We start from the raw sequence: 72,089 nt of genomic DNA, 5'->3' as shown, positions 1-72,089 counted from the left end.
CTGACACCTTGATTACAGACTTGTAGCCACCACAAACACAGCCTCAGGCTGTCTTTAATATTTTGCTTCCATCCTTACTTAATTATCTTGGATCTGTATCCTGGATGTCAGTGTGGAATAATAGAAAGCACACACACGTGGAGTCAGGCAGACCTCTGCTTAATCTCTTGCTCTTTATTTATTCCCTGTGTATTCCTGGGCAGTTAATTTAACCTCTATGAGCTTATTTTCTCATCTTTAAGACGTGGGTAATCCTATGCACTCCATAGAGTCATTGTGAAGATTAAACTAGATAACATATATAACATGCCTGGTACATAGGAGGCATTTGATGAATGTTGCCTTCCTTTTCCTATCACCCTATAATCTGTGAACCAGTAGTACTCTATAGTCTTGAAGTAGATGGTCTGGTAGAGCAGATATTTTTGTATAGGGACTTTCTAATTTTCCTTCAAATCTCAATGTGTAGGTAGCTTTCTTTTGTTTTTTAAATTTCCCTTTATCTATATGAAGGCATGGATGACACATAAAAATTGTATATAACCACTGTGTAGATAACTTTCTAACCTGATTATACATAAGATTTCCCCTGATGACATTGCATTTTATTTTGAACTATGATTATACCTACACAACATTAAAGTTTCTGGTTGAAAAGGGGAAAGTCCTACCAAAATGGCTGTTTAGGAAAACACACTATAATAACAAATGAACAAATATTTGTACATACTATATGTTAAGTGTTGTAGACATTAGGGAATGAGATTAACATAGTACTTATGCTTATGGAGTGAAGAAGACTGACCAGTAACTAAACAACTCTAGCACAGTTGTCTCTTGGTATCTATGGGGTATTGACTCCAGGACCCTTGTGGATACCAAAATCCAAGGATGCTCAAGTTCCTGATACAAAATGATGCAGCATTTGCATATAACCTATGTATATCCTCCAGTATACTTTAAATCATTTTTAGATTACTTATACCAAATGCAATGTAAGTCATCACTAGATTACTTATAATATACCTAATGCAACTTAATTTGAAGGCTCATTTCCATCAGGCTTCAAATGTACTGTAATCATTTGTATTATTTTAAAAAGTCAATTTTCTTGTCTCCTGTTACAGCAGAAACTTGTTAAAAGAATTGTCTCTACTTGCTGTCACTATTGTCTCTTCTCTTATTGTTTCTTGAATCCACTCCAGTCACACTTACACCCCTACCACTTCACTGAAATGAAGCAAGGTAAAAACTATATAAATAGTCATTATACTCATTGTTTAAGGAATAATGACAAGAAAAAAAAAAGTCTGTACATGTGCAGTACAGATGCGACTATCATAGACCTAACTACATTTTCAATTTGTGGTTGGTTGAATCCATGGATACAGAGGGTATAGTGTGATTGGTGCCATGGCGTGCACAAACACAAGGGGTGCTTAACAGGAAATAAGGACTCCCTGGAGTAAGTAAAGTCTAAGTTGAGATTTAAATGGGGAATGGAAGTTAGCTATGTAGAGTCCCTCTTACCTTCCACAAATAAAGAAAGGGAGAAAAATATAAAGGAAAAATTGTTTTAACAAATTTAATTAGTGTAAACATTAAGTTGAAAATTCTGGGTATCTAAACAGAGCCGTTCTTGTTTTCGTTTCCATTGAAAAAATGTTTGGATATAGTTGCACTACTGAGATGGGAATGAATGGCCCATTGATAAAATTCTTTCAAGTCACTTGGAGGAAAAGAGGGCTTTTATTACATTTTGCACAGATGTCCCCAGCCAGCAGGTAGGGCCATTAGTCAAGATGTAAATACTATATCACAAATGTTCCTGAATACAAACCCCTGATTGAGGAAAGAGGGTAGATTTGGACCAAGTTGTGTTCATGGTAGGATGTTGGGTAGGGAATGGTGTCAAATAGAAGATGTAGTTGCTGGTTTCTAGGAATAATAATAATCCCAAAAATATGTTGTGCATTAATTTATGTGCCAAATACTGTTCTAAGCACTTTTTTTGTATTAACTAATTTAATTCTTCCAATGATTCTGTGAGGTAGGTAATACTACTATTCTTACTTTACAGATAGTAAAGACAGACTTACAGACAGACTTTACTACAGTCAGCAAGTGATAGAGCTGGGATCCAAGTCAAGACAAGTTGACTTGAAAACCTGTGCTGTTAACTCCTACAGTCAGTACTTTCCCCCTTGGGGAAATAAGGGCTTTGTGGAAATGTAGACACAGATATGACATATGAGAAGAGAAAACAGAAGCAAATATCAGCACGACTATATGGCCATATATCCATTAAGTGCCAAGAGATAGGTTGAGTGATTAGAGTTACTGAACCTGGGGTTGTGATGGGGTGGGGATTACTTCGTCAGGAAGGTCTACAGAAAAATAAATCTTAGGCCGGGTGCGGTGGCTCACGCCTGTAAGCCCAGCACTTTGGGAGGCCGAGGAGGGCAGATTACCTGAAGTTGGGAGTTTGAGACCAGCCTGACCAACATGGAGAAACCCCGCCTCTACTGAAAATACAAAATTAGCCAGGCATGGTGGTGTTTGCCTGTAATCCCAGCTACTCTGGAGGCTGAGGCAGAAGAATCGCTTGAACACAGGAGATGAAGGTTGCAGTAAGCTGAGATTGCACCATTGCACTCCAGCCTGGCCAACAAGAGCGAAACTCCATCTCAAAAAATAAATAAATAAAATAAATAAATCTTAATCCGTGTTTTGTTAAGAGAGGAATGTAATTATAATACTACTAGTTAACATTTTTTGAGCCCCTACTATGTGCCAATAAATGTTTTAGATAATATCTAACTCAATAGTCAAAACAACCTGAGGCAGGTACTATTATATTTCTATTTTTAGATGCGGAAACTAAGACACGGAGAAGATAATTTTCCCAAAGTGTCTGAGCTCAAAAGGGGTGGAGCCAGGTTTTGAACCAAGGCAGCCTGACTCTTTCTTAAATATATTGACTTGCTCCGGTAATTCTTCCCTCTCTCTTGTGTCAACAATTTTTCTGTCTTCATGGAATCATTCCTATCCGCCTTCAAATGTGCTGTAATCATTTATATTATTTTAAAAAGTCAATTTTCCTGTCTCCCTTTACAGCAAAAACTCATTAAAAGAATTATCTCTACTTATTATCTTTCTTCCCATTGTTTCTTGAATCCACTCCAGTCAGACTCACACTCCTACCACTTCGCTGAAACTGCTCTTGTCAAGGTCACCAGTGACCTCACCATAGCTAAATGTCACAGTCAATTCTCAGCTCTCATCTTACTTGACCTTTTAGCATCATTTTCTATAACAGATCCTTCCTTTGTCTTCCAGGACATTATCCCTGCTTTTTTTGTTTTTTTGTTTTTCCTATTTCCCTAGCTGCTCCAGTTTCCTTTTGTGGGTTCTTCGTATTTCCAACTTCTTAATGTCAGAGTCCTAGACTGCTTCTCACTTCTATTCATAATCACTCCCTCCGTGATATCATTCTGTCTTGTGACGTTAAATACCACCTACGTGCTGTTGAATTCCCAAATTTATATCTGCAGTCCAGATCTCTCTTCCAAACTCCAGATTTGTATATCCAACTGACTACTTGTCATTCCATTTGGATGTCTAATAGGAATCTGAAATTTAATATGTCCAAAACCAAACTGCTGATATTTTCCCCACAATCTGATCTTTTCATTGTCTGGCTCATTTCAGTTAATGGTCATGCAATATTATAGCTGCTTAGGTCAAAAACTTTGGCATCACCTTTGACTCTTCCCTTTTTCTCATTCCCTCACCTCAGTCTAAATTCAATCTTAATGATTTCATCTTCAAAATATATTTAGACTCTAACCACTTTTTACCAACTTTACTGCAATCATTGTGGCATGCTTGGATTATTGCAACAGCCTCTTAATGGGTCTCCCTGATTTCACCCTTAACCTTCTAACCCACAGCAGCCTGAGTGATCTTGTTAAAGCCTAAGTCAGAGCATGCCACCTTTCTTATCATAATCTGCAATGGCTCCTCATCTCATTTGAAGCAAAAGCTAACGTCTGTACGATGGCCTATGGCCCTACCCCAGTGGTTTTTAATCATTACTATATATTAGAATCACCTGGAGAACTTTTCAAAAAAAGTCTGGTCCTCACTCCCAAGTAAAATGAAGCCATATCTCCAGGAGTGATAATATGTGGTATGGCCCAGATATCTGCAGTTTTTCATAGTTCCTCAGGTAATTCTGAGAATCAGAAAGGGTTGAGAGTTCCTGACTTCATTATGCCTTGATCTTCTACTACTCACTATCCCTGGCTTATTTCTATTCCAATCACATTGGCCTGCTTGCTGGAGGATGCCAGGCACGCTCTTTCCTCAGAGTCTTGGCACTAGCTGCTCCCTCTGCCTAGTATGTCCATCCCCAGTTCCCATGATGGCTCATTCCCTCACCTTCTTCAAGTCTTTCCACAAAAGTGGCTTCTCTATGAAGCCTTTCCCGGTTCCCATTTCAAAGTGCATTAATCTTTTCTGCTTTATGTTCATCTGTAGCCTTATCATCTTAAATATTATGGTTTTACTTCTTTTAGTGCATATCTCCCCTAGCTAGAATGTAAACGAGCTCTCTGTGGGCAGGGATTGATCTGTTTTACTTACTGCCATATCTCCAGTGCCTGGTGCATAGTATCCATTCAGTAAATAAATGTTGAGTAAATGAATTATTTGACAAAATAACACATAATAAAGCAAGATTAGGGTAACAAGTTATCCAAGTAAAATGAAGAGCAGAGGAAAATCCAGGTAAGTAGTTAAGTCTATTTGCCTTTAGTTCAAGGGCAAAGAGGTGTGCACAAACTAAGTCTGTATGCTCACTAATAAAATTTGAGATTGATTTTCAAGCTAGTTGAGAGGTCCTCGCATTTTTTAAGTCCATTACCTCTTTGTTAGTCTGGTGAGGCTTATGGAAGTCTTTTCAGAATAATGTTTTTAAATAAATAAAATGAAATCCATAGAATTAAAAGGAGACCAATTATTTTGAAATATAGTTAGAATAATTTTTAAAGGTTGTAACATAATAATATATGTGCCTCTATATTAGTATGTTAAAATCAGAGGTCAACAAACTTTCTCTCTAAAGGGTTAGATAATAAATGTTTTTAGCTTTGTGGGCAATATAGTCTCTTGGAACTACTCAACTCTGCCATTGTAGCGTGAAAGCAGCCAAAGATAAAATATATACGTGAATTAGCATGACTGTCTTCCGATAAAACTTGAGCTACAAAAGCAGGCAGCGGGCAGTTTTCCAAATAATAAGGTCTACTGATTAGTCTAATAACTATGATGATTTTGAAGTGGCAGTGATCCTAAATGATATTTTGAGATACCTATTAATACAACACCTGTAATGTGATATAAAAAATTTTGTGATTTTTGTTGGTGACAGTCACAGGTGCTGCTAATATTCACTATAATTTATACACTCATAGTTGAAGGAAACACTAAGTTATAGTTAAAAGTCAGTAAAATAAAGATGTAATTTTTCCCATCCAAATTCACAGACCCCCTAAATTCTATTCATGGACCCCAGTGTAAGAACCCCTGAGCTAGGAGTCTTGATTAACAGTTCAAAATACACATATTAACAACAGAATAAGATTTAACTCAGAATGAATGAAAATCCCTTCTTAGTTGAGTAAGTTTAGAATAGACCCAGATCCTGGTCACATATAGCTTTGTGGTGGTTGTATCAGCTGATGGCAAGAATTGATCTCCACAATATCTCACAGCCCCTAGTAAAGGGTGTCAGGAGCAGCTACTAAATAGAAACAAGCCTAGAAGGAAGTGAAGAGGACTGAATTTGATTGTTTGAAGTGCAGAGAAGGAATGAGCAGGCAGGGATCTTCCATCAGTTTTAAAATTCTGAGGAAGTTGCACAAACTTATCGAATTGTCAAGATTTGCAGGCATTGATGAGCCTGGCTCTGTACATACATACAATGAAAAGGAGTACTATTAAGGGAAGCAGTGGAAGGCCCATGACCTTTACTGGAAAATGGCAGATCCCTTCTCTATAATTCCAACATTACCCAGAAGCCTCCAACTTCTTAGAATTCCTAGTTTAAAACTGCAAATATGCCAGCAATAACTTTCAAACACCACAATTTCCGCTAATATTGCCTCATACCCAATTCGGCTTTATAGTGCAGTTCCAATGTAATTGTAGCTACTGCATTGATTGGGTCAGAGAATCTATGTGGATTTCTAACCAGATCCAAGCAAGAACTTTTTCAGGACCCAGAAACTTATTGCCCTTTAGAGTGGTAGTTAAGCGAAAAAGAAAAAACCTAGTATTTTGAATTTATGGCAATAATAGAAAAATTGCTAGCTGCTTTTGATGAAGGAGTTTAAAGTGAATACAACACTGCATATATTGACTTCATATTTCAGTGCACATTCAGATTTATTGATTAGAGAAGGACTGACTCAAACCAAGATTGATTTGATAGAAATCACAGTCTGCTTATTTATCATGTGGAGAAAATTTACACATCTACCTAAGCATAGGGGTATTAGTTATTGACTCTGAATTAAGACTTGGCTGAGTGTCAAGTTTCCACTGGCAGTCCATAGACCCCTTTCGAGAAAATTCTTGTTTGCATTTGAGCAAGAAACCATGAAAGGAACATTTTGGTTGTTTAAACACCCAAAAGTACTTTGAAAAATCAAAATATAGTACAATGTTGTTAACTGGTATTTGTGGTGATACTAAGATTGTTGGCTGAATGAAGTTTTCTTTTATTCTATTTATAAAGAAAGCAAATGAAGAATAATGTTAACAAGAAGACAACATTTCAAGCACTTTAGTTATACTCATTTATAAGTAAATATTAGTATACCAATTAGAAATCATTCTCTAATAAGGCAGGATGTTAAATAGTCTCGGAACAGCCATTCAAAAGTAGTCTCTTAAGTAACTGTACTTAGAAGTACTTGGTTAAATTAGCAGTAGCTTAGCTAATATTTGTGAAGTATTAGATTATGCCAGAATGTGCTATATATTTTTCACAGATAGTCTTTTAAAACCTTTAAAAAATCCCTAATAGGTAGGTATTGGTATTGTTCTCATTTTACGTTTGAGAAAACTGAGTTTCAGAGAGGCTAAGTGACTTGCCAGCAGTCTCACAGACAATACATAGAGATGGAATAAAAACTGGTTCCACTGGGTTCTTCAATTTGCGAGTTCTTGAGTCAATTATTCCCCCCTCACAGTGAGGAGGGAGTAGGGAAATTGGAAAGAGAAAGAGTAGATTAATAATATTTAACTGAAAATCCTAAATTTCGCATCTTTCAGGAATTAATCACTCAGGGCACTGGTTCCTAACTACAAACCAAGTGGCATTAGATTTTGGAAGAAAAGGCTTAACCCAGTTTGCTACTGGTTATTTTCCTTCAGTACAACTGCATTGCAAGGGAAATAGCTGCTCACAAGTGTTAAGGGCCTTATTACTGTTCAAATGCCCTTTTAATACTCTTTATGCTGGCAAGGGTACATTACAGATGAAATACAGGAGAGGAATAATTCAAACTCCTTGGATGGTGGCATTTTGTAAACCTCAAAGCCATAGTACAAATCTCTCTCAAACCTCTGGAAATCCATCTTCACAGCATAGAGTAGGTGGGAAGGGGCTTGCAAATCCTTTTCAACCTGACAGCTCAAAAACCTAACTTGTTTTCTGATTCCTCAGCTGTGACAGGTCGGTGGTGGTGTATTTTTCACTTCAGAAGCCAAGAACTTTTGCTAAAATATGAAGGCCAGAGCAGCTGGGCTTTAATGCTAGATTCTGCACAGGGAAGACAAGGGAAAAAACAGGATGAAGTATATGTCAGGTCTGTTCTGGTGTTTTTGCATAAAATGCATTTGATAATAAACATTATATTTTGAAAAGTTCCTGTGCCTTTAGACACAATGTCTTGGCAAATTCTCAGCATCTTGCCTATCATCTGTATACACCCATTTGCTCCACTTAGTTAACCTATTCCTAACTCTTACTCCTCAAGGAAGTGTATCTCCACACAATTTGAGGTGGCAAATAACCTGTCTGCCCCCAAATATTACTCTAGCACCTGGCTACTGAGCCTGAAATTTCCACTATGGTTCGTTTATTCTAATTTTATCTACTTACTACATCTGTTTATCCTTCCAGCTACCCACCAATCTATCAAAAAAATATTGTCTGCTCTATGCCAATCATTCTGTTGCATTCTGGAAATTCGTTGATAATTAAAGCAGACATGGCTTTTGCCTTTGAGTGTACGGCCTATTGGGTGAGACACAATAGACATGTAAAGGGACACAGAAGTGATTCACTTTAAATTGTGCTATGTGCTATGATGAATATGAATGCAATGGGTGTTATGAGAGAAGATAACAGGAAGGAATCTATATAGTGTGCTCAGGTGTCAGTTCAGTTGAAACTTTTTTTTTTTTTTGAGACAGGGTCTTTTTCTGTTGCCCATACTGCAGTGCAGTGGTGTGATCATAACTCACTGGAGCTTTGACCTCCTGAGTTCAAGCAATCCTCCTGCCTCAGCCTCCCAAGTAACTGGGACTACATGCATGTGCCACCACACTTGGCTAATTTTTAAATGTTTGCAGAGATGGGGTCTCACTATTTTGCCTAGGCTATTCTTGAACTCCTGGCCTCAAGTGATTCTCCTGCCTTGGCCTCCCAAAGTTTTGGAATTATAGGCATGAGCCACCATGCCTGGCCTCAGTTGAAACTTACATTCTACTAGAGGGAACTCCATTTAAAGTACACATACAGCTGGGTGTGGTGGCTCATGCCTGTAACCGCAGCACTGTGAGAGGCCAAGGCAGGAGGGTCCCTTGAGCCCAGGAGTTTGTGATCAGCCTGGGCAACATACCTAGATCCCATCTCAAAAAAATTAAAAATAAAAATATAAATAAAATACACATATACCATGTAGCAGGGGTATGCACTAACTTACTAGAGTGGTCACATTCACAGAGGATAGGATTCTGAGGGCATGGGTCTCAGAATAGATCGGTGTTTTTGGTAGACTGTGGGTCAGAGAGAAGAGAAGTAGACCAACTGAATACTAAGTGTTTAAAAGGTTATCTTTCCTCATTCCAACCTTAGCACCAAGAGGTAGGTAGGTGTCAACTCTATTCTAGGGATAGAAAAAGCAGTTTCTGAGAGGTTAAGCAATTTGACCAAGGTCACAAGGTTAGTCGGTGGCAAACCCTAGGAGTAGGAAAGCTAGAGTGTTATGTGTGGGGAGGAGTAGGGGGTTGGATAAAATCTAAGGCCTACCAAAAGGAAAACAGAGGCAAAAAAAAAAAAAGGATATAATGTCATTAACCAAATATGAATTAAAAGACCTGGTCCCGTCTTTAAATTGGTTACAATTCACCTGCAGAAAGATGAGGAACTCATGATAAAGGGCAGAATAGTATAAGCAATACTAATGGTCAAGTCAAAACTGTGCGTTATGACTGAGAAAGATAAACAAGAAGCATGCAAGGGAGGAGTCAGGAAACTTTGAAAAGGCTACTGGGAGGAGGTTGTCAAAGCTATTGAAAATGGAGACTTCCTTTAAATACAGTGCTTGCTTCCTCTTGTTTGGATGAAGTAGTTTTAGATTTCAAGCAAGTTAGGTACAAAACAATGATTACTGAACTGTCTGGAAGGTCAACAGACACATTATGATCATTGAGTTATGAATCACTGAAGGCTGTATGGGTCCAGGCAACATCCCATCTGCGGGTGCTATTTCAGGTCGAAATACATAATATCAGTTGTTGTCCCCAGCTCCACTTCCCGTCACTAAAATTTGACAGTGATTAAACGCAAAATGCAAATATTACAGTATGTAAGTACAAATTTAAAACAATAATGGCCTCTTGTCAGACAATATGGAAAGGCAAAGTTGCATGGAATTTGTTATTATACTTGCAAATGCAGCAATATTTACAATGGGTTGACACAGAGCTACATAACCCAATACAAGGCGAGGGAAGAATTATGGAGAGCAGGAAAGCAAAATTGTGAACACGGAACACTGCCTTTAAGGAATCACAAAGGAAGGCAGGAAGAGGGAGGAAAACAGTTTCAAGGTCAGTGTTCCTCAGACATTTTGGAATAGCCCCCATGCTCCTAATTTCTTTTATGAATCAAAGCAAAGGCCAAAGGATCAGTTTTTTGAAGTCTGCTTATGGCCTAACGTCCTCTGTGTCAACTCTAATTTCTTAACTGTCTTATACTTCTTAAATCTCTCATTTTTCTATGAACCATGAGATCCGCGAGGCCAGAAACCATGTCTGTCTTGTTCACCATTCTATTTCTAGCATCTAACAGTGCCTGGCATGTAGTGCCTGCTCAATAAATATTTGGCATTTGAACGAATAATTGTTCTCCTGGCTGCCTTGAAAGCTCTCGTGGCTTTTCTCTCCTACTAAGAAATTGCCTCCAGGCTCTGTATCTCTCCTTACCCAATTATTTTCACTAAAACCTGCTTATTTTATATCTTATTCCCTCAGAGACTCTCTAAAGAGAGAAGATTTTAACAATAAGATTAATAGTTTCAGGCACTGCATTAATCTGGGTCCAACCAGAAAAATAGAAAACCACTGTAAGTGTTTAAAATAGAGGAAATTTAATGCCAGGAACCAGTTACACAGATGGTGGGGATACACATAAGGGCAGTCTTGCCTCCCAGATCAAGAGTATGTTGAAAGCAATTCTCTTGATGCTTAATTCTGTTATGAGCTCATGCAATCTAAGGGTTGGAAAGAATCTTAAACTTCGTTAAGCTCCAACTCATCAGATGGCTGTTGTGCCACAGATGGCTATTGCCTACTCCAACATCTCTTCTTCTCTTTCTCCTCAGGCGCAGAATGCCTATTTTTAGATGAACACATTTCTACCCAGAATCAAAGAGATTCTGTTTTTCTGACCTTCCTTGCAGCTAGCCAAGGCCATGAGACTAACTTTTAGGCAGTAATATGTAAGCAAAGGTGTCATGTGGGACTTCCAGGGAGGTTTCTGAAAAGGAGTGGACACATTTAAGAGGGGCTTCTTTTGGTTTTTCTTCCCTCCTTTTTGAGGCCTATAGTGAAGACATGTTGTGGGAACTCCATGGGCCCATGAAGTATCCTTGCGGGTAGAAGACATGGGATAAGATTATACAACAGGAAGACAGGACCCTAGGTCTGTGATGACACTAGAGAATTACCCTGTAGCTTTGGACTGCCCACTTCCAAACCACTTTCACATGAAAGAAAAATAAACTTCTATACTATTTAGCCACTGTTGTTGAGTTTTCTGATCTTTTGCTTTCTTTCTATTATATACAACTGAATCTAATCCTAACTAATCCAGTTATATCGTTTTTATTGCATCTGAGACAAACGGCCATTTAACTTTGGCTTGGATACTTCCTGTGGTGGGAAACTTACTAATTCTTTGGGTGGCCTTTGTGTCTTTGAACAGCCATTACTAATGAAAACTTTTCTTAACTGACTGCAATTTATATTTGTTAAGATTTTACTTAAGGGTGTTTAAATGGTTTGGGGTCACAAAGAACCTTCAAATTATTTTTTCACGTCACGTATTTGAAGATATGTCATGTTCCTCGGAGTCAGCTCATCTCCAGTTTAAATATCTCCAATTCTTTCAACTACTCCCTACAAGACATCGTTTCTTCATTTCAATAAGTTTGACCTAGCTTCATGTATTAGTTCACACAGCAAGCCCTATGGAAAAGAGCTCCAGGCTATGAGATTCAGCTATGTTGCCTGCAGCCCTATTTATTTAATTTATTCAATTGAATTAAGGAAAAGGTACTTTCTACTTGCTCTTGTGTAAATTAGCAGCCTGAAGTTTACATAAAGGACCTCACTATTTTGGGTGGTCTAAAATTGAGGTTAAAACAAACAGGATTATTTAATCCTATACTATATTATTATCAGTGTGTTCAGCAAGAGACTTAAAGTTTTAATTCATTATTAACCACATTGTACACAAACCAGCTTCTCCTTTTACACAGTAAGAGGCAACATTCCCAGAGTCATTAGCTATTGCTTAATCTTTTCAAACAAAGCTCCCTTCTTAAATGTTTCTGTGGATGTAGCCAATTCAGACTGTTGGGCTCTCATCTCCAGGGCCGTCTGCTTAGCACCTGTCGATCACTTCTAATGGCAACATATTCTTGGAGTCTACTGAGAAACGGCTTTCCATATGTGTTAGAAGAAATTTATAGTCTTTCAAAATGTGCGTCTAAGAGTTATGCTTCTCCCCCACCACCCTACTAGAAGAGTGGCAAATGCCATTGGCTCCTACCTGTCAGATTCAATAAACTAATTTTTTTGTCATCTCAGCTGACACTTCTATGGCATTTCACACTGTTGACCACCTCATTTTCAAAATTATCTACTCCTTTGGTTACCAGCATGGCATCCCTACTGGTTCTTCTTCTGTATGTGGCCATTTCTCAATTTCCCATGCCGGGCCCTCTTCCTATAATCACCACTTAATTGTTGCTGTTCTTCAGAGCCCTGACCATGGCCATCTGTGCTTCTCATTTTGCGCCTTTACCCCATACAATCCCATCTACTTCTGTATAATCAGCATAGGCTGATGACCTTCTAGTCTGTATCTCCAGCTCTGACCTCTCTCTTCTGAGCTCCAAATCAGCATTTTCAACTGACACAGGGGCGGAGCTCTTGATGATACACAGGCACCACAAACCATGAATCTTCAAAACTCATTATCTCCCCACCCACAACTCAGATACTCAAGCTAAAATCAGAGAATCAGGCACTTTCTTACCTTTCTGTAGTTATTCCTGTCAATAAACATGTCATTTAGAGATGTGAAAACTGAGGCTGAGTGCTCAAGTAGCTTGTCTATAAATCTCTCAGCTACTATAAGATGATTTTTTAAAATTTATTTTTAAATTTCCTTTTTATTTTTTTTTCCTTTTTTCTAAGCCCATACCTGACAAGGTACTACAAGACAAATTCTAACACATTTCAGTCTAACTCTGGAGCTGGAACTCTTAACTATGATGCTAAATTCCCCTTACTACGTAGTTCCATTATAGAATATTTTGTCTTCATCTTGAAAATCAGAGAGCAAGACCCTGAGGGAAGAGAACACTTAAGAGGAAAGCGTTGTTGAAACATTAGGTTAAGAGGGAGGTGAGGTACCTGAACAACTGGGAGAAGTAAAAGCTCAAAAAGTGCAGGGAACAAAAGGCAGTTGAAGGAAAAAGTGTGACGAGCCAGGGCAGGCAGGAAGGGCCAAATAGTCTCTCTTAGGGTCTATTGAGAAAGAAGTGACCTCACTAGGATTCAATCAAGATTGTAGGTAAGCGGTTTCCAGGTGGGAAAGGAAAAAACCTTTTGGTAATCCCAAACTTTGATTTCCACATAACTTGTACTGAAATCAAAAGGGCCTATTGACTGATACATGTGAATGGTAAACATGATGAATAGCTGCAAAACATAATAATTGGCATTACTTTGGAACAGAAGCAAAGGTACAATTATCATAGCCCATTCAGCCATGAAAATTATAAGCAAATTGACAGTAAAATAATTATTCTCAAAATATTTTTTCAATAGTTTTATTAAGCATCTTTCTATTGTAGTAATTTCTATTTCTTCTGCTCCAAATTCTGTCAGCCACTTTTTTTTTTTTTTTTTTTTCTGGCTTTACACTTAGCAACCCATTAGGAATGGAACTCATTTTCAGTACACAAAAGGCTTTGGGACAGCAAATTTCTTTAATTTTAACACTCTCTCAGTGTCCGCTGCTTGACCAAATAGATATATTCCAACAATGTTGGCTATAAGATAAATTCTATTTTGCTCTTGCTTCCATTAGAACGCTGAGGATGTGTTCCCATGAGTTTCTCCCTCCTTGTACCCCACTGAGTGGAATGTTAAAAATACGGAGAAAGGTCAGTATCAAGAAGACATTTCTTAGATGGCATTGATGCCATGATTATTTGGGGGTAGGGGAAAGGTGTTTTGTTTGGGTTCTTTCTTCTGTCATAGGTCCACTGTTCCTCTTACCCTTTTTCAGGAAAATAATTTATTCTAAACCTGTAATTCTAAACCTGTTTGTCTTCACTCTTCTTATGGATCTAAATAGTACCTAGAAAGTATAGGTGTGATGCTGTATCTCACCACTAAGTGTTATGTTTTAATACAAGTTACTCCAGCATGAAAATTCCTTACATTATATTCTTAGCTACTTTAAAAAGTAAAGTAAATGAACTTCTTTATCAATATCTAAATTAGAACTCAGGTAAAGTGAATTTGCTTAAAGCAAGGAGCAAAGTAAATTTATTTAAAACATGGGAACATTTTAGTTAAAACTCACATTTCTATCACCTCCTTCTAAATGACATTGTCAAAATGCTTTCACATGGCTTATGGTTTCATTTATAAAGTAGTTAGAAAAAAGCCCAATACTTAACCCTAATAGCTACTGATTTGTTTTTGAGGTAACTGAGGCCATACAGCCTTTATAAATTGATTAAAAGGCAGGAATGATAATTTCTTTCATGTGTCTCAGTTTCTAAATGCCAAGTTTGTTATCCTTAGACTAGGCATATAACCTCTGGGTTGTTATATTTAAAATAATAACTTATCACTGTCCTGTTTTCTTAAAGTATTATTTGAATTTATGGATTAATAATCAGAAAATTCCTTCTGGATGAATCTGGCTTTTGTTTCAAGGTGTTTAGCAGGCACACAATGATATAACTAGCTTATGAATTCTGAATTTTTAATTCAGTATTCAGATTATATTCAGAATTCAGAAAGTAATTCCTTTCTCTGAATTACTTTGTCCTTTTCTCATGTTTTTATAAGAATTTAAGGCCTGCCAGATTGGATCATGCCAGTATTTCCTATTGTGTAAGATTCTACCTTCATCTGTGGCATTAAGAGAAATTTTGTGGCAAGATGGATATATTTGCTTTTCATGACAGCAACCTTAAAAGCTTAGGAACAATCCCTAATAATCTTTTTTGCCCATATTTAAAAATTATTCTTATTATTTTTAAATTGACAAATTAAAATTATATACATATATGGTATACAGCATAATTCAAATATGTATACATTGTGGGATGGCTAGATCAAGCTAATAACACATGCATTACCTCATAGACTTATCATTTTTTTGTGATGAGAACACTTAGAATCTACTTTCTTAGTAATTTTCAAGTATACAATACATCGTTATTAACCACAGTCACCACGTTCTACAATAAATCTCTTGAAATTATTCTTCCTGTCTAAATAAAATTTTGTGTCCTTTGATTCCTAATAACCTTAACTACTCTCCACTCATTAAAGATCTGTCATACATAACTTTTTCTTAACATCATTGTAACCTTCTTATATTTTTCATTTGGATTACTATGTTTTTCTACATGCTGATAACAACTGATTTGACTAAAATTTATCCACTGAATTGCCTGATTTATTGACAGAGTAAGCTGAATGTTTTGGCATTTTATAGATGTAGCCAAAGGCACACACCAAACCAGCAAATTGAATGGGAAAATGCTTATGATAGTTTGGCCTGAGGGTACTGTCAAGCTCCCCTGGCATTCCAGAAGATCCCTTTCCAGGGAAACCAAAGCGCATGGCCAGACAAATTATCAGATCAGGTCAGCATCAAATTTCAATAACCATGGGAAAAAATGTAGGAACGGGTGGCAGACCCGAATCAGGAGCTAAGCACCAGGTGGTATCAAACATATATGAGGATGTGACTTATCTGACCTTTTTATGACATTTGACCTTGATGGTCACTTGATTTCAAGATAAGAGTTGGGAAAACTCCTGTGGCTTGGGCCATATGCTTCCAGATGATTCAGTTACTGACAAAATCACTAATGGGGGAAGATATTTATAGAAGTGTAGAATCCCAAACTAACAAGGATTGGGCCTGCTCTAATAGTTACTGACCACATTTCACTTGCACTGTTAGATTCCTTTTTGAAAACTGTCTCTTAAAGGGATGGTTTCAGACTGTAGTCTGAAGTGAGTCTTTTCAGAAGAGGATTACTAGTGAGATGAAGGGACTCCAAGTCATGACATAAGGAACCCAGGATGTTTAATTAGGAGTAAAAAATACTTAGGGAGGGTTATTTTTTAGAGGAGGGATCAAATTTGTCCCGTGTGGCTACATATAACAAATCTAGGAACAGATTTCAGCTTGATATAAGGAAGAATTTTCTGTGACTTGGATCAGCGCTAACAAAAATGGGCAGCCTTAACAGCATTGCCTGTTATCATAGGTCTTTGGATACATTGAGGTAGGGTACACAATGGGCAGGAAGAGGGTAGAGGGGAGTTCTGAAGTGTATGAATGCTTGGGCCAAGTCAGTCATTAGTAGACTACTGGATCTGTATGACCAGTTAGTGAAGATTCAAGAAAAAACGAAAACACTGATATAGATTTCCAACTTTTAATTTTTTTAACCAAGTGAAGCCTGATAAGGTTTTGGAGGGGCAATGGATAACATTTCCCTTGTCTTCCTGAGTCTGAAATTCATCAGAATTTGGGGCCAGAATGCCTGTGTTTGAATATAGACTGTCATTTACTAGCTGAGTGACCTCAGGAAAATTCTTTAAACCTTCTGTGCCTCAGTTTCTTCATTTGTAAAATGGGGATAATAATACCTACCTCAAGTATAAAGCATGTGAATGGCATGTTGTTCAAAATAAATGCCTTCAAAGTGTTAGCTATTAGCTCTTAATTGGCATACAGATACAGAAGTTAGCTGAAAGATCAAATGTCACCTTTAGCACAGATACAACTGAAGTGGAGATTGTGGATTTAGATCTTCAGCCAATGGGTGTACTAATATGTCACCCCTGATCAGTTTACCCATCCAGTCATTGACCCATGTGTACAACTATAGGTCTTCTCCATAGAAGTTGGTTTCTTTCCTGTTTGGCATAGAATGTGGGCATTTTGTGGATAAGATGGTTCCAGAAAGTGAGAAACTCAGAAGGGGCCAAGTCGAAGACACTCACTTTTTTCTTTGAAACTTACTAAATAAAATAATTCACTTTTCCTACCATGGTAAGGAGTAAGTGAAGAGTAGGGAAGGTAGGAGTATTTTTCTAGTGGAGCTCTCTTTCCATGTATATATGAGGCAAAAAATGAAGGTTCACCCTCTAAGGAGAACACTAGAGAAAGAAGAAAAAACAAACTATCATTTAAAACACCATCATTTCATACCCCAAAAGTAGAAAGGACATAGTCTCAGAGTGAAGCAAAGTCCTTTAATACATTTAGCTTTCTACCACATTGCCCTTATTGTTTTACAGACCTGAAAGATTTCATTAGGATTTTGCACAAGTCCCTGAAACTGGCCTTTGGGAGCCACTGAACTAGATGACTTTTCAGATCCTTCTAACCATGAGATGTTTTAATTCTATAATAGAATTTCATTTGTACCTGGACCACAGAAGAGAACCAAGGGACTGGACCTAGGTCAAGGGACAGGCAGATCCTGAAAATGTGTTTGTGAAAGGGTTGGCAGTTAGATCCAGAGCAGAGTACTTTTTCTCCTTGGAATTCTTAATCATATTTCCCAACTGTCAGTATGGAGAAAAATTTGTCTAAAAAGACCAGAGGGTTGTCATGAGGAGAACTCAATGTTGAACCTCTGTGCCCAGTCTTGAGCTTTGGGCTCTCTATTGCCAGCCTGTGCACCATAATAGTTGGAAGAAAAGACAGAAATGCCAGTTTTGGCATCTCTCTCAGTAATAACATTTCAAATGTCTTCGCTTTTTTTGTCTTAACATTTTATTACCAGCTTGTAGTTCTTCTCATCCCACGTGTGGTCCCACATTCCCCCTTGTGAACTGATGAAGCTACGTTGCAGCAAATTGAAATAGAAAACCACATATCCAGGGTGATTTATCATTAATGTGAAATTCTATCCTAACCTGAAAGTCAAGGAACAGGAATCCCAAGCTGTTCAAAATTCATATTACAAGACAGACAATCGGATGCCCCAAACCACAACATCTTGTACTCTATTAATCGTACACTGACAGAGCCCTTTGGTTGCATTTGTATTTCCAAATAAATACAAACATATGTCACCATTTTTTATTGATTTTGGAATTTCCTAGGAAGGAAATGCTGTTAAATTATAATAAATGGTGTCAACTAAAACAAATAGTGCAAAACCCATTAAGAAGGCATTTGTTGCAGAACTTGGTTTGATTTGTTGGCGTCAGTTGAAATCATGTCAAAATCATGTCTCTGGAAACCAAATAAAAATTTGTTTGCAAATTTGTCTGCGGCAAGCATTTCTAGCACATAAAAATCCTTAAGAATCAATATGGTTTTATTCAGTATGCAAATGTATTGAAAAGCATTATGGAAAAAATTCCATTGCTGAATTATATGATAGTGTTAGTGAATTAATAAATAATAATAGATGATAAATAATATAGGGACTGAACTAGATGATACATTTATGAAGAAGTAGAGGGAGAAAAAGATTAAAGGGATAGTCTTGGGAGAAGATCAATTTTCAGATAAGCTAAAATAACATTTTATATTCAGAAAATTAATGGAGTTAAGTCCTGTAACTCACAAAGTCCAGTTGAAGTAAATTTCACTGCAGACTGTAAAAAGGAAAGGAGATGGAAATTGCCTAGTTCTGAAGTGATAACCATTGGAGTTCTAATATGAATCAGTCTGCATCTATGATTTGCATGACTGTGTTTGCCTTCCAGGTAATTGGGAATTTAATTGCTATCAGGATAAAATTTGAGTATTATTTGCAAATTATATCAATGCAATGTATCCCAATGTGCGTTCTTGAGAGTGATTGTAATTAGGCAAATGGGAGGGCTGCAGTTGGTGCTGGACTTCAGTATAGAACTTAAAAAGAGCTTATCTTCAGCATACTCCAGATTCTCTTCTGCTACTACCCTCTTGTTCCTCACCTTACAGTGGTGTTCGAACTGCATCTGACCTTTTTGTCCTTCTCTCTGTTTCCTCCTCACACTGAAACAGACCCCTTCTAATCCATTCCTGATATGTTTAAAGGAGCTCGTTAATGTCTTTATCCCTTATCTCTCCCAGATACTTTCTTTCTCTTTTTGCAAGTAAAAAAATACAAAACCCAAGCTGAATCTCAACCACCATCTACTATCACCATAGTTTTATAAACAGAAGGGCGCTTTAATGCCTCCCAGCCCCCAGGACATCATCTCAGGAAGGACATCATCTCAGAAAAACAGACAGCTTTTAACTGAATACATTTAGCTTTTTGACAAACTCTCATTACATTGACCTTATTTTTCTAATTTTTTTTTTTAAAGCCAAATTTTATCACGGCCCAGCACTATTTTGTAAACTGATGTCTGAAAACTGCTGTGATGTTGCAAAGGGAAGGGGTACTGATTTTTTGTGGTGGGGTAAAGTATAGTTATGGAACAAAGCAGGATGAAGCTAGGAGGTTCATCTTAGGGATCAGACAGTAGCAACAGGCGCTGGGGTAAAGTAGAAAGAATACGTGGAATATAGGCACGACAAGTAAGGCTATATCGGTGGGGAAGCATGTTGGAGAGGATTACAAGGACAAACATGGCTACTCAAGGGGAAATGACTATAGGTTCTTCCCATGGCTCTTACAACCTCCTTGACATGAATGGTTAGAATTGTAGGACTTTGTACGGTGTGGCTGGCCTTTTGCTGGCCATGTCACACTGTGCAGCCAGCTTCCTTGCTGCAGTGATTGGATATTGCAATTCCCCTTCCTCTGTAAGCACCACTGATATAAGCCCATTTTGGGTTGGCAAGACAGCATTTTTTATTGATTTGAATTCTGCAAAGTGTTCTATAAGCAAGTCTTCTAGAATCAGGAGAGTAAAGTTGCTGAATTATGCATATGTTATATGTACATGGTATATTTGTACGCGTGTGTGTATTCCAACTTCTAAAACAGATTATACCAGTTTCTTTTTTTTCCTTTGCAAAAAAAAAAAAAAAAAGACCAAAAGAGCTCAATCAAAGCTTCAATTAAGTGGTGTCAGGGTTCCAGCTTTGGGGGTGTTAGAAGCATCCTGAGGAAAAATTCAACAGAACAATGCCCTGTTGTTACTTGTGAGTGAAATCTACAGACCATCAGAGGGAGTACTTTAGCTGCTGTGAAAGGGCTCAGAGGGAGCCAGATAATAAATGTACAACAATCCAATGTCAGAAATGATCATTATTGCAAAATGAGACCGAAAGCCTATATATATATATATATATTTTTTTTTTTTTTTTAGCAATTTATACAGATGAAGTCCCAACTCTGGCCATGGCCATATTAGCTGGATAATTCTTTGAATCTGGCTAATGTGGAATCTTGCAAGGACAAAGAGGATTTGCTCATGAACTGGTAAGAGAGGTACTGGTCATGCATGCTTAAATGTGCTAATAGTTCTGGTCTTTAATGGTACCAACTTAATGAAGATGATGTTATGCATTTTTAATTGTTCGCCTATGATTCGACATTAGCCATGCCTTTCTAATATGAAGATTTGTTGGCCAGAACTGACATGAGCTGAAAATGGATCTTTAACTTGTCAGTTCCTCCCACATCTTCCTTGCCTTTGTTTTCCCTGGTACCTTTCAACTGAATTGATGAGCCCTATTTGCAGACCCAGATCACCCCCTAACCCTTTCTTAAATCAATGTTTAAAATGGCAGAAAATATATCAACAACCTCAGACTAATTTAACAGGGCTTGAAACACTGAGCCGGAGTGAGCTTTGTGCGTTCATTACACCCCTGAATTGCAGTGCTCCTCGCTCACTTTCTAGGTTACTTTTGCTCTGATCTCCTACTGTACAGTTTGTCTGGTAATTTGGCCTTGTTTCCCTCTAGGACTAAGTCCCCATGCGGAACCTTGCCTAACTCCTGCCAAACTTTTCTTCCTAGACTCTGCCCTAGCCCATTTCTTTGATACCTTATCAGCTGGCAAGATATGGACATATCATGATGATGATGCACACTGTGCTTCACTTCTGGGTTGAAACCTTTCTAGAAGTTCTTGTTACTGAGTTGGCTCTCCTCCCTCTGACTATTGTTTGAGGCTATAAACACTACTCTAGGTATTCCCAACTGTCTTGGCTGAGATCCCGCTCTGCAAACTGTGGTCAGATTCCCTCAAAACCTATTCTAGTTAATGGGTCTTTGCTTGGTCCAACTTCCTCTCCCCTCATGCATTGTGGCTGAATCCATCTATGATTTGTCTTTGTAGTTGATGTGAGGGTTTCTGCAAAAAGCTCTATCTCTAAAGTCTCCATCTGTGATACCTGAAATTTCTTGATATTAGAGATTCAGTACTTTGACATAGGATATTGTCTATAGGTAATGTCTGTAAGAATGCATATATTCCAGGTGTCTCAGGGTATTCTAGGTTAAGCTGTGGTAATGAGTAAACCCAAATATGTAATAGCTCATATAATAGTTTATTTCTTGCTCACATAGCCATCTTGTGTGGTTCTCAAGTCAGCAGGGTGGTTCTCCTCCCCACAGTCATTTTGAGATTCAGGTTTTCCCCATTTTGTGGCCCCTCAATTCCCTAGGGCCTCATTGGCATCCATACACAGCTGGTGGAAGAAAAGAGCTAGTCTGGAGTAAGACCCTTTTCTTAAAAGCTTTGACCTGAAGGTGGCACCCTGTACGTATTCTCACATGCCATTGGTCAAAATTCAATCACATGTTCACATCTAATTGCAAGGGAGGCTGGGGAATGTAGTCTAGTCATTTTGCCAGGAAAAATATGGGAGAATAGATTTAGGAGGACAGCTAACAGTTGCTGCCATACCAAATAAGGATAACATGCTAACTCGTTTTCAGTCTTTAATGCCCTAACACAGTTTGGCTAATTAAATTGCTAATATCTTGGAAAACAGATGACGAAATAACAGGATATGAGCTAGGTCAGGGGAACAAAGTAGAGGAGTGTAGAGAATACATAGCCAAATATAGTTCATTGAATGGAAAGGTCAGATTTCCTTGAAGTGAAAAATTTGCAGAGGTAGTGAGAGGTGACAACGTGCTAGCAGCCCTAGCTCGCTCTTGGCGCCTCCTCAGCCTGGTGTCTGCTCCGGCCGCACTTGAAGAGCCCTTCAGCCTGCCGTTGTGCTGTGGGGGCCCCTCTCTGGGCTGGCCAAGGCTGGAACCGGCTCCCTCTGCTCACAGGGAGGTGTGGAGAGGGAGGTGCAGAAGGGAGCCGGGGCTGTGCAGGGCACTTGCAGGCCAGCGCGGGTTCTGGGTGGGCACGGGCTCTAGGGCCCCGCAGTCGGAGCCTGCTGGGCTTGATCAGGGAAGAGCTCCCTCTGGGCTGCCGGACTGCCCGGGCTAGGAGCTGCAAAGTCCCCCAGCGAGTGCCAGTGAGAAGTAAAGCCGGCTGGGCTTCTGGGACGGGTGGTTACTTGGAGAACTTTTCTATCTGGCTAAAGGGTTGTAAATGCACCAATCAGTGCTCTGTGTCTAACTAATCTGATGGGGACTTGGAGAACTTTTGTGTCTAGCTAAGGGATTGTAAACACACCAATCAGCACTCTGTGTCTAGCTAAAGGATTGTAAACACACCAATCAGCATTCTGTGTCTAGCTAAAGGATTGTAAACACACCAATCAGCACTCTGTCAAAACGGACCAATCAGCTCTCTGTAAAATGGACCAATCAGCAGGATGTGGATGGGGCCAGATAAGGGAATAAAAGCAGGCCACCTGAGCCAGCAGGGCAACCTGCTCCGGTCCCTTTCCACGCTGTGTGGCTTTGTTCTTTCCCTCTTCCCAATAAATCTTGCTGTTGCTCACTCTTCGGGTCTGCACTGTTTTTATGAGCTGTAACACTGCGAAGGTCTGCAGCTTCACTCCTGAAGCCAGCAAGACAACGAACCCACCAGGAGGGACGAACAACTCTGGATGGGAAGAACGAACAACTCTGGATGTGCCACCTTTATGAACTATAACACTCACTGTGAAGGTCTGCAGCTTCACTCCTGAGGGCCAGCGAGACCACGAACCCACTGGAAAGAATGAACAACTCCAGACGTGCCACCTTTAAGAGCTGTAACACTCACCACGAAGGTGTGCAGCTTCACTCCTGAAGTCAGCGAGACCATGAACCCACCAGAAGGAAGAAACTCCAGACACATCTGAACATCTGAAGGAACAAACTCTGGACACACCATCTTTAAGAACTGTGTAACACTCACCACAAGCGTCTGTGGCTTTATTCTCAAAGTCAGCGAGACCAAGAACCCACCAATTCTGGACACAATAGGACTCTTAGAAAGTCAGGGGTCAGGCTGGGCATAGTGGCTCATGCCTGTAATCCCAGCATTTTTGGAGGCCGAGGCTGGTGGATGACCTGAGCCCAAGAGTTTGGGACCAACCTTGGTGACATGGTGAAACCGCATCTCTACTAAAAATACAAAAATCAGTCGGGCATGGTGGCGCCTGCTTGTAGTCCCAGCTACTATAGAGGCTAAGGTGGGAGGATTGCTTGAGCCTGGGAGGTGGAGGCTGCAGTGAGCCATGATTGTACCACTGCACTCCAGCCTGGATGACAGAGCGAGACTCTGTTGGAAGAGAGAGAGAGAGAGAGAGAGAGAGAGAGAGAGAGAGAGAGAGAGACAGAGAGACAGAGAGAAAAAGAAAAAAGAAAAGAAAGAAAGAAGAAAGAAAGAGAAAGGAAGGAAGGAAGAAAGAAAGAAGAAAGAAAGAAAGAAAAAGAAAGAAAGAAAGAAAGAAAGAAAGAAAGAAAAGAAAGAAAGAGAAAGAAAGAAAGAAAGAAAGATCGGTCAATATGAGGGTACTGGGAACAGGAGAGACAAGGGGATGGAAACAAAGTAAAGATGAAAAGGATGTCTCAGTTTGTTTCAGGTTAGCCCTGCTTCTACACCCAAAATGCTTCCCTGGTGAGGGTCTTCAAAATGTGAATAACCCAGCGTTGTATTAGTTCTGTGTCATCTGTCGTCGTGAAAGAGAGGGAGCCAAATACTCCCAGAGCCTAGGTTCTTAGTGTATTCTACCAGGTTCCTGATCTTACAAGATTTTTCAACTTAGTACAAAACCAGAAGAATTAAAATCCCATCAATTTCACCATTCTTTGGTCTTTGCTTAGGTCACAATGAAAGGATAGTTTTCTTACAGCTATTCGTTTGGTGTCAGGCTACCCACTGGGAGCCTTATTATATATGAGGCAAAATCTCTTCATATAGGAATGGGTTCTGTTTCCTGTTAGACATGCCACTTTACACAAACAAGGACTGACCCCTAGTTCATTTATGTCCTCTTTTCCTCCACAGCCCTACAGACTGTAAGAGATTGACCTATGCTGGTGACCGACCAACACATCCTTAGCTAGCTGGGTCAGAGCATGAGTTGGTTCAGAAGGGGACAGGGAGGTGAATGGGAAGCTGGAGGTTGCCAAGCAATGAACCTCAGATGTTATCTGCAGAGCTGTTAACGAGGCTGAATCTGATTTGTGTTTAGCCTGTAAGCACTTTGCAAAGGTAGATGGGAGGCAAAGGTCTGGAGATGCAGAGGCATAGAAACCATGGATTTTGCTTTTTAGCTTGTGTCCTGGATATGTTCACTGGGCAGCAAAAAAGAATCATTGAAGGTGGAGAGTCACGGGCAGTCAATCCATTCTGGATGAATAGATTTCTAAGGGTCTAAGGGCCTCATTAGTATAGACAGTTATCCATGTAATGTGATGTGAGGCGTGCTCCAAAATATCATTTTCTGGCAGTGCCTGAAGTCCCATCATTAAAGATCACCCTTTGAAAACCTTTCAAAGCAATTATAATAAACTAAGTTTATTTATAAGAAATTATGTAGCACTTACTATACACTAGACACTATTCTAAAGGCTTTATAGATATTAACACACTTATTCCTTGTAACAACCCTATGAGGAAGGTACTATGTTTAGTATCCTCATTTTACAGATGAGGGGAGAGAGAGAGAGAGAGAGACCAAGAACACACAGCTAGTGAATGGCAGAGCCAATATTACAAACCCAGGCAGACTGGCTCCAGAGTCTGTACTTTTAACCATTATTCTACACTGCCTTTTTATATCATAGTATGTTACCTTGATTTGGGGGAAGTGTAACACATTCTAGCAGAAATTTATTAACCTAACCATACTATTACTCCTTCCACCTAGTAAAGAGCAGCAAGACTCTGAATGGTTTGCAGGGAAGAGGCATAAGGGGTCCTGATGAGACTACTGGGGGAAGGAGGGTATCAGGATGAGGGTATTGTTAAAGCGCTAGATCCCCCAGCACTTAGTCTCCCTAAACATGCATCACTCAAGGAAAAGTGCTTTTATCTCTATCTTCTACTTTGTATGAATTGGAGACAGGGTCTCACTCTGTTGCCCAGGCTGGAGTGCAGTAGCATGATCATAGACCACTGCAGCCTCAACCTCCCAGGCCCAACCGATCCTCCTACCTCAGCTGCTCAAGTAGCTGGGACCACAGGGACACGCCATCATGCTCAAATAATTTTTTTTTTTTTTGTAGAGACAGGGTCTCCCTATGTTCCCCAGGCTGGTCTTGAACTCCTGGGTTCAAGTGATCCTCCTGCCTCGGTCTCCAAAGTGCTGGGATTACAGGCATGAGCCACTATGCCTCACCTCATTTCTTTTCTAAAAGACTGTATTAGTATGCTCAGAGGTGGTATAGGCTGAACATGACACTAGGTAGACTCCCATCTACTCAGAGAAGAAAGAATGGTTTGGGCTGACTGGGAATCCATGGGCAACCATCTGAAAACCATTTTCTGTTCTGTAGTTGAAGTTAGTGCATCTTGCTGTCCCAGGACAGCTCCATGGAGGCTGCTCTGACAGGATTACTTCCTCTTGCCTGACTTTTCCATGGATAATTTGGTACTGGACACTGCTCTCTGATCACTCAGAGCTCCTGTTAGCTTTTTTCCATCTAACTTCTTCCTTACACCATTGAAAAAGGGCCACTGTTGTCTCTGCAGAATGTTTTCACCTGATGTCACATAGCCCATGGCTTTCAGTCTATAGCTGGCTCTTTTACACTCCCTATCTGTGTCTCTTCAAATCTTCAATTCTTGTGTTAGACCAAGCTTGTCCAACCTGTGGTTCAACACAAATTCGTAAACTTTCTTAAAACATTATGAGATTTTATTGTGATTTTTTTTAGCTTATCAGCTATGGTTAGTGTTAGTGTATTTTATGTGTGGCCCAAGACAATGCTTATTCTTCCAATGTGGCCCAGGGAAGCCAGATGTTTGGACACCCTTGTATTAGACTATATGTCTCACTAGGTGTTCCAGCGGAATATCTGGTGGAAAAGGGGAGGGGCATGATGATTTTGGTGGGTATTACCTCACCAGTCTTTGTCCCTGGAGTAACTTTCATGGCTAGATACTATAAGTTAGTCAGTTAGCAGAAATCTAAGCACCTACAACGTGCAGAATGCTGGATAAGCCACTGCATGCCCTAGGCAATCTGAGCTGACCTAACTTGGTCATTAAGTTCTCTTCTAGAAAAAGAACAAATAGCGTTATCTTGACTGACAGACTTTTCATTCCCTGTGCATAACTGAGGATCCAGCTTCTACACTTTGGCGCTGAGCTCGTTGTCTTCATAATTAATGCTAAAAAGAGCAGATTTGGAAAGAACACAGGAACAAGAGGCTTTGTCTCCAGAGGGAGCCTTAGAAGTGGACTTGGTGCTTCTCCCCCCACACCATTAATCCCCCATGGCCACGTGCAGGGAATATAAATGCCCTCCTCAGGCCCTCAGGTTCATTTTCACCATAAGACAATTGACCTATCGCCACGGTGAGGAGCAAAGCCTCAAACAAAGCAGCTGCCGAAAGGACTTTGTCAAGCTGGAAATGAATTATTAATATGGCTCTGAAAAGGAACAGCATCGGAAACCAGGCTCTTATTATTTACATTAATGAGCTGGAAGACGATGCAGTGAGCAAAATCCCAAGTTTGGAGAATGCTACATTCTGAAGGGCAACAATGAGTGAAGAAACAATGAAATCCAACAAATGTAAATTCAGACTACTGTCTCTGAACAAAAAGCGCAAAGAGGGAGTGTTTTCAGAGCAGGAAAGGGCTAACACAGGGCGGCAAGTCATTACTGAAATTCCCTACCGTCAGTTTGTTTGAGAATGAAGCTCAGACTTAGGAAGGCAAGAGAAAAAAAAAGCCTCAGATTGCCTGCTGGACAGACACAATGCTATACACCTATCAAAGGAGGCGGCATTATCTCTATTAGAGATGTGTGCCCCAGTACAATATGCCATTCGTTTCTTATCTAGGTTGAACGGGAAAGTCAATTATTCTAATACAATATCATATTCTGCTCCTCAGAGAGATTCCGAGTCTTCACAGCTTGATTGGCAGAGGAGTGTGTGTGTGTGAAGGCTTTCTGTATACTTCCTCTAACGCTAATTGCTTTCTTTTTGCTACATACAGAGCCCTGTTTCCCACCAATACCCCGCCCCACTCCGCATCATCATAAATGATCTTTTGATTAACCTTCTCTTTTTTTCACTCCAGCCATATCGTCTAAATATTCTCCCTGTTAGCCCCATCCTGGCAATGCCAGAATTGATGTCTGCCTTCACAGGAAGCATAACAATCTCCTAAGATGAGAATGCAACAACATTTTGCGCCATTAAATTAGATCCTTCCCCAGATGGGTATTTCTGTTTTATCTGAATTGTACTTTGTCCTATTATATCTCTTGGTTGCTGGAAATTTGGTCACTTACCTTCCTCTGCATTTCTGCCTTTTAGAGAGCTCCCAACTTCCACCTCTTTTTGTCTTCAAGCATTTGTGGCCTTTTGGTTACTGGTTGTTTATCAGGCCTTGGACCCACTAGTTGCCTTCATTTTTCCTGCCCTCCTTTGCTCTGACTCTAGCTTGCCTACTTGGCCCAGTCCCATTACCAGCTCTGATTTCTAGAACCTGCATAATCTCTATCATATTTCCTTAGTTATCTGGGCTGCCTTCTCTCCTAGGTACTACTTTGACCTGCTACAATCAATACTTTGGAATGATGCTATTATGGGGTCTTTTCCTTGTACAACGCCGTACCATTTCTTGCTAGTAAGGCTTTGGGTCAATTTGGGGAGAGAGAGGAGGATGGCTGAGGGGTGTGTGTATATGTAGCCATTTTGGAAATTACTTTGAATACTTTTTGTTAAACTATTGCAGCAAGACAGGACATTTTAAAATAATCTTAAACAGTGTCAATAATATTGGTTTATAGTAATAGACTTGGGCTGCAGCTATCCTAATCCTGAATCTTGCATCAGAAAGGCCTTTGGCAATATTGAAAAAAGATTTGATTTGATTTAGCTGCTCCTATTAGTGAAGCATAATATAGTGCATATGCATATGTTTTTCTTGAAGTAGCAACAGTTATGAATGATCATAAATGATCTTTGGCATTTTAGACTTTAAAAATTGCTTTCAAATATATTATCCTGTTTAATCCTTTTATTAGGTTGAACCATGTGAAGCTGCTGATATTTGAGCATTTTGACCTACCAAAATGAAATGGCAATTCATACAGCTCACTCTAATAGTTTACAGATGAGCAAATTGAGGCTTAGCAAGATGAAGTGCTTCTCCAAGGTCATTCATTTCCACACTAAGTAGTAGAGCTGGGGCTCAGATTCTCCTGTCTCACTCTCATTTCCACACTAAGTAGTAGAGCTGGGGCTCAGATTCTCCTGTCTCACTCTCATTTCCACACTAAGTAGTAGAGCTGGGGCTCAAATTCTCCTGTCTCACTCTCATTTCCACACTAAGTAGTAGAGCTGGGGCTCAGATTCTCCTGTCTCACTCTCATTTCCACACTAAGTAGTAGAGCTGGGGCTCAAATTCTCCTGTCTCACTCTCATTTCCTCCCTTGCTCTGTACCTTTGTTGCAAGTTCAAGATTCTCTAAAAAGCACTGGCCACAAATTCCAGAGTTCAAGTACAAGCTTTTACGTAGAGTGGCCCACTGGAATAAATGATTTTGAAATGCTGCTGGATATTTTAAGAATAGTCTTAAAAACCTCAAATTGGCAAAGAAAAAAATAATAAATCATCACACAAATAGTAATATCCTAGCTGTGTGTTCTCTGGTTTGGAATATGACAGTATCTGCATATCTGTCTCACTCTTATTTATCCCTTGATCCCTATCTTTTAAAACAATTTATTTGCTATGTCTTTTTTTCTCATCTTCTCTCCTTACTGCCTCCCACCATCCTGGCCCCTGTCATTTATTTGTTTTGAGCTTAAGCTCTTGAGCTTCCTTCTTTCTTTAGTGGTTTCTTTCTTGGCCAAGACCTGATTGTACCACTGACCGCAATTCAATTCAATTCATTTCACCAAATAACATTGTAGAACAGGAAAACTGGAGTGTGGAATTAGACATCCCAGTGGCAGCCACAGCCACTTGTTCTCTGAGAGCTTCCTGTTTTCTCACCTGTCTGCAAGGTTCAGGAAGAGGCTGACAGGTGCCCAGTCTTGCACTGCGGCTAATGCTGTCCCAAGGGAACACCCTTCAGACTTGAACAGCCTCCTCTCTTGCTGGGCCATAATACTGTTGTGAAGTGGTGCTTTACTTAAGTCAAACTGGAGAGTACCGTGCATATTAACAAGCACCCTAATGAGCATTAATTTTTGATGTTCTTCATTAACAAGCATTATAAACTATGACAAATTTTGGTTTGACTTTGTGCCAAATGAGGGCGAGTTGTTTAAAGCTGGAAATCCAAAAGCTTCCCCTGGGACTTGGAAGGCTGCTCATTAATACTTCTGGAGCTCCCAAAGTCAGATGAGACAAATATATGGCTGGATCTGGTTTCTGCTGCCTCTTCTCCTGCCTGCCTTCATTATGTCTTTCTTTTCTAAGCGGACTGTCTACCTAACTGCACCCTCCGCCGCACACACACACACACACACACACACTCAAAATCACTTTTCACTTCAGACTGTTGGAAAAAATGCTCACATCTTGGGAGTTACTAGACCTAGTAATTGCCTGCAAATTTCAGATAATGAAACTTCCAGCTTCAAAACACAAATGCTTGGCAGGGATAAATAGATGGATGGAAAGATGTTTCCTTTAATTGAGAATGGAAACTTCATTAGAATTTTTTTTAAAGAAGCCATATTCTGTTCTACTGCTTGTTGTTAAATAAGAAAAGGGCAAGCAATGATGTGTTTTAGGCACCCATCAAACCCAAAGGAAGAAGAGGCATGCTAGGAGGGGCATGAAAAGGTTTTTTTTGGCTCCAAACTTGCTTTCTGTTGGGCCTGGCAAAGTGCCCAAATTCCTGTTGTTAGATTGCCTCTTTAGGGTGTTCTGTTTTAATAGAGCTAATGCTTTGTATTACCTGGGAGGGGTAATCCATTAGTTACCTGGTAACAGAATTTAATTATTTAATTACACTAATTGCCACCCTGCAGGCTTTGGAATTAAGGGCTTAAAATACAAAATGAACAGCCGGGCAAGGTGGCTCATGCCTGTAATCCCAGCACTTTGGGAAGCTGAGGTGGGCAGATCACTTGAGGTCAGGTGATTGAGACCATCCTGTCCAACATGGTGAAACCTTGTCTCTACTAAAAATACAAAAATTAGCTGCATGTGGTGGTATGTGCCTGTAATCTCAGCTACTCGGGAGGCTGAGGCACAAGAATCGCTTGAACCCAGGAGGCGGAGGTTGCAGTGAGCCGAGATTGCGCCACTGCACTGCACTCCAGCCTGGTGACAGAGTGAGACTCCATCTCAAAAAAAAAATATATATATATATTATATATACACACACACACATACACATATACACACATATATACACACACACACACATATATATGTATATAGAATGAGCATACCTCCTTGGAAGCATAATGCTAGGATTCCTTCCCCACGTGATGAGATGCCCTGGATAGCCTAGGGCAGTCAAAGGGCAGGAGGTTATGAGGTATCTAGGTGTGGATAGGAACTGAAGAGTAACTTTCTCCTGCTTTCTAAATTTCCATGAATCTGTCATAGATATTTCCATGCATTATCTACCAAAATGAGGATGAGGGCTAGACCTAGAATATAGAGATTGAGAATAAGGGCTTTAGCTTCAGATAGTACTGGGTTCAAGTCCCAGCTCAACCAATTCTAGCTGTTTGATCATGGAGAAGTCACTTAACCTTTCTGAGCCTCAGCTTCCTTATCAGGGAAATGGAACTACCCTTAGCATCTAACTTACAGAATTGTGGTATGGATTAACATGAGTTGATTTGTGCAAAGTGAATAGTACAACGTCTGACAGATAGTAAACATTCAAAATATAGTGGATGTTGTTCTTTTGTAAAATGGTCTTTATGGTCTGATGTGTGGAATATGCAAGGCCTCAGGATCATGTCTGTCTTGGTCTGTCTTCACCTCTGTGTTACTTGTTTTGTTCATTACCTTCAATGTGTGTTATCTGTCGTGGGTATTTATCTTTCTCAGATGGTCTTCCTTCATCAGCCACTGTGTTCTCAGGTCTATCTCCCTTGGCTGCCTTCTCAATGTGTTCTTGTGGATGATTCACACTGCTTAGGGAAACCCTAATGAGTTCACAGCACATCTGCCTTCCTGATCAAAGAAGGGATTTCAGATCCAAAATGAAATGGCTTTTGGATTAGCTGTGACATTATTTCCCCTTCTATTGCTGCCCATAATAAAAGCTGTCTTCTCAATATGTTACCTTGTTACTTGCCAGTGATGTGGAAAGAATAAATAAGACAGTAACTTGGTATGGAGGAAGGTGGCAGGGAAGAGGGGAGTGGATTTTTTCAGGGATTCTCTTTGTTGTTGTAAAACCTGGGAGTAAATTTTGGCAGTGCTGGTAGGCATGCGGCCACATTGAATGTGACAGGCAGATTCAGCCAATTGACACTTACTTACTTTGTATGTGTCCAACCCTCTGCTGGGTGCCCCAGAGCTATTAAGACTTATGAGATATATTCCTGACCTAAAATTGCTTAAAATTAAGCTTGGAAGTTGAGATTGTGATTCATAAAACTGTTAGGTAAAAATAAAGTGGGGAAAATTGTATGGGGGAAATAAGACCTGAGCTAGGCCTTGGAGGTTGACTTTGGATAGCAGAGGAGGGTGCAAGATATGTTAGTTATATGTATACTGGTGACGGTAGGAAATAAGTGGACACAGTGATAATAGAAAGCCCAGGAAAAGGAATAAATGTGATGTGTGCAGAAGGTTGGGAGGAGATCAGGTTGACAGGAGCAGAAAGTGCCTGGTGGTAAGCAGTAAGAAATATTACTAAAAGCATAAATATGGCCAGCTGCCAAAGGATTTTGACAGACAGGGTGAGGACTTTGACTTTATACAATAGGTGACAGGGAATCATTGTAGGTTGTGAAATAGGAACATAATAGGATTGGAGCAGAGAGATACTTGGGGTAGGGATTGGGTAGGAGGCTGCTGTAATGGTGTAGGGCTTGCTACTCAAGCAAGGTCCAGCAACATTAACATCAGTATCCTCTGGGAGCTTATTAGGAATGCAGAATTTTTTCAGGCTCCATCCCAGATATACTGTCTGGGATGACCAGTACTGATCTGTGGCCTGTTAGGAACTTGGTCACACAGCAGAAAGTGAGCAGCAGGCAATTGAGCATCACCACCTGAGCTCTGCCTCCTGTCACATCAGCAGTGGCATTAGATTCTCATAGGAGCACGAACCCTATTGTGAGGGAACTGCATATGCGAGGGATCTAGGTTGCACACTCCTTATGAGAATCTAATGTCTGATGTTCTGTCATTGTATATATTACATGTAATAATATATACATGTATATATGTTACATATTACAATGTAATGATAATAAAGTGCACAATAAAGGTAATGCACTTGAATCATCCTGAAACCAGCCCTCCTTCCCCCTAGTCCATGGAAAAATTGTCTTCCATGAAACCGGTCCCTGGTATCAAAAAGGTTGGGGACCACTGGTCTAAGTTATCTGCAGCTGCATAACAAAACCACCTTAAAACTTGATAGTTTAAAACCACAGACATGTATATCTCATAGTTTCTGTGGTCAGGATTCAGGGGTAATTTAGCTGGGTGGTTCTGGCTCAGAGATGGTTCTCTCATGAGGTTGTACTCGAGAGTTTGGTTAGAGCTGTAGTCATCTGAAGGCTTGATTGGGGGCTGAAGGACCTACTTCCAAACTTGCTCATGTGGCCATTGGCAAGAGGCTTCAGTTTTCATTAGTTGTTGACTGGAGGCTTCAGGTCGTTACTATGTTGGCCTCTCCATAGCCTGTCTGTGTGAATTCTCAACAAGGTAACTGTCTTCACTCAGAGTGAGTAATCAGAGAGATAGAAAGAGACAGAGGGAAACCAAGACAAAAGCAACATTGTCTTCTATAATCTAATCTCCAAATAGTCTACTATCACTTTCTAACCTTATGTTCTCGATCACGCAGGCCAACCCTGATACAATGTGCAAGAGGACTACACAGGAAGAGATAACAGGACATGAGGTCATTGGAGGCTATTTTGTAGGCTGGCTACCATACCTACTGATTCAGAATCTGTATTTAACAAGCTCTTCAGCTGATACATATGAACATTATGCCCATTAAAGTTTGAGAAGTGCTGATAAGCCAATATACCTGTTAATAGCAAATAGTCAAGAAGAGACATGTGAAAGGATACAATGATGGATTTGGTGGGTGTAGGGGATGAAGTAGACAGAAAAGTCAAAGTTAACTGTCAAGTTTCTAGCTTGGGAGATAAAAATAGAGAGATTGAAATGAGAGGGGGGTGACATGCTCACTTTGATGTGCTGAGTTTGAGGCGACGGGATATCTAGATTTGAAACTTTGAGAATGTGTGTTGGCATCAGTGAAAGGTGGATTAGGGAGTGAGCAGCAGAAAGAAGGCTGTGAAGGCTGTGAAGTCATGAAACAGCGTAGAAAGTTAGACAGGTAAAGGAACTGGGGTAAAGAAAGGAACGGGATAGTAAACTTAATAAGAAGCAATAGCAGAAGGCATGGAAAGTGGAAATGATGGGCCAAAAAAGAGAATGGATAGAGAGGGGATGAGTCCAGGTAAGTTGAGGGTGCTAGGGAATAGAACTCACTTACATTTTAAATATCATGTAAGTTAAAAAAAAAAAATTGGTATTATGTAAGCATTTGTTAGAATATTCAATAGGTATAAATTTCCTTTCATTTTTGCCCTTTAGCTAGATGCAACTTTTTATATGTAACCTCCCAGGCACACTCTCTGCTGTTTATTTATTTAACAAATGCTTAAATAGTCCTTACTATGTGTCTGAGGTACTATTCTAAGACTTTGAGAATATTAACTCATTTAATCCTCAAAACAGCTCAAAGAGGTAGGTACTGTTATTAATTCCACTTTATAGATGAGGAGACCGAGGCACAAAGAAGTCCAGTTATTACACGGTAGAGCCAAGATTCAAATCCAGGCTAGTTGCTTCAGAATCCATGCTCTTAACCATTATGCTCTGCTGCCTTTCACATGCAGATATACATTATTTTGTCCCAGCTTTTAGACAAATGGTAGCATACTATATACTATAAACATGGTTATATTCCTTGCTTTTCCACTTAAGTATATAATTTGGAAAGGATCTTCTACCAGTAACATACAGATGTCCATTTGGATCTACCATAATTTATAAAAATGTGTCCTATTGATAAACATTTGAGGTTTTTTTTCTAGTAAATACTCCAATTAATACCTTTATATATTTGTCATTTATTATTCATGAACACATCTATAGAATAAATTCCTAAAAGTGAATTGCTAGGTCCAAAGGTAAGTGCCTTTCAAATTTTGGTAGGTATGGCAAACATGCTGTCCATACAGGTTGTGCCAATTTACACTCCCCTCAACAACTCATAAGAGTGACTGTTACCCCACAGCCCTACCAGCGCAAGTTGTTAGAAAACTTGCTTTTAATAATCACCAGTCTGACAGGTGGAAAATCATCTCAATGAGGTTTTTAATTTACATTTCTCTTATTATGGATGAAGTTGAGCAACTGTACTATTTTTAATTTAGTATTTCATTTCCTACAAATAATCTGTTTATTATCCTTGACCATTTGCAATTTGCCTGTTGATCTTTTAAAATTGATTTACAGGAGATCTTTTTGATTTGGTTTTTCTAAAGACCACCAGAGCGGGCACAAAAGAACCAGCGAGCAGGCAAGGGTAGGAGCAAAACTGCAAATTTATTTTTGGTCACCTAGCTTCACGGGAAGAAGGTGGGTAGGGAGAGGTCTGTCGGCCTCCGGCAAAGGAGGCCAAGAGAGTCCCCCCGTGAGCTCTTGGACGGAGTTCCTGCAGTCCCGACAGGAGTAGGGGGCTGGGAAGTCCGTGCGTGGTGTCTGTCCAGAGCGGCTTTTCTAGGAGTGGGAGGGCAATAGGCGGGGCACGGGCGTGTCGGGGGGCATTCTGCAGGTGCGACCAGGTAAATCTTAGTCTCTTCAGATTGACGTCACCTGGCACATGCCCGGTTGGTCTGCACCTTCCCGGGCACCGGCTGTATTTTTGCGCGTGCGGGAAAAGTTGGTGATGAAGAACCCGGAAGTGCACCATCTTGCCTCCATTCGTCCAAACAAGTCCAACCTTTTATTGATAATAGTGATAAAGGGGTGCTGTGGTCTGTCTGGCTACTTCCTGCTGTTAAGGGGCGTTGTTAAGGTCAGGGCCTATGGTTGGTATTTGGACGTATGGATGAAGAATAAAATAAGGCACAGTATTAGTATAGGAATGAGGAATGGAAGCATTTGTTGGAATATGGGCAAAACCCAGAAGGAAGGTCCCGGCAAGGTTGGGGTATTAAGGTTCTGTATTTCAGTTTTTATTTTATTGAGGGTTTGAATGTTAGTGTCTACTAGGCCTGACTCGCTAACATAATAGCAGCACTCTTCTCCAAGGAAGAGACAAGTGCCTCCTTTTTCAGCTGTAAGCAAGTCTAGGGCTTGCCTGTTTTGGGCAGCTACTTGGGCTATTGAGGTAGTTCGGAGGCCAGGCTTTCAGCTGATTCCAATAACTAGAGGGAGGAAAACAGCCCGTTTTTGTAAGCTATTAGCAGCAGGGTGCAGCTGCAGTGTCAGTTCGACTAGTTCAGCCTTGCTATACAGGGTGAGGCTGGGCACTAAGGATACTGGGACACAGAGAGATTGAGATTGAGTTGTGACAGTTTGGTTAAAGGTTTTAGAAAGGGACCCTTTGCACCAGAAATAGCCTCCAATGGGGGCTGTTTGGCCTCCACTGGGTACCTGAGTATGATTACCCCAGGATGAATTTGGGGTTGAATAACAAAAAGGAAGGATTGGGCTATTTGGATTTTGGTATAGTGGCACCTGGAGTGTGAGTGAATTCTGGGATGTTTGACCAGTTGTGTTGAAGGCCATGGGCAGGGGGCTGCCACTGGGCGGGGGGGGGGGCTTCTAAAGCCTCACAGAGGAAGCAATGGGAAAGATTGGTTATGTTCACAGTGTAGGTTAAGTTTAGCCCTTGGTGGATAAGTGTGAGCCATGAGAAGGGGTCTCTATTGTCCGGAGAGAAGTTTGACAGCCTTAAGGAAGACAACTGGCAGAACTATGTACTACTGAGTGTGTTCGGCTGTCTTGTGACCAAGTTTCAGTGATGAACAAAAAAATTGCCATACAGTAGGCGGACTAGCAAAGGTCTGAGTGTATGAGTGAGACAGCAATATAAGTATAAAATGAGACTTCATTTTCAGTGTAGTCACAGAGTATCCCTTGCCACTGAAGATGTTCGATGAAGGTTAGGAGATGGGAGAACCACTGCTCTGGACTATTGTCTGGAAGTAGATATGGGTCCGGGGTTATGTATTGAAAGTCTGATAGTTTATGTAGAGGATGGTGAGAAAGCGAGCTAAGCACCAGGGTCGGGGAGCATGAGATAGTCAAGGAAGTTTTGTAAGTTTGAGGTGAGTGGGGGAAAGTTGAACAGATGTCCACTGATTGTTCTCAGTGGGGGCCCTTTTTAGCTGGGAAATATGAATCCAATGCGTGTGTCCTAGGAGTTTTGCTGCTGTATGTGTAGACAGGAGGACAGTGTATGGGCCTTTCCACCTGGGCTGTAAGTCTTTGGCTTGGATATCTTTTATGTATACTTGGTCTCTGGGACTGAGGGAGAGATGTGGGTTGTAGGCATCTGTTGGAGGAGGGTGTGCTAACTCAGCGTGTTGTCTTAGGAGTTGTCTGAGAAGAGTGAGATATGGGAGGTAGTTCGCCAAAGGGGCGGGCAGGGAAGGTATTTGCTGGAGGGTTAGGGGCCATCCGTAGACTAATTCGAATGGACTGAGGCCTGTTGGGCTTTGAGGTGCTGCCTGCAGCCGGGTCAGGGCTAAGGGAAGGAGAGTTACCCACGACTGCCGGGTTTCAATTGAGAGTTTGGTGAGCTGTTGTTTGATGAGTCCGTTAGCCTTTTCCACCTTACCAGAAGACTGAGGTCTATAAGGGATGTGGAGTTTCCAGGTGATGTGTAGGAGGGCTGCCACCTGTTGGACTACCTTAGAGATGAATGCTGGACCGTTGTCGGGTTGAAGAGTGACCGGGAGGCCAAACCTAGGAATAATATGTTCAGTGAGTATAGAGGCAACAATGTTAGCAGTTTTTCCTGTGGTAGGATAGGCCTCTATCTACCCTGAAAAGGTGTCCACAAGGGTTAAGAGGTATTTGAATTTTTTATGTCTTGGCATATGTGTGAAATCAATTTGCCAATCTTCACCTGGTTGGTGTCCTCTGAGTTGATGGCTGGGATGGGGATTACGCAATGCACCTTGAGGATTTGCCTTTAGGCAGGTAGAGCACTGCTGGTTGATTGTAAGTAAGTGTTTTTGTAGTGTTGGACAGTAGAGGAGGGGATTTAGAAAATTGTATAAGGCTTTGGGTCCTATATGTAAAGAATTATGGTATGGAGTTGTGTTTCAGGAATAACTAATTTGTTATTAATATATATCCAGTCACCTGTAGTTAGTTTGGCTGTTGGATTTTGTAATAGCTTAGCCTTTTCTTCCTGAGTGTAATTAGGGGCATACTGGGGGAGAGAAAACAGACAGAAGGAGCTTAGGGGTGGAAAATCTGGCGGCTGACTTGGCAGTGACGTCAGCGAAATTGTTGCCAGCTGCTACCGGTTAGATGAAGTTTGGTGCCCTTTACAATGTATAATGGCTACCTTGGAAGGTGCTGACAGTGCATCTAGTAGTTTGAGTATTTGGTTTTTGTTAATAATAGGGGTACCACCGGTGGTTAAAAACCCTCTCTCTTTCCAGATGACTGAATGGGTGTGTGCGATTAGAAAAGCATATTTAGAATCTGTGTATATGTTTACTCTTTTTCCTTTTGATAGGAGGAGTGCCTTGGTTAGTGCAGTGAGTTCTGCCTGCTGTGATGTGGTCCCTTGTGGTAGGGGTTTTGCCTCTAAAACTGTGGAGGAGGTAACTACTGCATATCCTGCGTGTCTGTTTCCTTGAGGGTTGATAAAGGAGCTGCCATCCACAAATAGGGTTAGTTGTGCATTCTGAAGGGGCTGGTCATGCATGTAGGTGCTGGGGGGTTGAGCCTCCAGGACCTCAGGACAAATGTTTAGTATGGGGTGGTTTAAGAGGGTCTGGTAGTAAAGTGGCTGGATTTAGAGAGGAGCAAACTTCTAAAGTAACAGTGGGGTCTTCTATGAATAAGAGGTGGAAAAGTTGGAGCTGGGATGGAGTTAAATGGCTAATACTTTTATGAGAGATGAGATCCTGAAGACGGTGTGTGGAGAGGACTGTTAGATTACTGCCTCTAATGAGCTTTTTTGCTTCCTGGGTCAGGCAGGCTGCTGCTGCTAACGCACGCAGACAGGGTTGCCAGCCTTGTACAGTTGGGTCTAGTTGTTTGGATAGATAGGCCACAGGGCGGTGGGTGCTGCCGACAGGCTGGGCTAAAAGACCAACTGCCACTTTCTGCCTTTCATCTGTAAATAGTTGGAAGGGATGCTGGAAATCAGGCAGTGAGAGAGTGGGTTGTGAGAGAAGGCAAGCTTTTAAGCGGGTGAAATGAGTCGAGATTAACTTGGGGTTGGACAAAGGCCCATGTGGGGTTTCTTTAACTGCGGCATATAAAGGTTTGGCTAGGATTCCAAAATTGGGGATCCAATGTCTGAAGAAACCTATTAGACCTAGGAAAGATTGAATTTCTTTTGCATCTTGAGGGGGAAGAAGGTTACGTATTAGGGCCATGCGGTCGGTAGTTACTGACCGGGTTGTGGGGTGATTTCAATTCCTAAGTATATGACGGTTTGGCAAGAAATTTGGGCCTTGTGTTTAGATACTCTATAACCTAATGAGCCTAAATGGTTGAGGAGAGTTGCAGTGTCTAGAAGAGAGTCTTGTTTGGTAGGGCTACAGATTAGAGATCATCTACATACTGCAGAACTTTGCTATTAGTGAGAGGGCAGGAGGCAAGGTCTTTTGCTAAGGCCTGACCAAAGAAATGGGGGCTGTCCCGGAACCCATGTGGGAGGACTGTCCACGTCAGTTGAGTGGAGGTATGTGTGTCTGGGTCCTCCCATGTGAAAGCAAAAAGGAACTGGCAGTCTGTGTGTAGGGGCATGGTAAAGAAAGCATCCTTAAGGTCTAGCACAGTAAAATAAGTAGAATTGGTGGGGATATGGGACAGAAGGGTATAAGGGTTGGGAACTACAGGGTGTGTGGGACGGATACCTTCATTGACTAGCCGAAGATCCTGTACTAACCTATATGTTCCATCTGCCTTTTTAACTGGACGTATTGGAGTGTTACAGGGGGAATGTGTGCGGACAAGAATATGTGGCTAAGTAGTCGCGTGATAATTGGCTTTAAACCTTGTAGATGTGTCAGAGAGAGAGAGAATTGGGGGCGGTTTGGGAAACGAGTGGGATCTTGAGCTTGACAAGAACTGGTGGGTGGTGGGCAGCTATGACGGGGTGGAAGTGTCCCACACTTGAGGGTGTACAGAAATAGGGACGCTGGGGGGTGGGGGCGACATAGGAGGAGCGTGTGCGCCTGCACAAAGCATGAGCAACAGGTCGTGAGGGGGTTGAAGGGGAGTGGATGGGTTGGTGGGAATGGATATGGAGGCCTTTAAGGTGCTCAGGATGTCTCGGCCTAGTAAGGGGGTAGGGCATGGGGGTATAATGAGGAACGAGTGCGCAAAGTAGTTGTTGGCCAGGCAGCAATTAAGGAGTGGAGTTTTTCGTGGAGTGGATGGCTTTCCGTCTACTCCTACTACAGAGATATTGGATGGAAGGCTAGGTCCAGAGAAGGACGGCAAGACAGAATAGGTAGCCCCGCTATCTATTAAAAAATTGTCTTACCCGCTACCAGGAGAGTTACCCGCAGCTCAGCGAGGGTGATGGGGGTCCCCAAGTCTCGGCACCTTCAGTTGTCGTCATCCAGATGTAGGAGCTGGAAGGAGCTCCCAGGATCCTGGGAAAGGGGGTCACATGGAGGCGTGGCACCTGTTCTCAGGGTGGGACAATCAGACTTCCAGTGTCCTCCCTGCTGGCAAGCAGGGCAGGGGGTTGCTGGTGGACGAGGGTTAGGACATTCACTGGCCCAATGTCCCGATGCCTTGCACTTATAGCAAGGCTGCGTTGGGGCTTGGGGACCTTGTGGACACCTGTTGGCATAGTGTCCTGCCTTGCCGCACTTATAGCAGGCTCCTTTTGTAGCCTTGGAGTCTGCGGGGTGTGTGCTCTCTGGCCTGGGGTTACGACTGGGCTGTAAAGCCGCTGCTAGGAGCTGTGCTTTCTGTTTAAGGCGAGCTTGTCGCTGTGCTTCAGCCGTCTCCTCTCTGGAGTTATAGACCTTAAAGGCTAATTTAACCAGGTCTTGTATTGGTGCCTGAGGACCATCCTCTACCTTTTGAAGTTTTTTACGAATGTCAGGAGCTGATTGAGAAATGAAATAAGACGCCAAAATGGTGGCCCCTGTGGGGGAGGCCGGATCTAACCGGGTATATTGGGTTAAAACCTCAGTCAGCCTATTTAAGAATGCGGCTGGATTTTCTTCTGGATTTTGAATAATTTCTTTTAATTTGTTAAAATTTACAGTTTTGTTGAGGCTGCTTGCATACCAGCCAACAAACACTGGACCATTATGTCTCACCTACGGCGCCCAGGCTGGCTTGCTTGGTAGTTCCAATCTGGGTCTGCTGAGGGGACTGCTTGCTCCCCTAGTGGGATGGCAGCGTCAGTTAAATGTAGTTGGTTGGCGTGCTGCCTGGCGGCCGCTAGGATGCGCTCTTGCTCCTCAGGGTTTAGGGTGGAGGTTAGGATAACCTGGAGGTCATGCCAAGTTAAGTCATAGGCCTGACAAAGGAATCTAAATCCTTTATGTATATGGTAGGATTAGCTGAGAAATCACCTAAACGCTTCTCAATTTTGGAAAGATCGGCCAGTGAAAAAGGGACATGTACTCTGACTACCCCCTCCGCCCCAGCTACCGCTCGCAAAGGTGCTAACACTGTAGGAGGGTGTGGGGCAGGAGTGGAGGCATCAGCAGGGCACTTAGAGCGGGTGTGGGCAGAGACAGGAGACTCAAGACAGCCAGTTGGGCGCCCCGAAGGAGGCACGGGACGGAGTGGATTACTAGTAGATAAGGAAGAGGAAGGAGGAGTCTGGACGGAGGGAGGAGGAGAAGTGTAGGGTGGAAGTGAGGGAAACCCTAGGTCCTCCGGCTGAACAGAAAGGAATGAAGACTCCTCTTTTTCGGGTTCCTGTGAGCCGGCATCCTTGGCTAGCGTAACTTGGGCCAAAGAGCACTGGCTACACAGGTCGGGACGAGAGCGTAAGGCCCAAAAGCCTTGTATGTAAGTAATTTTGGACCACTTGCCTAGCCGCTGGCAGAAATTGCTGAGGTCGGTCAGAACATTGCGGTCTAGGGTGCCCTCTGGTGGCCACTGAGACTGATTGTCTAGTTTGTATCGGGGCCACGCCACAGTGGAAAGGAAAATTAACCGCTTCCTCCTAAGGTCTTGTTCGAGCTGTAAGGTTTTTAAATTGGCTAGGAGGCACCTAAGGGTGTGCTCTTTGGAAATTTGGACTGGGGGTTTCCCATTTGCTTCCTCTTTACCTACACAATGGACACAATGGAAATGGAAGTGGATCTCTGCCTGGCTTCAAAGCATCCTTTGGAACCAGCAGAGACAGACCGGAGGCTCTTGGAGCCAAGGTGGAGATTACCTTCAGGCGGACGTCTCCGTCCTGAACGGGTCTCCCGAGCCACTTGGTGGCTCAAAAGTGGGCCTCGGACCTGTGCAGGATTTTTGGCCGAGGGAGGTAAAGAGGAGACAAAGGCACTTACCCTAGAGAGGCCGTGAGAGTGAGGGAAGCGGGTCTCAGGTCCTGGTCCGTCTGCGGCGTGGAAGGAGGAGGAGGAGGCTCCCCGGACCCTGGGGGCCCTGAGGAGGGGTCTCCTCCCAGGTTTGGCACCACCTGATTTGTTTTTTCTAAAGACCACCAGAGCGGGCACAAAAGAACCAGCGAGCAGGCAAGGGTAGGAGCAAAACTGCAAATTTATTTTTGGTCACCTAGCTTCACGGGAAGAAGGTGGGTAGGGAGAGGTCTGTCGGCCTCCAGCAAAGGAGACCAAGAGAGTCCCCCGGTGAGCTCTCGGACGGAGTTTCTGCAGTCCCGACAGGAGTGGGGGGCTGGGAAGTCCGTGCGTGGCGTCCGTCCGGAGTGGCTTTTCTAGGAGTGGGAGGGCAATAGGCGGGGCACGGGCGTGTCGGGGGGCGTTCTGCAGGTGCGACCAGGTAAATCTTAGTCTCTTCGGATTGACGTCACCTGGCGCATGCCCGGTTGGTCTGCACCTTCCCGGGCGCTGTCTGCATTTTCGCGCGCGCGGGAAAAGTTGGTGATGAAGAACCCGGAAGTGCACCATCTTGCCTCCGTTCATCCAAACACTTTTTATATTAAGAAAGTTAATTCATTTTCTGTAATATAAATTGCCAATGTTTCTGTCTGTGAATTTTTTTAACATCATGGAATTTTTGCCCTGAAAAAAATATTTATTTTCTTTTTTGGCTTATGGATTTTGTGTCATACTTAGAAAGCACTTCTCTCCATTCTAAGATTATTTTAAAATGACCTTTCTTCTACTCTTTTTCATAGTTTTATTTTTTATGCTAAAACACTGACCCATCTGGAATTTGTTTTGGGTCAGATGTGAGTTGTGGATTCAACTTTACTCTTCTTCTAGATTTCTGCCCAATTGTCTCAATACTATTTAATCAACTATATCTTCCCCATAAATGTAAATACCACCTTTAGCATATACTAAGCTCCTGTGTGTGTTTGGGTTTAGTTCTGGACTTTCTAGGCTGTTCCATTGAGGAATCACTCATATTTTGAAAGGACTCTTTAGCTTATAAAATGATTCCTAAAGGAATCCTATATATATCAGAATTGTTGTTTGTATTTTTAAGTATTTGTTTATACATCATTTAGTACTTTGGCAAGGAAAATTGGGGGAAGGGGGAGGAGGCAGTGAAGCTTAAGACTAATTTGTTAGGAACAAGCATATATTGACAGTCCGTCTAAAATTTTCATGTGAATCACTGAGAAAATAGGAGTTAACTTACAGGAAAAGCAAGGAATACCCTGTTTATCTAAAATGTGAGATGCCTCTACAAAGCCACTCACAAAGTGCTATTTCAGAATATGCACAGTGGGTGAGAACATTGACTTTGGAGTTGGTCTGCCAGGGTTCAAATCCTAGCTATAAATAATGTCGATAGTAATACCTTGAAGAAATGCTGTGGCTATTCTCCAAGGGCCCCAATGTACTTCCTTGCCTATACATTCTGCCACAACTCTTTTGGAACATAGCTTAATAGATTTACTTGGTCTGAGTCTATTGGACTTTTACGATTTGACCTGGTAGATTTGAGCCCACACTACCACTGTTACTTGCTTGCTTAATTTGGTGCAGGAGTAGCCAAACTACTGACAGCAGGTCAAATCCACCCTATGGCCTGTTTTTTTACTCATGATTTTTTTTTTTTTTTTGCTTTGCAATAGGGTCTCCCTCTGTGGCACAGGCTGGAGTGCAATGGCATGATTTTGGTTCACTACAGCATCCACCTCCTGGGCTCAAGTGATCCTCCCACCTCAGCCTTCTGAGTAGCTGGGACTGTAGGTGTGTGCCACCATGCCTGGCTATTTTTTAATTTTTTGTAGAGACAGGGTCTCCCTATGTTGCTCAGGCTGGTCTTGAACTCCTGGGCTCAAGCAATCCTTCCACCTCAGACTCCCAAGGTGCTGGGATTGCAGGAATGAGCCACTGTGCCCAGCCTGTACTCACAATTTTAAAGGATTATAAAAAAAAATCAAAACAAAAATAAACAAACAAAAGAAGAATATATGACAGAGGCAGTATGTGACCTGCAAAGCCTAAAATCTTACTATTTGGCTTTTTGTGCAAAATGTTTGCCAGCCCCTGTTCTGAGTCTGGATTTGTTGTTTATCTTGTAAAAATAATACTCAGCTTGCTAATAACAAAGTAAGCTGTCTGTTGCACTCCAAGAACAGTTACAAGACATTTGTATGGCATAAAAGTAGGGTCATGTTGGTTTATTCCCCACCGTGTAGCTGGTCCTACCCTCGTTTTCATGTATCAGCTGATGGAGATTTAAAGACTCACAAGAGAATTTCCTTTGCATGACTTTGAGACAGGATTTGTGGTTAAAAATCTGAGGGAGCTTTCCAAACAGACTTTTCAGGCTGCAACCCATCCCTGTTGCAGGCTTGTTTAGAGTAAGTCAAAATAACTAGACATCAATTTATTTTTAAACCATCTATTTTCTTCTTGTTGGTTTTATTGTGCACTCATAATGAATCATTTCCCTCTGCCCCTCTCCTCCTCTCTTCTGTGCATGCACATACTCTCTGTAGCTAAATCTCTGGGGGCTACAATTTTTTCTTGGGTAGATGAAATCATTGAATTATAGACTATTAAAGCTTTTGTGATACTATATAATTTTAAAATAATATTTAGGGACTTCAGAGAAATTTTACACAAGTGCATTGTATACAAAATTACACAATTAAACCCAGGCTCACACTATATACACCAATTAACTGGAGGCATGAGAGGTTTAATGACATGCCTGAGGTCACACAACCAGGAAAGGACAGAGCTGGACTAGAGGATAGCTCTCCTGACTTTCAGTGCACAACTTTACCTATTAGGTTATGCTGTTTCATTATTAAAAAACTAAAGCATTTTCCCTGCTGTGTATGTCTCCTCTGTTTTCTAAGGCACTAAAAGCAGGTGGGGTTGGAAAATAAATGCAAAGTCAGAGACTGTCCTTTTAGCTTGTTCTCTCTTCCTCTGAGTTCCAATTGGGCCTGTCAATGTTACCAGTTTCTCGCCCCATACTTCAGGGTAAGGAGAAAAATAGTCTACTAATTTTTATTCTTTGCTAATTATACCAGTATTGCTGGGACTGCTTATCTTATAGTTTGTTTTGCTAGCCAAAGCTATTGTTGGTTCTTTGGAGATGGACTCTGTTCTGTTTTTCTCCCAAATATTTCATTAATTCCAATCTTATCTGAACTCTAATGAGTTGGATTACCTTTATTAAACTAGAGACCCTCCCCACTGCGTGATTCTGCTAATCTCAGCCTAGGTGTACTTTAGCAAGTAGGAGCTGCAATTTCCAGTTTTCATATATGGGTTTTCACTCCCAGATCTTCTTTGAGCTCAAACTCAATCTGCCTCTCTCGTTCTTCTCCCTTAGAAATATGTTTTAAATACTTTTGAGCAAGCTCTTAGGAAAGGCTTCTTTGTCTGTAAATGGGAAGATAAACAGTATAGAGTGTAAACACTTCACTTTAAAAGATACTTGGTTCATTCTTTCACATCTCTAGAGACTTAAAAGAATTTTTTTTCCCAAGGTAGAGCATACTCTAGTGGTATTTTACAAGTGGAAACTGTCTGCAGAATGACAGAATGTAATTGAAGTGGACAAAAATTCTCCCTTTTTCGAATTCATGAGAATATCCTTGACTGAATTCAGAGAACCCTCCACATTTTGAGCAGCCCTCTTAGGGCTTTCAGCGTCTCAGTTCAAACCCCAAGCTTTTCAGGGAGCATTTAATATTAGCTATACCTTCACAGTCAAATAATTTTCCATATTTCTTAAACTGTGGTATAACACTGATGACTTGGAATAACCGATTGAGATGGTGAGCAGAGACCAGTCTGAATTAATGAAGCATTTTAATGTTATATTGCCTCGGATATAGGTCTCTAGAGGAGTCACTTAAAAATATTAATAAGGGCCGGGTGCGGTGGCTCAAGCCTGTAATCCCAGCACTTTGGGAGGCCAAGACGGGCAGATCACGAGGTCAGGAGATCGAGACCATCCTGGCTAACACAGTGAAACCCCGTCTCTACTAAAAAATACAAAAAACTAGCTGCGCGAGGTGGCGGGCGCCTGTAGTCCCAGCTACTCGGGAGGCTGAGGCAGGAGAATGGCGTAAACCGGGAAGCGGAGCTTGCAGTGAGCTGAGATCCGGCCACTGCACTCCAGCCTGGGCGACAGAGCCAGACTCCATCTCAAAAAAAAAAAAAAAAAAAAAAAATTAATAAGAGTTATTCCTGTGTTTGACATAAGTGGTTACTTGAATATTTCCTTGAATAGGTGAAGCATCTCCCTTATTATCTTGTTTACAACACCCACTGGTTAAGTCATCACCAATTCCGTGTGTGTAGAGTTCAAATTAGTGGTCTCTCATGTGAACCAGGCTCATTCCGTGGATTACAATTATGCTACAGTCATTTACATGTACACCCACACACCCAGATCCCATGCAAAGGGATGCATCTTGTATCTATAAAGGCACAAAAGAGAGATGGCTTTATGCATTTTAGAAGAAAAAAATGGATGCCACGATATGTAGAGGGAGGCAGGATTTTTTTCTTAAAAAAGCAAATATCTACCTCTGGGCACTGGGCACCTCTACCTGGCCTCATGCTACTTTTCTGACTTTTTCATTCAACATTCATTGATCCAGTACCCACTCTACCCAGGCACTGCCTTTTGTCCTATGCCTCACAAGGCCCTTTTCTTTACCAACCCTTTAGTTAAAGTGAGAGGCGTGAAGGTTGGTTGAAGCCTTCTTTGTAGCTCCTGCTGCTGATGATCATTGGCTTCACTTTGCTTCACTTCCCCGGTTCATTACTTTGACACTTGGTGAGTTGAGATCCACCTTCTCCCACCCTACTCACTGCTTTGAAAAGCAGCAGTGTCTTTAACCAAGTAGCAGGAATTCACTGAGTAAAGTGACATATAGGCAGCAGATGCTAAATGGGAGCCCACTGTGGTGACTCAGTCAGTACTGTATTTTGAGAGAGAGTGGAGGGTCCTGAAAGAGGACATCTTTGAGATTGTATGCAGTGGATGGTGAGGTGTCCCAGGCTGGGAACCTCCGTTGTGATACTGACTTTTTAAGTTCCAGAGCTTTGGCTTATTGCAGATATAATTTAATAAAGCCAGTGATTCTTATCCTTTTGAACTTTCCACAGTTCAGCAATTTGATGACAGGAAAATCTTTGAAGCAGGTATCCTGCTGCTATTGCCTTTTGGTGGCTCATTCTCCCATTCATTCACACCCTTAAACAACTGACTTAGGCTTATACATGCCCATCAGTTGGAACTCGGCCTAGGCCTATTTTCTGTTTCAGATCTTCTTAATATCCCCACCACCCATCCTCAGTTAACTATAGATCTTCTTACTATCTCTATCACCCTCCTCAGTTAACTATGCCATGAGACCTCTTCTTTTGAGGTTCCCATTCTACTCAATGAATGAAGGGTAATTGAGGCATGAGACACATGAATCCATGTGAATCTCTTGTTTCTCTCAAGCAAGAATTCTCAATTAATTTCAATGCACATGATTCCAGAAGGGCCTAAATATTGAATCTTTGACTCTGAACTCTCCCATCGAATGGTGAAACTTTCAGGCATTTGACAAGCCAGTAGAAGAAATTTAGATGGTGGTGGTGGCAGTATTGCTCCTTGGTATTTTCTTTTGTTTTGTTTTGTTTTTTCTTGGAAAGAACCACCTTTTCAGCCATGTGTAAAAATTCTGGTGAGCATTTTTCATACCCTTGGATGCCATGGCCCAAGTTGTTGCGATTCCTCTGATACTGTATAGAAACACAGAGGTTCAAATAGGCGCAACCACTCTGGACTGGAGGGTGGAGGGCTATGCTCTAGCAAAGGCAATGGAAAATGTCCCAATTCTTCAAAAGGAAGGCCTGATTCTGTATGGGTACTGCTGCCAATATTCATTTTGTTGTTGCTGTTGCTACTGGAAGATGTATATATGCTATTCCAAGCAGAAAAGAGATTAGCACCCTTCCCACGGCCACCTTAAGTCACCAAGGCTCTTAATTCTATCTCCTCAATAAATTTTCTATCTTTCAATTACTTCCACAGTTTTAGTTAAGATATTTATTAATGGCAGCAGATAACTCATTATTTTTCCTACTTCTCAGCACAGTCTTTAGTTTCTCCCTCCTACATCCTTTCTGTGAACCACATAGTAGACACTGCAAAATGTTTATTCAACCAAATGAAATGCCACAAATTCAGTTTTTTTATAGGTCCATTATTGGGTTCATCTTGCTGAAACCCAGTCGGGAGCTCTTTGTTGCCTGATGAAATAGTTACAAGTTCCATAAACTGCTCTCCCTAGTCTTTTCAGCTTTGCTTCCCAATGTGCTCCAAGACAGACCTGAGGTCCTACCACACTCAGTCCTTGTTCTTTCACACTGATCAATGTTATCTTTGTGTCCACCCGTACCCTAGTTGAAGTTCTTCTACTTATTTGCTTTAGGTTGAAGCTTAGTCATTCTTCAAGATCTATCTTAAATAAATGCTTTGCCTACTTTATATAAAATAGTCACCTCCTTTCAGCCTTCCCTATTCCCCATCTTCCTGTATTATTTTACCCAATGGCACTTATCACCATCTGAGAGGCATTTTACTAGTTTGTTTATTGTGTCCCCTCACCCCATTAGAATTTATGTTTCATGACCAGCCTGGGTTATATGGCGATACCCTGTCTTTAGAAATAACATTTTAAAAATTAGCCAAGTGTGGTGGTGTACACCTGTAGTCCTAGCTACTTGGGAGGCTGAGGCAGGAGGATCACTTGAGCCTGGGAGGTCGAGGCTGCAGTGAGCTATGATTGTGCCACTACACTACAGTCTGGGCAACAGAGTGAGACCCTGTGTCAACAACAACAGCAGCAAGAGAATTAATGTTCTATGATGGCAGGGACCTTTGTAGTTTTGTTTACTGTTATATCCCCACTACCTAATAGGTTCTTCATAAATATTTTTGAATGAATGAAAAAAATGAATATATGACATCATATTGTGTATCTCAGCTGGAAGTTCTATCTCTCTATGATGTTTTGGCACTTTATTTATATTGCGCTTCTCATGTTGTGCCTTGTACTATGAGTTTCTAGTTATTTTTATATACCTACATACATTTGTAATGTGATCAGGATGAAAAAGCCATTAATTCTGAAACTCAAAAAGTTGAGTTAGACAATGAGATGCTATCACATACCCATCACTGTGACTAAAATGTAAAAGATCAACAAAAACAGGTGTTGATGAGAATGTGGAGGAATTGGAACTATTGAACTTTGCTGATGGGAGTGTTAAAATGGTACAACCACTTTTGGAAACATGTATAGCAATTCTTATAAAACTAAGCATACATACCGTATGACCTAGCAATTCCATTCTCAGGTATGTACTCAAGAGACATGAAAGTATATATCCACACAAAGACTTGTACAGAAATTTTCATAGCAGCAGTGCTCATAATAACCAGAAAGTAGAAATATTATCCATCAATAGGAGAATAAGTAAACAAACTGGGGTATCTCCATATAATGGAGCACAATTCAATAATGGAATAGAATACAATACTGATTTATAAAACCACACTGGTAAATGCTTACACAAAAGAGTACATACCTTGTGATGCCATTTTTATACACTCTAGAGCAGAATAAACTAAACTATGATGGAGGAATTCCAGAACAGTGGTTGCCTCTGGATATGGTGGTGGCATTAACTGAAAAGGACATGAGAGAACTTTTTAGGGGAATTATAATGTTCTAAATCTTTATAGGGATTTGGGTAGCTGAGGTATATGCATTTATCAAAGTCCAGCAAATGTAAATGTAAGATTTGTGCATTTCATTGTAAGTTTTACATCAAAAGAAAATACCCTGCAAACAAATATTAAATCCTAGTTGATGATATGCATGCTATATCATATAGCATATAGTTGAAGTATATTGATGTCTGCAATTACTTTGAAATGCATCAAAATTAAGATAAATTGATCAATGAGTAGAGAGGCAAGTAGATGGTGAATAGTGATAAAACAAACAAGAGTAAAATATTAATGGCAGAATTTAGGTGGTAGTTATATGATTTTCAACCCCTTTAAACTTTCCTGTATTTTAAACATTTTCAAAATACAATTTTGGAAAAAAACAAAAAATAAAAAACAAAAAACAGATTTGGCTTTGAATGTTGGCTCCAGCGCTTAGAGTAAGTGACTAGGAAAATCACATAAACTGTCAAACCTTCAGTTTATCTCTCCATAAAATGGTCATAGAATAGTAGCTACCTCACTGGGTATTCCTCACTCCTTAGCCTTTCTCCAACTAATATTTGGGAGCGAAAGGGTTAATTTTGGAATCAAAACTATGTTTCTGATTGGGTTGGCTAGTGGCAGTGTTTTATATTTAACTATTCATCCAGGACCGTGAGCACAATGAATTAGAACTGCATATCCCAAACTTCCTTGGTCATAACAATTACTCTACCCCAGACCTACTTTTGTCATTGTCAACAAACTCACAGTCTATCAGAGACGGTAGATAGGTAAAGGGAAAATGACAATAAAACATAAAAAGTTCCAATAAAAGAAGAAATCATGGTCTCTATGGAAGTATATAGTATAGTCACAGAATCCACCTTGGGGATGGTGGTCAGTGAAGACATCCTAGAGGTAGTGACATCTGAGTTGAGCATTAAACAACTAATAAAGTAATCCTGACAAGCATGGACAGTCATGAGTAGACGGTAGTATGTTTTAGGCCTCAGAGACACAGGGAGGCTAGGTGAGAGAGTATGGCTCACTTATTACTGAAATCAGAACTCAAAGTGCTCATCTTTCTTCCCTAGTGCATTTGATGAGTATGGCCTTTGGATGAAGCACCATCTTTACCTTCTAGGAACCTCCAATCCAAAGGAGCGACTCTCCGTTGTAAATTCAGATGATGATTTTATTTTTTATTCAAAAGGGCTTTGCTTTGTTGCATATGCAACTGAATAAGCCAGGGTTAGGTTACTGATTAACAAACTTTAGGTGCTTATATTACCCCGGCAGACTGATTTGTTACTATCCACATCTGTCTCTTGGCTCATAGGTAATATTTTTGCAAAGGCATTTATCTGTCAAAATTTTTGGAGTGAATTATATGCATTTATTCCAGGAAATTTTTGCAGATTTTTATGGTGGAATTGCTGACCCACTGAGTTGTCGTCAAACCACGTTTGGGAATGCTAGAGACAGGCCCTTTACATTCCTTCATTCAGTCACCTAAGGTTTACAGAGCTCTTGCTATGTGTCTATACTGTGTGAGTTGCCAAGGTTACAGAATTAAGTAAGATACAATACTTATGTTAAGCCAATATAAGTTCTCAAAGAGCTCACAGTTTGGTGGGAGAAAACAAATAGGCAAGCCGACAAAGACAATAGAGAGTAATAAGATATGTCAGAGTGGGAAGCACAGATGGCAGGAGGACTCCAGGAGACCGTTAAACAGTACTTGATACCCTGAGGAGTTCCTGGGCTGCCCCTCACACATCAAGGTGACACTTGGAAACATGCTCTGTTAAATTTTCACTGAGACAACCACACACTCTCTTGCTGACCCCAGTGACCAATGGCATAGATCTGTGAGGTGAGTGGCCAGAGTTCAGGGGTTAGTTGATGGCGGTGGAAGAAAGCAGAGCTAATTGACCCACATGGGCTTCAAATTGGCAAGCATGGCCTCATTAGCACTGTGATCCTCCCTTCTGTGTGCTCTGGTTACCAACTTGGCTTCCCAAAGGGACCTTTAGAATCCAGGTGTCTTTGGTCAACGTTTTGATCTCTGGGATCTTATAAGCATGTCCAGAGTATTCTTCACCCTTGATTTTCAGAAGAGGAAATCAAGGCACTAAAAAAATCAGATTGAAATGAAATTGCTGACAATTTCATGAGGAGTTTTCCAGCTTCTTTGATGACTTTACATCTTCATATGGTCTGTGCACCCCTACGGTGGGTAACAGATTTGCTTTTCCTACCAATACTTGACCTGCTAAGCTGTGGAGGGCTGCTCATCACAAATTGTAAGGTTAGCTCTGAAAATGAGTCTTTCAAACACAGATAGGGGAAAAGCCTCCCCTTCATCCCTTTCTCTGTTTCATCTTCATGCCTCCTCGAAGTTCAAAACACTCAGTTCCTCCAAAATTTCAAATTTTCTCCCCTGCACTCCTCAGTCCTTAACAAGCTGTTGATGTTCCAGGAAATGTCTTTTCCTATGAAAGACATATCACGGCAGCTAAACAGCTGGAGTCCTCTGACAGCCAATCAGCCAGGCCTTAGGGTATCAGTGTGATGCGCAACTCAGCTAGAAAGTGTCTATTCTCTAGCTGAGCAAATGTCATCTCCACCAGGAAGCTGCAAAAGGATGGTGAGAGACTGCACTGAAGTGTCTGTGAGGCTGAGTTCCAAGGGAAAAAAAATCTATAAATACAAATATGCTGCAATATGGGAGTGCCTGATTCAAGGGTAAATATATGAATGTATCTCTCTATAGACTGTTCAGGAGCACTATTTACACACTCTATACATTATGTGGAATGATTATAAATGGTGTTGCTTAATAGACTTCTTACCTTAATATATACATAGATTTTCCTTAGGTAGACTCTTGGAAGAAATTCATACCATTGTGTAACTGAACTAAATAAAACATACTGGCTTTTATACTTGAAGAAATTGGCAGCCCACCACCAGCAGAATAAGACCATTAATTGGAATTGGTTTGCTCTAATCCTTGCATGCACTCATTAAGGTTATCAGCATCCTTCTGAGCAGAGGTTCCCAGGTCAGTTAAAAAAAAAGAGAAGGAAGTGTTTGTGTGTGTTTAAACAGATAAATGTAGATAAATACCTGGAAAACTAATATTAGATTGCCAGCGTTTTATTTTGACACATAAGAACACATACACACACACGCACAACTACCAACAACTACTTATCACTGTAATACCATAAAAGTGAATTTAAAAACAAGCAGGAAGGCCAGAGTGTTAATATAAAAACAACTCTTTCAGTTGAATACATTGCATTATAAGATTAACTTAGTCTCTGCAAAAAAAGATAAATATAAATTAAGAGAAATAGACAAACAGAAAACATTACAAAAATATAATTAAATTTCATCCCCAGCGGGAGTAAACTCCATCACAGACTGACACTGATTCATGAGCTGGCATATGGAAGCCATACTGATTGAGAATTTGGGCTGAACCCAGCTACAGGAAATGGGGTAGGAACCATGTGGCATAAGAACATGCCACGAGGAAAACCACAAGGTTATAAAGAGGACAGCATATAGCTGGTAATATTCCTATCACAGGGTCAAGAGAACAGTGGAAATCCAACATGATAGTTAACATAATAAAATAATTTAGATTGGTGGTAAATGGCAGAACATAAGGTCAAGAAGATTCAATTAACAGCAAGAGAAGAGTCAGATCCATACAGAAAGCTTAACTATCTAATGCTGTATAATAAATGGTCAGCTGGATTAGTGTCAATTATTTTAGCAGAAATTTGGGAGAAGTATATAATTTTGGAAGAGTGAACATTACTGACTCTGTCTTCCAAGATAGGAGAGCGGTAGCTTCATTTTGTAAAACACTAACAGTTTTTCTGATCAAATAGATTTTCACATGGTTCCTAGCTTCCACACTCTTCCTAGCTTCCCTTGCCATGCAGACTTTGGGTACTTGTACATATTTCCTTCTGGCTGATTTCTTAAGCTCTTTACAATTCTAACCTTTCTTCTTCTTTGCATTTTTTTCACCATCTCTCGCTGTTCTTTGTCATGGCAACGTGTACACAGAGTTCTGAACTGAAAATTCAGTAAACATATATTCCACACCCACTATTTGCAACGCACTATGTTAGGCCCTGCAGATGATCCAAGAGGAGTATGTCTTAATTTCTGCCCCTAGGGAACTTATGAGTAGAAGGTGAGGATAAAAATTACCCTAATATATACTAAAAGCTAGACCATAACAGTTCCCAACAGAGAAATATGAGGGATAAGAGAGCGTATCTAGCTACATGACTAGGAAAGTTTCAGAAAGAAGAGAGTATTTGAGATGGACCTTGAAGGCATGTAGGATTTTGATAGGTACAGAGGGGGTTGAGAGAAGAGCAGGAGCAGAGACTTGGAATGATTCTTGGCCACTGGCCATGCCTAGGGAGCAGAGCCAACTGTAAGTGCTATGATGAAGATAAAAAAACAAAAAAACAAAATGATAGTGATTACAAGGCTCTTGATTTAAAAATCAACAAATTATAATAATCTGTTTAACATAAGTATTTTTAATTGTGTTAAGGGGAGTGAGTTAATGAATAAATTAATTTGAAAAACCACATAGAGTTAATTGAGTTCACATCTGTTAGCTGTGCAATCTTGCACAGGTTACTTAGCATATATGTGCCACAGTTCCCTTACCTGTGAAAAACAGGATAATGGTTTTAAAACAGTGCCTGGCATATAGTGAGCAAAAAATAAATTGTTGCCATTATTACTTGAAAATCAGAGTCTGGCAATGAGTTGAGTTTCGGTTTCTCTCTAGAGGTCTCTCTGCACTTAGAGAGGTCCTATGTGCTAATTTTCAGCCTGACCATTGTAATCTGTTCCTTGGATCTCAGCATAAAGCCATGATCTGAAAGTCCTGTACCAGGCAGAGCTTAGAGATGAAAGATTACCAGGAAGAAGGAACAATATGTGCATTCCAAATCATACGTGTAGCTGGAAAAGAGGTTAGAAGCTTACCCGAAACACTGAAAGTCACTTTGCTTGAAGTAGACAATTTTCCAGATTAGTCACAAGATGCTCAGTGCTTCTGCCACTTTGCAAGCACAGGTGTGAGGCAGTTAGGCGTGGATGTGCGATTTCCTTGTTTTTCAGCTAATACAAAGAAAGCCTGATTGCTTGAGCTGGTGCATAACAATAGGCAGCAGCTGTGGGTTCACTCAACAATTGCTGGGAGGGAACATTTTTTCCTCTGGGGTTATATTTAAATCAGGGAGCTTGCTTGATGGGAGAGGGGCTGAAAGAAATTGCTGCTGCAGGTAGGTGGTCCTGCTTAAGAAGCCCAGGCATATCAAACTCACCTAAAACATCAACTACATTATTGGGGTGGTTATATTTAGAGTACAAAGGGGTTCCTTAAATCTGAAAGTGCTTCCCTAGTTCTTTTATGCTTTGTTAACATATCATAGAGCATTGATTGAGAGGACTAAACACTAAAGTGTTTGCAGCTAGCGATCATTGAAGATCCATTAGGAAAATACATCAGTCTCTGGAGTCGGTGAAAAAATAGAATTCACTTTATTCATAATTCTTCTTTTTTGCCTCCTGTATTGAGTTTCTACAATGCTCCAGACATTGTAATAGGCACTGGAGAGATAAGGATGCTCCTCTTTTGATTTGAGAGGAAGTGGTGGGTCAAATAATAGAGATATGTATAAGGTAGGGAATAGGCACCAAAGTGTTTTCTTCACCTCTATGGTCTCATGTCTCTCTCAGTGTCTGCTTGGCAAATAGTAAAAGGTCATAAAAGGTTTTTGAATTTACAACAGTAAGAGGGAACTTTTACATAACTCTACTGGAGTCCAGAGAGTGTATAAGATCCAGCCACTCAGGTAAGTCATAACAGCCATAGAGTTTTTTCTGTATCACTGCGTAAAGTCTCTGCTCTCTCTTTGATGAATGAGATGATTGTTTTGATGTTGCCCCCTTCCCTCTCCTCCTCTTTCTAGCGTGTGCACACACACTTCTTTTCTGGTTATTTCTCTACCCTGCGGGGGTTGTGCTTAGCTGAGGTTTAAGAAACGTCTCTTATGCTTTAAGAGTCTGGCTCCACTGAACAGGTGAGGCAGCTCTAGGGCCCTTATATCCCTCTTTTACTTAGGCCCAGAAGTAATCACTATCTTTCTAACGAAAGGCACAACATCAGGAAACAAGCTACATACAGTTGCCCCTAGTCTGTTCAGAAGTTGCTGAAGATGGGATATATGAGGCAGGAGTGAGGTCTAGGAGAAGAAATCTCAAAAGAGAAGCTGCAAATGCCATAAGCAGGGGCAATACTATTTAGATATCCATCTTCTTGGCCAGTTGAGCCAAAACATTTATTATTTATCTTGGTAATATCCAAGGTCCTCCTTTTAGCTATTTGAAACTATATATTATTAACTATAGCAATTCCACAGCGCAGTAGTACACTAAAACTTATTCCCCTTATCTGGCTGTAATTTTGTCTTTTAACAAATCTCTCTTCTCCACCCTTCCCAGACTCTAGCATCCTCTGTTTTACTTCTTCTGTGAGACCAACCTTTTTTCAGCTTCCACTTATGAGTGAGAGCACATGGTGATTAACTTCTGTTCCTGGCTTATTTCACTTAACATAATGTCCTCCAGTTCCATCGGTGGTGCTGTGAATGACAGGATTTCATTCTTTCTATGGCTGAATGGTATTCAATTGTGTATATATACCACATTTTCTCTATCTATTTATCTATTGTTCAACACCTAGGTTGATTCTGTATCTTGGCTATTGTGGACAGTGCTGCAGTAAACATTTTTGTAGCTATGGTAAATTGGCTTGCCTTCTTGATTTCTTTTTCAGCCAGTTTGTTATTTGTGTATATAAATGCTACTGATTTTTGTATGTTGATTTTGTATTCTGCAGCTTTTCTGAATTCATTTAACAGTTCTAAGAGATTTTTGTTAGAGTCTTTTGGTTTTTCTCTGTGTAAGATCATGTCATCCACAAACAGGGACAGTTTGACTTCTTTCTTTCCAATTTGGATGCCTTAGATGCTCTTTATTTATTTCTCTTGCCTAATTTATCTGGCTAGGACTTCTAGTACTATGTGGAATAGGAGTGAAGCAAGTGGGCATCCTTGTCTTTTTTCAGTTCTTAGAGGAAAAGCTTTCAGCTATTCTCCATTCAGTAGGATGTTAGCTGTGGGTTTGTCATATATGGCCTTTATTGTGTTGAAGTGCTTTTCCTTTGATACCTAATGTATTGTGAGTTTTTATCATGAAGGGATGCTGAACTTTATCAAATGCTTTTTCTGCTTCTTTTGAGATGATCATATGGTTTTTGTTCTTTATTCTGTTGATGCAATGTATCATGTTTTTTGCTTTGCATATGCTGAAACATCCTTGCATTTCTGGGATAAATCCCACTTTATCATGCTGTATTATCTTTCTGATGTATTGTTGGATTCATTATGCTGGTATGTTGTTGAGGATTTTTGCATCTATGATCAGGAATACTGGCCTGTAGTTATTTTTTATGTTTTGTCCTTGTCTGGTTTTGGTATCGGCATTAAGCTGGCTTTGCAAAATGACTTAGGAAGAGTTTTCTCCACTTTAGTTTTTTGGAATAATTTGAGAAGATTTGGTATTAATTTTTCTTTAAAGATTTGGTAGAATTCAGCAGTGAAGACATCCAGTCCTGAACTTTTCTTTGTTGGGAGATTTTTTACTGATGATTCAATCTTGTTACTTGTTATAGGTCTGTTCATATGTCCTACATCTTCTTTGTTCCATTTTGTTAGGTTGTATGTGTCCAGAAATTTGTCCATTTCCTCTAGGTTTTCAAATCTAGTGATGTATCGTTGATTATAATAGTTTCTAATGATCCTTTGTATTTCTGTGGGATCCATTGTGACATCTCCACGTTTCTGATTTTGTTTGGGCCTTCTGTGACTTTTACTTAGTCTAATGGTTTGTTAATTTTATATTTGAAGAAAAATAACTTTTTGTTTCATTGATCTTTTAAAACTTTTTTTAGTTTCAATTCCATTTATTTCTGCTCTGTGATTTATTATTTCTTTCTTTCTACTAATTTGGGGTTGGTTTGGTTTGTCCTTCCTTTTCTAATTACTGAGATATATCATTAAGTTATTGATTTGAAATCTTTCTAGTTTTCTTTTTTTATGTAAGGATCTGTCAAGTATTCATTTTTTTTATTAGTTCCTTAAAACTCATTCATCCTGTAAGTTTGCCTCTCAATACTGCTCTTGCTGTGCCCTATAGATTTTGGTATGTTTTGTTTCTATTTTCAATTGTTTCAAGGAATTTTTAAATTTCATTTTTAATTCCTTCCTTCACCCATTGGTCATTCTGGAGCATGTTGTTTAATATCCATGCATTTGTATAGTTTAAAATGTTCCTCTTGTTATTGATTTCTAGGTTTATTCCATTGTGACCAGGTAAGATACTTGATAGGATTTCCACTTTTATTTTAATTTTTTTTTTTTGAGACTTGTTTTGTGTCCTAACACATGATCAATCCTGGAGAATATTCCATGTGTAATCCATGCTAGTGACATTTTGAGTGTCTCAGGGCCTAGACAGAGAAGAGTTTGTGATTGTGGGGCTGTGGCTTTGCTGGGGTAGACTTGAGAGGCATTTCTCAGGTTGAGGGAAAGCGTGTGCCATGGCGAGTCAACCAACTTGGGGCTGGGGTCGGGTCTATGAAGGCTGTTACGCTCTGGCTGGGAGCACGCTCACACAGTTGCTTGGCTGGCCTGGGGGTGTGCCTGCCAGGAAACAGGGGCTATTTCTCAGGCCTGGGATGTGGTTGTATGACTTCTTGCCTGGCCTGGGTATGTGTCTGCTGGGGTGGCTCATGGGGCTGTTTCTCAGGCCTGGAATGCAGGTGCACAGCTGCTCAGCTGACCAGGAGTGTGTCTGCCAGGGACAGCCCACAGGGCTATTTCTCAGACCCAGGACACAGTCCCATGGCTTCTCAGCCAGCTGGCATGGGTAAATGTCTGCTAGGGGTCGCCATTGGGCTGCTTCTTAGGCCCAGGATGGGAGTACAAGGCTGCTCGGCTGGCCTGGAGGCTTGTCCACCAGGGTGGCCTGCAGGGCTGTTTCTCAGTCTCAAGGCATGGGCAAACTGCTGATTGGATGGGGGTATATCTGCCAGTGGTAGCCCTGAAGCTTTTCTCAGGCCCTGATTAGGGGCTGCAGGGCTATTGGGCAGGCCAGGGGCTTGTCTGTAAGGGGTGGGGCTGTTTCTCAGGCCTTGGGAGTGGGTGTGTAGCTGCTCTACCTGCTGGGAGTGTGTCAGCTGTTCAGAGGCTTGAGGGCCTTTCCTGCTTGAGGGAGGGAGTGCAGCAGTTTGGCTGGCTCAAGGGTGGGTTTGCACTGGGTGGAAATGCCAGACTGTTCCTCTGGCTGGAAGTGTCTGTGGTAAGAGTTGTTTTCCCTGTTGTGCAGGAGCAAGGTCATAGCTGGTCCTGGGTCCAAGCTCTGCACAGCTGGGGTTCTAGTGTTCAGCTACCAGTGTGGGCTTAGTGGAATGAAGATGGAGCCCTAGTGTTGGGGAGGTATAGTAGACTTCATCAGTGGGTCTGGTCTCAAGTTCACAGGGGGTGGGATATGAAAAATATGTGGAATTTTCCTGTAGTAAGGACGTAGGTGTTTGTGGGGCAATGGAGGCTGGTGGGGTTGAGCTTGCCTTTGCCTCATGATGGGAAGTCCCTTCTGACTCCAGGCAGATCTGATCTAGGTGGGGAAGAAGAGGCTATGGAGGCTGGGTGCTTCCATGCTGCTCTTCTGGATTTCTAGTCAACATAGGTACATCTGCACTCCAGCACTCTTCTTTTGACACTCCAGTTAAATATTATTCGTTTTTTCATTGCCTTGGTCCTTTCTTTTGGGGGATGGGGGACAAGCACCTAGTGTCTCTACTGGATCGTCTTGCTGATGTCTCTCTCCAGCACACAAACTTATTCACATGGGGAAGAACCACAGAGTGATAACCCCAACAGCCCAATGGGGCACAGAAGGTTATATATCATCTTGAGGTTAAAGAAAGAATGGGGACTTGGATTGTGGCAAAATCGGTTATGGGAGTGGGAGAAGAGGAGTCCTGGCTAGCAAGTGGTCTTGTTATGTAGATGAAACCTCACAGGTAGCAGCCCTCCGAAAGAATAGATGGTAAATATCTCTTTCAGTCCTTTAAGGGTGTCAGACGTTCAGTTAATCATTCCTAGATCTGGACAAGGGAAGGCTTCAGAGAAAACCTGGCTTCATCAATGCAGATTCTCTACAGGTACAAATCTTCCACACAAAAGACAGCTTTGCAGGGCTACTTCTGTTTCCAGGTCCTCTGAACAATCATGTCAAAATATGGCAAAGAAATATTTTGATTTTTTTCAACATAGAGTGATAATTTAACTATTTAGTATTACAAACACAGCACAACCTTATTTGTCACTCCTTTGCTCAGAAAACTTCTATGATTCTCTGTTGTCCTAGAGAATCAAGTTCCAAAGTCTTATCTTGGCATTTACAACTCTATAAGATTGAACCTTAAATTAAAATACTCTAAGAATACTTCTAACATTCTCATTTCATTCATTTTTCAAACTATAGAGTCAGGTTCAATTAAGGAAAGGAGAGGGCCTCTTCTGGAGAGCAGTGAACTGTGTATAAACACAAGTAGAGTCAGTCCTGTTTTGTAGAAAAACCTACAGAATTCTAAAATAAGTCCTCTTCACTTTGGGGTAGGCAGGGATAGATTGTGGAGGCATGCAGGGGAGTACTGGTAATCCACAAATGGATTACCATTTGTGGTAATGAATTCTGATTACAATTAAGAAAGTGACACCCAAAGAGAATAAATCCCACAGCCCAGTTGTAGAAACCTTGAACTAGAATTCTGTTGTCCTGTCTTTCAGTCTGGTAGATTTTTAGGCCAGCTTTGATTTGCTGTACCTGCTGCCTTTCCACCTAGAGTGGGATAGGTGTGGGGCTAAATAACAAAATTTATTTTCAGCCATTAACAAATTAGTACTAATTAATTTTTCAGAGCCACTTGCAATCCCACATGATATCTGAAGGAAAGGGGTCACGCAGATTACTTGAATAGATAAGTGTAGGTGAGAGACATGAGATAACTGCAGTAAGGGCATCACCAGATGGTACACAGCAATGGGAGGCAGCATGAGGTCACTGGGTGTCTGGAGAGCAGAGAGCCAGGAAGAGAATGAAAGCATGCCACAAGCAAGAGTCTCTTGTTTCTCAGCCTTATATGTGTACTTCATTTGCCTTTGAGAGAAAGTGGGGGTGGCGATGGGAAATGCACTGATGGCTGAGTTTCAGGGTTGACTTGAAATCTGCTGAAGAGAAGTCACCTAATCTTGACCTTCATTCATTGACTGATACTGAATTCTGCATTCAAACAAATTACTCTTTGCAGTTAAAAGCTCCACAGATGAGTCCTTTTGTAAGCTGTGCTTAGTATACTAATGAATCATACTTGTCAATAGCTTTACCATTGAAGGGCTTATGAGGTACGGTTTATCAAAAATGGCTTAGATCTTCAACCTGTTTCTAGGATTGTCAGTTAGCAAATGCATTTGGATGCTTAGAGCCCCTATCCTGGCACCTCACTAGAACTTGACCTAGGCTCTAATCTTTAGCTATGGTTGTCTTGTGCTCTTACACCTCAGGAGCCATGCTATTCCTAAATTCCATGGATCTTTATCAGAATAATGTATATATATATAAACATATGTATATAAACACACATATATAAACACACACACATATATGTATATACATACACACACACACACACACACACTGAGATGAAGAAGTCTTGAAGCTCTCTCTGACCTTCCCTCTTCCCTGACTGTCTCTCCCAAAGAAGCTGAAATTCCTTTATCTGCCTAAGATCCATACCCACCAAGGAGAACAATTTTTTTCTTCCATTTCCTGTTATCTCTTTATCTATTGCAGAAAAGAAGACCAACATGTAAATACACCTGCACAGACACTTTTACAAGTATAATGTCTATCTCCAAAGATCATTTAAATTCCAAAGAGAAGTATTTACAAGTTCCCATATCCATTCATTCTCCTTGGTAATCCCCTCAACAAAATTCCTCTTCTCCCCCATCCCATAACCTGTTTTACCAGGATTCAAATCCCCATTCTTTCCATAACCTTGAGGTGTATTGCAACCACCTTTGTAAAGATTATTGACAGTGAGGGAAATCTAGCATGGCTGACTGTGTCTTGCTTTTAGCCTCACAGGCCAACTATGCTCAGTCATTCCTGGGTGTAGGTCAAGCTAACCATGGGAGGAGCTTATAGTTTAACTTCAAAGCAAGGATGATAATAGTCCATTCTTAAAATTGCCTTCTTGTTCAGGGGCTTAAATTGCCTTTGACTAATGAAAGGCCATAAGATTAGGATTATAGGAGGGGCCTGAATTATGCTAAAATATAGGTATAGTTTTCATAATGCCTTACTGCTCAAGGGTCATGTTGCCAGATGTCACAAGATTTGTGATGTCCCCAGTTGCTTCTATAGATAACATAACTATTGTAGAGCTAAGATTGGTCTTTTGAGATGTGTTCCAAATTTTTACATTCTGGTAACTGACTGACTCCACCGGGAGTTGTGACTCATGACTCAGCTTGTCCTGTGCTCAGCCCCCTCAACCCAGAGGCTGACTCAGTGCTTTCATTTCTGTAAAAGAATGTGAAGACCATTTTCTACACCCCTATGATTGCATCTGCAACCAGTCAGCAGTACCCATTCCCTAGTCTCCTCTCTACCAAAGTATCCTTGAAGAACCCTAACCTCTGAGTCTTCGAAGAGACTGATTTGAGTAATAACTACATCTTCCACATGGCTAGCCTGTATTAATTAACTCTTTCTTTACTGCAGTACCATAATCTCAGTGAATTGGTTTTGTCTCTGCACTGAGCAGGAAGAACCTGTTGGGTATTTATAGTATATAAGCTTCTGTCCCTTACTGGGAAGTTGGGTCTTCATTCTGAAAGTTCTTGTGTGCACACATTAAATAAATTTGTGTGCCTTTTCTCCTATTAATAAAAAAAAAACTGTATGTGTGTATATATATATTTGTATATATACACACAGAAACATATATTTTCCCCAGAGAATAGAATTCTTATGCCAGCTAACCAAGAGAACATTTTCTGATCCCCATGTACTTAGGAAAACAGTACAAACAGGTAAAGCAGCTTTTGCATATTGGGAATAACACTTAACACTAGCTGTTCAGCCTTGGTTAAGTAATTCCCTCTGAATCTGGTTTCCTCTCCATGCAATTGGAGATAATTTCCCTACCTCACAGGATTGGGATATTGATTGAATGAGTAGGTATATGAAAGTACACTGTAACCTGTAAATTATAGATATTAACATGTCAGATATTAATGTCAGGAGTCAGTAGAGTGCAGTAGTATAGAATGTGGGCTCTGAAATCAAACTGCTTGGCCTCATATTGTAGCTTTGCCATTTACTAGCTCTGTGACCATGGGCATGTTAAACTCTGTGAGACTCAGTTTACTTACCTGTACAATGGGATAATAATATAACCCATTTCCATAGAGTAGTTGTGAAGAGTAAATAATTAATGAAGATAAAATGCTTAGCACTGTGCCTGGAACATAGTAAGCTGTCACTATGAACAAGGGAGTAAAACAGTAAAAATTCATTATATTCTGCAGGCATGATCACCTTTGACATATGCAGTCATATTTGATTATAAACAACTTTGTGAGGTTGGCAGAACAAAGTATTATCATCAACATTTTACAGAATAAAGTATTGTCATCAACGTTTTACAGAAAGGTTGATGATTCCCTCAAGAAACCTCAGCAAATAGGTGGTAGGCCTTTGATTAGAACTCTGAATTCATTTCTTAAGGCCTAAAATGAATTCTGAGACTGTTTGTACAATAGCAGCCCAGCAGGGGAGAGCTTTCTGGCTAGGGATCTCCTGACAGGCAGCTGCCTTCTTCCTCTCCTATGTTTAGGCCCTGACTTATTACATGTCATATTATTACTATGGTCTGAATGTTTGTGTTCCCCCTTAGAATTCATAAGTTGAAACACTAACTTCCAATGTAGTGGTATTAGAAAGTGGGGGCTTTGGGAAGTGTTGAGGTCATGAAGGCAGAGCCCTCATGAGTAAGTTTCATGCCTAACAAAAGAGACCCCAGAGAGCTGCCTTGCATCTTCTACTATGTGAGGATATAATAAGAGGCACCATCTATGAGCCAGAAAGTGGGCCCTCACCAGATACAAAATCTGCCTTGATCTTGTACTCCTCAGCCTCCGGAATTGTGAGAAATAAATTTCTGTTATTTATAAGCCACTCAGTCTGTGGTATTTTGTTATAGCAGCTTGAATGGACCAGACAATTACCAAGTTATTAAATAGGCCATGGGCAGGAGCAAAAAAAATCTTCTTCATTTTCTGTCTGTTTGGTAGCACACTTGAATTGAATGCCCTCATTCTACTTCTATTACTAATAAATACATTTCATCATGAATTAGATTGCTACTTCTTTCTAATATAAGTATGTTACTGTCCATTGTGCACTGGAAGCCTTTCCCACGTCTGTTTCTTTTATGAGGCTGTCTTTTTTTTAAAACCTCTTTGTTAATCACAGCAGCTATCTCTGTCATTTGGGGACCCACTCTGTATTAATGAATATGGATTGGAGTCTTCCTAATTGTTCTCTGAACACCTCCCAATTTTCAGAAGGGTAATTGATTTCAATCAACTTCATTAGTACACTCTCTACACTCTCGAAAGCCTGTAATTTTCAAGTTCAATATTTGTGTGCTCACACCCTCAGGAGTGCTTCATTTGTATCCCATTATAATCCTGGAATTCTAACCAGTCACCAGCTTTATCATGAAGCTTATTATTTTCTAGTATGGCTGAGTCATGCTTTAGGGCATACCCCATATGCAAATATATACATTTTTGTAAAAGCAAAATTACACACATATTTTTAAATTTAAAAAGTTAACAACTCTAACTCTGGCTCTAATGAAGACTGTATTGAAATGGTTCCCATGCCTCTAGGGGTATAATAGAGTCTGAAGTAAAGAAACTAAGGTCAGATGTTAGGTGTTTACTGTAGACAATTAGTCAAAGAGAAAACTTTAGCTTGGAAGTGAGAGGAGCTCGTTGGGAAGACAATATTTCATAAAAAAGTCACTTTTAGTTTAACTTCTAGAAAAATAAATGAAGAGAAATATATTTAGATACATTGTCACATAATAATTAGCTTTTTATTGTTATGAAACTTTTCCCATATTCATGTATATTTTTTCTTTTGTTGCCTAAGTCTACGTTCAAAGATCTGTAGTGGTTTACTGTATTTCTGTGGAACTAGAGTAACTAATTATAGTCTACAATAGATACCCAGTTGTTGGTTCTGCCTCTGAAAGCTCAAAACTCCTTATTAGATTTTATTGGAGAAGTACCTAAATTGAAAATATGAACACTTTTATCACTGTATTTCTACCAGAATTACCCTCATTGAGGTCTTCTTGCCATTCTTCAGCTGGACTATTGCAAAAGCTTAACTGGACTTTCTACATCTCTTCTCTCCCTGCTTCCACACATTACACACACTATTGCCAGAATGTTTTCCCCCAAACACTGTGTCATTCCCTTGTTAGATCTTCAGTAGCTCCTTGTCACCAGTGGCCTGGAGTGCAACATCACCCATCATCTAATTTTTCAACTTACCTTTCTAATTCTATTTGCTGTTACAACTTCATATACCATATGTTTCAGTCAAATGATTGTGATTCCTCAAATGCTCCATAAGCATTGGCACCTACCTGTGTCTACATATGCTGCTCCCTTATTGAGCAACACCTTTCTCACCATCTCTTTGTATGGACATTTTATATGTCTGCATTTGTTAGGGTAGCCATTGGCCCTTATAAAAAAGAGACCGTAGAGTAGAGTGGCTAAAACTTCAGAACTTCATTTCTTTTTCTCTCGTGTAACAGCTCTGTTGTGTTTCAGAATGCAATGGCTCTGCTTCGTGTGCTCATTCAGGATCGTAGGCTCCTTACATGTTGTCAGGTCAAAAAGTTATTGCTCTATCATCCCATAGAGTGTCATCCTAATCTGAATGATGAAGGGTGGCCCACTTCATTCACGTTCCAGCTAGAGGAAAAGGAAAGGGTGAATAAGACATGTACACTCTCTTAGGGTCTGGGTCTGGAAGTAGGCACATTCACACATAACTGTGAGGGGAGGCTAGGAAATGGAGTCTAGCTATATGTATGGAAGAAGCAGAGAAAAAATTCTGGTGGTCAACCAAGTTTATGATATGTTGAAATCTAGCTCACGTGCCATCTTCCTTCTTTAGGCTATTCTGAGCCCCTCAGCTGGAAGCAATTTCTCCTTCCTCTGATCTGCTCTAGTTGAGGGCTTCTGAAACTAATGTGTGCAAGAATCACCTGTGAATCTTGTTGAACTACAGAGGCTGAATTAGTCAGTCAGGGTTGGGAGTTGAGATTCTCCATTTCTAATGAGCTCTGATACTTATGCACTAGTCTGAAGAATGCACTTTGAGTGTTCTAGCCCATTGTCTGTTTCTCTCTTATGGAATGTAACTTTTTCTACTTCATATTAGCTATTCGTGTGCATAACTTAGCCTCCTTACTAGACAGTTAATTCCCATAGCAGAACCTGGATCTCGTTGGCATCTGTCACTCTCACCCTGCCTCCCTACAGCACTAAGAATAGAGCATGCACACTTAGATGTAGTTAATAAATATTGGAATAATTGATGAGTGGCTTCAACTAATTTAGAATGTTGAACATAAACTTTTGAAGGGCAACACTACTTATATTAGCTTCTGGACTATGCTTAGTGCAATTACTTATTTGAAAATTGTCTGTTGAAAACTCCACTCTTACATAGCCCAGCCAAACTAAGGGAACACTGGCCAGAGAGCTGAGCTAAGTGGAATTCAGCAAATGGAAACCACATTTTATTGAGGACTTTCCCCCTCTGTGTGCTGTAACTATTTCAAAGGAAATGCTAATCCCTATGTTTGGAATTCATTTCCAGAGAGCTTCTCTGCTTAACAAGCGTGACTTTGTGCCCACAGAGCTTCATAAGCCAATTTTATCAGTTTTGTTGAAGAGGTGGCTTTTTTTTTTTTCCCACCTGGAAACACTCAATGATCTTCTATCTGGAAAGTCTCAAGTTGAGTACCAATTAAAGCTGGATAAGAATGAATCCTCTCAAGTTGGCACCATTTTAGCCTGTTCTTTTCTCAGTCCTAACATATTTAGTCACATGTTGGCCTTGGAGATTAGGGTGGAAGAAGGAAGAGAAGATAAAGTGGGTTAGGGTTTAAAACAGAGGCTAACTTTGTAATCTATTCTAAGTCTTATGAAGCAAAGTAAGAAGACCTGAGGTCTCCTGCCTCACACCTGCCTGCATGATGGAACTCCTAACTAGAACTATTTTGTACTTCGACTTTGTCATAAATGAGACAGAGCTGAAGTTTCCCTTTTGGACTCTGTATGTAAAAGGTATCACAAGCAAATTAATCACGTTATTAAGATTTTACAGATTCTTAGCCTAGTTGAAGAAATGAGTTTTAGTTTCTATTAGCCCCACTGGTACAATCAACTAATGTACCAATCACAAACCACATAACTTCACAGTGGGATCCTTTACTTTTTACCTGTAGGCGCTTTACTTGGCAGTATCTTTTTAGCCCTTAGTTCCATTACTAGGCTTTGGAATTGAGAAATGGATATTCAGACATGCCATTAATGTATACTGACCCCTCTCTTTCCTTACTGTCGACTAGATAGAAGGGTTTATGGTATTATCTGCACAATGTGTCCGGATAAGTTGTTATTGCACATGGCTGCACTTGATTTTGTAGGTATTCCACATTTTTCGGCTTCCTATTCCCTCAATGAGACCTTTAGCATGGCAATTCAAGAATGAAAATATTCTCAACAGAGCTAGGACTCGGGTGAGGCAACCCAGGCCCCTAGGGAGCAAAATTTAAGGAGGCACTAACTTGCATATGCATGTCCTGGAAGTGAGCACCTCCTTAAATGTTGCACCCTAGGCACCTAGCTTGCCATATTCTAGTCCGGGTCCTGAGTTCCAAATCAGAGAGCTCAAAGTACTAGTTGCTGAGATCATTTGGACAATTGAGTCAGCCCCAGTCCTTTACCCCAACTTGTAGGCATGTGTATGCGTGACTGTAGAGATCCTACATATGTATATATGAGACAATAAAAATGGAATGCTGCAATCATGATTTTATTAATCATATGAAGGTAAGACTGACATTCAATGTTTATTTGCCCTCTGTGCTGCAGTAAAACAGTCTTGACATAGATTTTTTAATGAGCATGCATTAATTATTGGCTTTGAGAATCTCCTTGAATTTAACTCTTGCTGTTGCTCCATGGTCTCAAAGTCCCCTGATTTTTCAGACCACCAATGGCACATCTAAATGTAGACAAATGCAACACTCTTATCCAAGTGCCTAACTATACCCACTTGCAAGGCATATGTGAATGCCCCCTAATTAGTTGTGAAGTGCATTTTGGCATATGTCGGAAGTTAAAGCCACTTCCTTAGAGGAACTCAAACTCCGAATTTATCTTTATTAAGGCCTTGTCCAAATGATAATATACACTGCCTCCTTGCTATCTACTGCTTGGAAATAAATCACTTTAGGATTGATTTGCTAACGGCTTTCTTCACTCTAAGGGTCCTCCTGCCCGAGAGGTCATACTGTCCTTCTTCACAAACAAACATTGATAACCAAACAGAAGACACCACACTGACCATACAGTGAATGAAGAAGGAAGTCTGGAGCGAGGGGAAGCATGATCCTTTGCACAGCCTAGAAGAAATGAACCTTACCAAAGTGCAATATTATATTCTGGACAAAAGCCCCCAAACCACTTTTTAAGAATATGAGTGAACAAATGGGATATATTCATCTTTTTTTTCAGCAAAGTGCCATGGACGTTGGTACTTTAGTCAGGAATTACTAACCCCTCCAGGAGTCTGCCAAGTAATAGAAGTCAGTGAAACTGGCTGGGTATGAGACAATCAGGAGTGGTAGGGACTCCAGGGAAACAGAGAATGCACTTATCATCCACTGCAGCTGCTTTTTGTGACTTGGGAATATGGGCCAATCTTATTAGATCTTCTGATTCTTCAAGAGAAGCAGGTAACTTGATTTTTTTAATAACATGATGGCTCCCATTTTTTAACTGTTGGAAAGTTAGCTTAAGAACATTTTAAGGTCACTGCGTGGGATAAATAAAATATCCCTAAAGGACAGAGTTGCCTCACTAAGTCTTGAAACCTGACTTCTTTCCAGTTGTGATTCCTTGCTCAGGACCATAACTCTGGATTCACATGGTGACTTTTAATGGCTCAGCCAATCATGCTAAAGTTGTATATTCTTAAGATGCCAAGATATTAAATTGTATTTTAGACAGTTAAGTTTACAATTATCTTTGTCTCACTGCACATGGGTGGCACCACCTGCCTGCAGTCTTAGCTCACTCTCTACATTATCGGCATAACACAACAGTAGACACTTGATTTCCATTAGCCAGATGTAACTGATTGTCCTACCTTCACCTTTAGAGTGGGGCCACAGAGGCCCCATGGAACCACCTGCTTCTTGAGGAAGAAGTACGTACATGGAAATAGTGCTGTCTTAACCAGCTTGGCTTTCTTACATTTTTAATATCTTGTTTGTCTCAACTGCTTATTCCATGGTCACTGTCACTTCTGTTTGCCTGTTTCTGAATCTGTCAGTTGTTGACTAATAGAGGTAGAACTTGAATCCAGGTGTCCATTTCTTGAGGGAATTTGTTCTGCAAATTTATTCTCTGCAGGTTGAACTGAGACGTCTTTGATTTGCCCTGTGTCATATATATTTTAATTAGCTTGACGTTTTCCTGCTCTTGTGATCTATGATGTGAAATTACTTCATGGCCTGTGGAAGTTCAAACACATTCCAAAAACTTCTGTTAACTTCCAGAGGAGCCTCATACTTCCTGGGCACTCGTGCTGTCCCTGTCCCACACTATATTTGTGTGAAACACAGCCTTTGTCTCTCTGTCTGGTTCTCTCTCTCGTTCATTCTTTCTTTTTCTCTCTCTCTCACTCCTACTTCTGCTCTCACTCGAAATCCATCCATGAGCTCAGTAGACTTTCTCCAGTCACATTACCCCTCCCCTTGCCACCAGGCTTCATGCATCTTACTCTGACTGTACCCTTCCCATCACAGCTCCTCCCCCCTTGCCTCTCACCTTGCCCTGAGAATGCTAACTTCTTTTCCTTTTACAGTGATAGAGCAGCCTCCTTACTTTTATGTGGCCTTGCTGCCACTTAACACTAAAGTCATTAGAGTTAGGGGATGACCTTTTTGAACCTGTAAAAATAAACTCAGATTCTTTTGTTAATTAACAAATGAACATAGAGCCAAAAAGCCTTGCTCTCTAGTATCTTTAGGCTGGGTCTACTTCTGAGCCAAGGCCTGATGCTGGTGCCTTTATGAATATCCCTGCTCTACCTTGAGACTATCAAAATGCTCCTTCATTTAAATTTTACCTCCCCTCTTCTCTTCTTCCCAATCTCAAATAACCTGTTCACTTCATTTGTTTTGTGAGTTGCCCCACGTTTCCTCTGATGTGCGGTCTCCCTTGATTTAGGAAGTTAATAAACTTAACTTTGTCAGACTATAGGGGTGTCCCTGTTGGTTATCATCAGAGGGGCTTTACTACCTTCTGCTGCAAGCATTTATTAAAGTATTTGTTCCAATATATGCAGTTTTCTCCCTAAAAGGACTTATCTTTCATTACAATATAACCTCCGTGAAGACAGGGGATTTAATCTGTTTTCTTCACTATTCTAAAACAATGCTTGGGTCATGTTGAAAGAATGAATGAATAAATTCTGTTAATAGCCCTTAAATTAATACAATGATCTCCACATCCTTATAAGAGTATGGTACCTCATTTCAGCTTCTACTGAACTGTGCCTTTGGTTCTGAAATAAGAAAGACTCGGATAGACCCTGTCTTAGTCCCTTCAGGTTAATATAACAAAATATCACACACTGGGTAACTTATAAAGAACAGACATTTATTTCTCACGGTTCTGCACATTGAAAAGTCCAAGGCCAAGATGCTGACAGGTTTGGTGTCTACTGAGGGCCTGTTTTCTGGTTTTTGATGGTGCCTTTTTCAGTGTCCTCATGTGGTGGGAAAAGGGCAAACAAGCTCCCGTGGGCCTCTATTATAAAGGCGCCAATCCTAATCATGAGAAATCCATCCATACAACTTTATCACCTCCCAAAGGTCCCATCTGTTAATATCAACACCTTAGGGATTAGATTTCAACATATGAATTTTGGGGGAATATAAATATTCAACCATAGTAGACCCCCATTCCAACATTTAGCTGTATAATTTGGGATAAATTATGTAATCTCTTTATACCTCTATCTTTTTAGCTGTGAAGTGGGGATGATGCTACGTATTGTATTTGGTTGGGAAGATTAAATGAAGTGATTTATATGAAAGGTTTATTGTGGAGTATGACACATGGTAAATGTTCAGTAAACATCAGCTAGTATTTTTCATTATAACTCTCCCTGGCCTTAATTTTTCCAGATTCCAGGCACTTGCACA

General features: G+C 40.7%; 1 long non-coding RNA gene across 1 annotated transcript; it reads right to left on the bottom strand.

The window, feature by feature from the left end:
- Window positions 1-36,343: 36,343 nt before the first annotated feature.
- LOC117078054 lies at window positions 36,344-54,019 on the bottom strand. Its single transcript, XR_004434913.1, has 3 exons — window positions 54,010-54,019; window positions 46,371-46,374; window positions 36,344-36,452 (listed from the first exon to the last, which is right to left on the bottom strand). It is a non-coding gene; the product is annotated as an uncharacterized LOC117078054 (long non-coding RNA).
- Between the last annotated feature and the right edge of the window lie 18,070 nt (window positions 54,020-72,089).

Source organism: Trachypithecus francoisi, unplaced genomic scaffold (genome assembly GCF_009764315.1).
Source record: "Trachypithecus francoisi isolate TF-2019V2 unplaced genomic scaffold, Tfra_2.0 Lachesis_group6, whole genome shotgun sequence".
In the NCBI taxonomy this organism is placed as follows: Eukaryota; Metazoa; Chordata; class Mammalia; order Primates; family Cercopithecidae; genus Trachypithecus; species Trachypithecus francoisi.
The sequence above is the reverse complement of the archived record's forward strand: the minus strand, read 5'-3'. Positions and strand labels throughout refer to the sequence as shown.